The sequence below is a fragment of the Poecilia mexicana genome, unplaced genomic scaffold (assembly GCF_051168715.1).
Source record: "Poecilia mexicana isolate PSO_F unplaced genomic scaffold, ASM5116871v1 scaffold_12, whole genome shotgun sequence".
Taxonomy (NCBI): domain Eukaryota; kingdom Metazoa; phylum Chordata; class Actinopteri; order Cyprinodontiformes; family Poeciliidae; genus Poecilia; species Poecilia mexicana.
In genome coordinates, this window is record NW_028263381.1 from 25760563 (window position 1) to 25832651 (window position 72089).

The 72089-nt window shown below is 39.4% G+C and overlaps 2 protein-coding genes across 2 annotated transcripts; both read right to left on the reverse strand.

Moving 5' to 3' along the window:
• Positions 1 to 3908: 3908 nt before the first annotated feature.
• onecut2 (one cut homeobox 2) lies at positions 3909 to 41008 on the reverse strand. Its single transcript, XM_014970655.2, has 2 exons — positions 39740 to 41008; positions 3909 to 13384 (listed from the first exon to the last, which is right to left on the reverse strand). The coding sequence occupies exons 1-2, from the start codon at positions 40785 to 40787 to the stop codon at positions 13095 to 13097; spliced, it is 1338 nt and encodes a 445-aa protein (XP_014826141.2). The 5' UTR covers positions 40788 to 41008; the 3' UTR covers positions 3909 to 13094.
• A 7700-nt stretch (positions 41009 to 48708) lies between these two features.
• Positions 48709 to 57843, reverse strand: st8sia3 (ST8 alpha-N-acetyl-neuraminide alpha-2,8-sialyltransferase 3). Its single transcript, XM_014970660.2, has 4 exons — positions 57229 to 57843; positions 52829 to 52948; positions 51570 to 52127; positions 48709 to 49220 (listed from the first exon to the last, which is right to left on the reverse strand). The coding sequence occupies exons 1-4, from the start codon at positions 57483 to 57485 to the stop codon at positions 48938 to 48940; spliced, it is 1218 nt and encodes a 405-aa protein (XP_014826146.1). The 5' UTR covers positions 57486 to 57843; the 3' UTR covers positions 48709 to 48937.
• Positions 57844 to 72089: the final 14246 nt, after the last annotated feature.

A 72089-nucleotide genomic window follows, 5' to 3' on the forward strand; every position in this document is an offset into this window, starting at 1 on the left:
CTCCTCCTCCCCGCTGACGTACGCGTGATCTCGTCACCTTTTCTCCTCTTCAGACCCAAACATCAACATCCGGCTGGGATTCAATCACAGATTCATGATTGAATCCACGTTGAGGAAAAACACTAAATCCTTAAAAACTCTCGTGGCCTTATATAGGTTAACTACAGGTCTTAGGTTTTCTCAAAGGAGAGCTATTTAATCTCATATACGTAGTTTTTTTTCTTGAGGCTAATGCTAACTAGCTGCTAATCTACCCATGCTATCTGAAAACTACATATAAACGTGCATTTCATTTATGTACTTCCTCATATTTTCCCATATTTTGAGTCGCACCCAGAAATCTTCATTCTGACTCGAGGTGGTTCAGGCTTCCGCCTCATGTTTGCTAATATAGCGTAGCTAGCTAGCTAAAAGCCACATATCCGCGTGTATCTTATACATGTATTTTGTTTCTCGCTGTACTTTTCTATCAGGCAAAACTTTGAGTCAAACTCAGACAAAGTTGCTCCCAAAGCCACAAACAGACTCAGAAATTTCACCATTTTGCTTGATTGTAGTGCAGCAGGAGCCAAAACCACGTTTTTGGTCTTAAATGTCATTTATGGTTGCAAGAAAAGTCTTAAATTTTACCAAAGATATTTAGCTGCATGTTTTTATTTTGAAGAAAGGTTTACTGAAACACAAACAGCCTGGTAGTGGCTGACAGATGTACATCCCATAATAAGCTGCTCTGTGAAGGCGTGTAGAAACCTGCTGCTTCGGTTTGAACCGCTGAAGAACAGGAACCTGAACCAGTTAACACTGAAATGTAAATATTTTGAGCTCTACTGAGGAGACAGGAGACTTTGGGAATAATTTATCCACCGAAGCAGAAAAGTGGAGAAAATCTGACTTCATGGGCTGGACATCAGGAAGAGGACAACACACTGCAAAAACACAAAACCTACCAAGTTTATTTGTCTCGTTTCCAGAAATAAGGCAAAACTTAAAGTAACCTTTCAGCAAGATATGGGAGGATGTGGAGTGAATAATTTGTTTAAAATTGATGAAAAGTTTTTGTTGTATGTAAAATAATCTGCCTGTGGAAGAAGACATTTTAATTTATAAAATGGGAAAAATGTTTTATTATTTCACTCGTAAGACTTGAGGTGGTTCAGGCTACTGCTAACGAGCTGCTAATATAGCCTAGCTAGCTTTTAGCTAGCTGGCTAGCTAGCTAAAAGCTACGCATCTCTGTCTATCATATGTAGGGTTTTTGTTCTCGCTTGGCTTTTCTGTCAAACAAAAAACATTTTACTCTTAGCATTCTGTGAGTTCAGGTGGTTTAGCTACTGCTAACTAGCTGCTAATATAGCCCTGGTAGCTACCTAGCTGAAAATATACAAATACATTTTCATTAATATTAGGGACTTATTGACTTAAAACAAGCTCCTATTTGTTTTGTTCCCCACTCTCATCCAAACCTTGGATAAATCAAAGTAAAACTTAATAAGTTCTTGTTTGTTTCGGGTTTCAGAGCTTTCTGCCCTGTGAATTCAGCGCAGCGATGCGGCAGGTTGTGCAGCTTCTGAATGTCCCTTTAAGTGAACAACCATCCCTCTGGGTGTTTCGTCTGTCGCCAGTAAATTTTGTGGGGGTGACCTCTGTGACCTGGATGTATGCTAACGCAAACCGACGCCACATCTGTGCCTCAGTTCGGGCCGCGGCGCTGAAGCGTCTCACCTTTGTGTCCTGATGTCTCTGATCCAATCCGCCATCTTCTGCCGCGCCTCTTTTCTCTTCTCCCAACATCCAAACCTTTTATTTTGAAATCTTTAGTCTGAGGGAGTACAGGAGGGGGGTGGACAGTGTGTGTGTGTGTGTGTGTGTGTGTGTGTGTGTGTGTGTGTGTGTGTGTGTGTGTGTGTGTGTGTGTGTGTGTGTGTGTTTGGTAACTGCAGGCTGCTGGTAATTGAAAAGCCAGGATACCAGCACCTGCAACCCTCTGACCTCCTACAGAGAGAATAAGCATCGATTTCTCCAAAGGAAGGGACGGAGCGCCGGAGTCAGGTGAAAGAGAAACTGGAGGAAAACATTACAGAGGAGGAAAAGACAAAGTGTGGAGAAATTATGAAATAGGGAAAGCAATAAAAAAATCAAACTGGAAGGTTGAGAGAGGAAGGGTCATGAAGGGTTCATGTCCTCAACGTCTGAAGTTTGCAGGAACAATGTTTTCCACTTTCTAAGGAAACGAACCGATCAGAGCTGATCAGGTTCGATGCAGCAAACGCTGCAGCAGTGATCCGATCCGGCTTTTCATGGCAGTCCGACCGATCCGTTTCTCATCTTTTCACCCCAAATACCCGATGAGACAAAACTGTTCCTCTCTGGAAGGTGTTCAAAAAATCCTACCAGGAATTTTTAGTTTAGTTTCAAGAGCAAATATTTTACTACGCTTGAAATACGACAAAACTCGCCTCCCAGCCAGATGCAGTTTTAAATAAATACTTCCTTATAAGTGAAATAATCTGCCAGTTTTTAATGTTTTTATTTGACCTTTATCTGTACAGGTTGTTCCATTGAGGTCCAACATCTCATCTAAACAGACCTGTTAGATGAAGCAAAATTACAAATAAAACAAGTAAATAATCTGCCCAGAATTTGATCAGTTTTAAGGAATAACTGACTTAAAACAAGCTGAAAAGTTACTTGAAAGTAAGTTTGAGACTAAGATATATTTAATAGAAAGTAGATCAAAATACTTTGTGAGATTTTATGTTTTTGCAGAGTTGGTCTCGTTTTAACACAAGCCAAACATGGTGGTGGCAGAGTGATGCTGAGGGCTGTTTTTCTCCGCTGCTGTTAATGAGGACCAACGTTTTGCAGCGCTTTCCCACGCTTTACTCCACCTTATCAGGCATCTGAGCTGCAGGTAATAGAAAGACAATGTCACCAGATTAGCAGCCAGAGAACGGGCTGCTGTTTCCATGGTGACGGTCCGACGAAGAGGAGCACAAGGGAGGACAGGACGGAGTGATTAAAGGTGTGGAGGAGGGGGAGGAGTGGACTGGGAGGGTTAAAGGGGAGAAGTGACAGGATGGATTGATGGGAAGAGAGGGATGGTGGGATGATTAGAGGGAGGAAGACGGAGGCGATGGAGTCATTAGGGACACAAATAAAAACAGACGGATTTACGGAGCCGATGGAACCAGGAGAGGACAAACTGATTTCACTTAAAACAAACGGCGGATCAATGGAAACAATCAGTACGGAGAACCAACATGGCCGACATGCAGAGGAAACAATCAGTACGGAGAACCAACATGGCCGACATGCAGAGGAAACAATCAGTACGGAGAACCAACATGCAGAGGAAACAATTGGTACGGAGAACCAACATGCAGAGGAAACAATCAGTACGGAGAACCAACATGCAGAGGAAACAATTGGTACGGAGAACCAACATGGCCGACATGCAGAGAAAACAATCAGTACGGAGAACCAACATGGCCGACATGCAGAGGATCACCAGGCTGGGAGCAGTTATTATCCAACCACCCATCAACACATCCATCCATTAAAACATCCATCCATCCATCCATCCATCCATCCATCCATCCATCCATCCCTCCATCCATCCATCCATCCATCCATCCATCCATCCATCCATCCATCCATCCATCCATCCATCCATCCATCAGAACCATTAAATCCTCACAAATTAAACTTGAGCCTCTGATTTTCCCAAACCAGTTAAAACATTTTGATAAAACTAAAAACCTGTTCATAACTCAACTTGTACTGAATCTTTGACCATCACTGCAGCGCCCCCTTCAGGTTGCTTCTCTAAACCTCCAGCTATAAACCACCAGAAGGAATCGGCAGTAAAACATCGTTTGATCTTCACAGAGAATAAAGACAGGAATCAGTTTTACATGGATTAGACCATTGTGATTTCTTTATTGATTTTTTTCTTCTTTTATACATAGAGTGGAACATTAATTACCCAAATGTCTCCTTCTCGCTTGATCGCATCATTTTATTCCACACCACAAGTCTGCAGTCACTTCTCTTTTCTTATTTGAAACCAAATGACAAAACAAAACTTTTACGTTTGGTCGCTGTACAACGAATAGAAAATAAATCTGTTAAATGAGAAGAGGAAGAAATTTAAAAAACAAAAGAAACGGATGATGTTTCCTGCCACTTGGCCGACCTTTGACCCTCAGTGTTGATGCTGCTGATGTTGGAATCAAACTGAGAAATGCATTTTTATTAAAGTATTTTAATTAATTCATATTTTTCATTTTAATATGATTATTATGAGGTTTTTTTTTTGGCTTCTGGTCATTTCGCCCCTTTGTATCTGTTTTATTGCCGTTTTATTTTGTACCTGAAAGAAACCAAGTTTTACCCATTAGCCTAAATTATGATTTATGTTTTTTGTATTATTTTAACTACATTGTTTTCAATTGAAATGTGGTGAAAATTTATCATTAAGTAATTTAAGACAACAGGATATTTTTATTTTTTATCTGAAAATTTGGTACCAGATTCTTTTTCCAAATATTTTGGTTCCCATTTTGGTTTCTCAGATTATGTATGGAGTAAAAATGGGGCCAGAAGTTTAAAACTGAATAAAAAAGACTTGATTCTGAAACATACTTTTCAACTTTTTCATACTTTCAAATCTTTTTATTCAGTCTCACCATTGTTTTTCAGTTTTGAACATTTTTTGAGGCTTTAAACATTTTTTTGTTGAACAAACTTTATGGACTCAGTTTAGCTCCATAATTATGATTCCTGATCAAACCAACCTAAATCCTCCATTTTGATATAAATCTGTTTAGATCCTTGGATGTTAAATTGGAGCTGAACATTCCCTGTTTGAGCTTTGTGGTGGTTCAAATCGTCGATTATCGTCCATCATTTCATACACGCTGAAAACTACCGGACATGAAACGGTGACCAAAGTTAAATAAGCAATGATGTCCTACATCCAATAAAAATGATTGGTTTTACTGTAATCTGGTGAACTGTTCATCTTTCCACAGATTATTTCTGTGATGGAAAAAGAAAAACGTGTCATGAAGTTAATTAGGAAGTTGTTTTGTTCGTGTTTAAGGTCGATATGCGGATGTTGAATGGAAGACGTCTTTGACTGGAAGTGCTTTGGGTTTTTCAGTAGCATTAAATAAAAACACAAAATTCTCAAAACACTGAAGAAGCATCACACTTGTAAATATTTACGTTAAATATGAACAATTTCGACATTTTTAGAATTTGGTATAATTCAAATGGAGGATATTTAGTAAAAACATCATTTATCTCAGAAATATTCTCATTTTTGAGGTTATTTTCAGTTCTTTAGTTCTTCTCTGTTGGATCTGTTTAAATTTTTCCTCTTTGATTTTGGTCTCTGATTTTCCCTGATGGAAAAACGAATAACTTCACGTCACATTTCGGTGCTAATTCAGCCAATTTTTAAAGTTTTTACTGAAATCTGCCCCTGAAACTGCTTATTGAATTCATCTGAGCATAAATTAGACACATTTATTAAAAACTCCTGCATTTATTTAGTCATTCTTTTGAACATTTCAGTTTGATTGGTGGAAAATTTCCAGCTGTTACATCAGCAGGTCAGAGGTCATGTTGATCTAAAACACATTTTAGTGAATATTTAAAAAAGAAACTGGGAAGATGAAAGCTTCTTCACTCTGCATATGCAGGAAAACTTGGCTATTAGGCAAATATTATGGGATGCTGCCATTAAAACACAGGAAAATTATAAAAAATACTGGAATAAACTGATTCTGTCGGTTTATGGCGACATATAATCCATTCAGAAATAATCGGACACCAGAATAATTCAGGTTCAAACGATGTATTCCTGCCTCTGAGAAAAACATCAACACATCAACAAGAAAGAGCAGAGAGTCCGAGCGTTTCTCATTTTTGGTTTTAGCGCGTCATTTCAAACTGTCACAAAAAAATACAAATTAAAAATGTATAAAGCTTTTCACCCCACATTTCATTTTTTAGATTACAGTCATTAAAAAAGGAGGAAGAAGAAGTGAATAATTTATGACACAAGCTAATATAACATTGTTTCTAAACACTAGTGTCTATGAGGTATATCTGCAGTAGTTTGGTGAAGACGGGACGGTCTGCGCTCAGCGAGTCGGTTTAAAGCTTTCCAACCGAAAAACAGGAAATATTTGATTTCATACGGCGTTCACACTCAGACAGGAAGTAATGATGGGGATTAGTGAGGCAGTTAAAATGCTGAACGTTTTAAAATGTTTTTCAGACCAAGATTGTCACATTTCTATATTCACTTTGGAAAATCAATCACAGATGATATGAAACGTGTTCAATTATTGCAAAATACAGTTTTTTGCTTGAAAATTTTATACTAAACAGGAAAATGAGGTTCTGTAAAGAAAAACGTGAAATAAAAACTATAAAAGCAGTTAAGCAGGAACATAAAGGCTTATTTTACCTCAACATCTCAAGACAATTTGGAAACTTTGACATCTTTTAAAACTAACCAAACTAAACTCTGTAGTAACGTTTTTACAGGCCATAATGGCAGGTTTGAGAATGTGACCTTATTGGCTCATTAAGTCGGGCGACATTTTGAAAAGCCGGAGCGAAGTCATTAGTGCCGTAAAGGTTTTCTGTCTGCTGCACTTTACAGACTAACAGGTTCCTGAGCCGAATCGTTTCAACGGCCTGTTGCTGCGCAGCATGAAAACCGTTAGGAACATTAACACCTTCATAGGAACATTAACACCTTCATAGGAACATTAACACCTTCATAGGAACATTAACACCTTCATAGGAACATTAACACCTTCATAGGAACATTAACACCTTCATAGGAACATTAACACCTTCATGGGAACATTAACACCTTCATCACCTGCAGCATCTGGTTACAAACTGCTGCTGTTCTCATTTAACTACAATAAAACCAACCAGGTTTAATGAATCTGAAGCTTTTATCACTTTTACTTTTGAATCTCCATCTTTTCTTTGGTCGGTCATTTTGTGTATCAGCCATTTATTGAGTCGGCGTAAAAACTTTCAGCTCTGGGGCCAAAACTGGTCAATTCATTAAATTAACAAAGCAAAAATTAGTTTAATATGATTTTTTTCTTGCTTTTCATATCAATAAATTTTTATAAAATCTGTACATCATCAAAGATCCAAAACTTAAAAATGGTTTTGGATTGTTGCCTTATTAAAAGAAAATAAACAATTTCCACATTTTTGGGTTTATCAGTTGTTTTTACCATTATTGACTCGGATCCGGTGGCCAACAAAATTATTTCAGGGGCCACAAATGGCCCCCGGGCCACACTTTGAACAGCCTGGCAGCAGGAAAAGTAACCTGGAGCAAATGGGATCCAAAATACGTTTTCAGACAATAATATGCAACTTAATTAAATATTTGAGCATTTTTATAACCATCAATCCTCAAAATGAATTAAAAAATTAATACACCATAAAAACAAAATGGTTTGTTCGCTTGAACCAGAGTTGGAAATGAGAGTCCTGTTTACTCTACCAATTATATCTAAAATACCTTTTAATTTGCTGATTGATCACATTAAATTACACCTGAACGTCTGAATGTGAGGTAAAGAGAGAAAAGAGGAAGAAAAGCTGTCATTTTGTTATAATTCAGAGGAAGAGAGCGACGTGTCGCTGAGCGCAGACCAAACGAAACGAAGCTTCGCTTTCTTTGGTTTCATCAACAATTCAGAGTTCAGATGGGAAGTGAGTGAGGTAGCCTCTGGATCTCACTGTGGAAACTGTGAACGTCTTTTTACACGGACGGCTTCAGCCTCGGCCGCCGCTGGCTCCAAGGGACCGCGCCGTTTCCTTCCTGACGAGGAAACGACCGGCGTGTTTACGTCCACACGACAGACTCCTCTACCGAGGAAATATCTGGGATTTTATCAACAAAACCAATGTTAAAGACCCCAACTAATCATTTCCAAACTGTTTCCACCTTTAGCGTGATGTTTATCCAATTTAACCAAACGAAACTATTTGGAGATGAAACATTAAAAGGTGCAGCCAGTTTTCCTGAGTTCACACCTGATGTGAATCAAATAAAACAGAAATAAAATCCAGATCCGACCGTCGTCCAAAGAAAACCCAGAATGAGATCTGGAAAAATAAAAACCTGCTGAAGCTCGGCTGATCAAATGTAACGAAGTCCAGACAGGGAATCCTCATAGACAAATTCGTTAAAGAATAAAGGTCACTGGAAAGGCAGAAAGAGTTAGGAAATAATTTATCATGGTCACTTTTGCTAATTTCTGTCAGATTTTGTTCAAAATAGTTTTATTTGACTTAAATTTCCTGTTTGGCCTTTTAGAAGGAAAGTCATGGCTTCATACTGAGTTCAGCCGTCAGAGGGAAGAGGAGCAGATGTTGACGTGTGGAAGTAAAGACAGCTGATCCTGTTTGGTGGGTCCGTTTACACCAGCATGTGGCCCGATTTTCACCTGAACTCTGAAAAATCATTCCTGGTTCCACAGCAGGAATCAGAACGAAACAGGCTCATCATTCAGTAGCTATTACTTCTCATTTCGTTTTCATTCTGAAAAATACGAACAAAACAAACCAGAACAAGGAGAAATAAAGGCTAAACAGGCAGAGAGTGAGAGCAAGTGTTGACATTCAGCAGTATGCAGGTGAAGCTGGGATTCCTGCGTTCTGTCATCAGACCTAAACATTCGTAACTCCAGGCTTCACGGCTTCGGAAAGGAAACTAGCTAGGAATAAATTAACAGGCCTGGAATAAGCATCTTCGATGCAACTAACATTCTTAAATACCCATAAATATTCATCAGAAAAAAAGAATTACATCTAATTAAATAACATTAAATTATCAAATACAAAACTAGTGTGTTCTAAAACACGTCATAAATAAATATGGCATCAAACAGAAAGAAAAGGAACAAACAGTGTAAACTTTGGCAAAGCTAACCGTCACCCAGGAGATTTGGCAACAAAATTTGTTCGCTTAAATTACCTCACAATTAAAAACAAATTACATAAAAAATCACAGATTGCAAAAACTTAGGAAGTACAATAGTGGTCAGAAATGTAAATTGGCAAATAAAGGAGCAGTGAAAACCTCTGGGTCAGTTTCTGGTTTACCTTCCTGTTATCTCTTGCTCTCCTCCTCTTTTTTCCCTTTTTATTTTTTTACTCTTGGCAGATTTAGCCGTTATTGTTACATCTAGACAGAACTGCAAGTGGGAATGACATGAAAAATGGCCGCCGGCGCCTGACCCTGATCCGAGCCCCTCCGACGGGCAGCGGACAGCAACAGGTTGGGGTCGGGCAGCCGGAGGATTTCTTTGGACTAGAAGCTTCACATACAGAAAAACACAGACAGAAAACTAAGGATAAAGCTATTTGACCGAGATTTCAGCAGTTTCTCTCAGCAGTTGGAGATTTGGTGTTATTTTCGGTTTGTTTGTTGTTGTCGTAGAAACGGGTCGGCAGCGAGACTCCGCCCCTCTCACCAAGGTAACGCCAGTTTTCATGATTATGAACGAGTTTAATTATTTCTCCCTTGTCGTTATGTGCTAAAGACATTCATTAAAATACTCAGAGTTTTTATTTTTCTTAACTTTTCAACCAAACAAAGCAGCATCACCTTTATTTAGGACCATAAATGAAGGCGTTCCCATGTTTTCTGGATCAGGACTTTCCACTTCTAAATGAGGATGCAAAAAAAAGTCTGGAAAATATCTGTACTTCCAGACTATAACGCCTGTTCAGTTAAATAATTTTGTTACCAATTCATCCAATTAAGATATTATTGGATAGGTGGACAAAATGTCCATCTCTAGTCCAGCAGCCATTGGTTGGTTCAGCCGTCCAGCCAGTCCTGGTTGGACTTCAGGTCCTGATGCTCAATTCTGATTCTTTCTTTGCTGAAATCCAGTTTTTTATTTTGTGGATTTTTTTTGTGCGATTGTTCGCGGTAATTAAATCAGATTTTTGTGTGAACGGTTCATGACCCCAAGGTGAAACGTAATAATGGCCTCTGCCTACAGAAAACGTCACTGAGGGGAAACGACAGTTTAGTCTAAAGATCAAAACAAGATGAAGGAAGCTGAATCAGAAGCCATCGTTTGGATTTACCAGACGAACGACGTAAAGTGAGATAAGGGCGACATTTTGATCACGTTGAAGACTTTCAGAAGCGATCAGTGGACGTGGCATGAAGAGGTTTTGTTTGGGGGTGAAAAGTTCAGACAAAATTGTATATGGGTCACATTTGCTTTCCGTAGGAACGTAGCATTAATCAGTTAGAAAACCAAAATATATTGAATTTTGACCTGAAGAAATGCAAAAGAACCCAGGCTTTAGCAGTTTTAGCATATTATATATTCAATCTTAAGAATTCAAAAATTATTTTCTTGAAATCATTTCCAAGTTTTTGTTTTTTGGCTAACATGTTTTATTTATGGTTCTGATCAAAGTTTTTGAGTTTCAACCAAAGTTTGGTTGCTTTATTTTACGGTCTGAGGTGAAAAGTAAAACAAAAGCAGGAACAATAGAAACTAATCAGACTAATGAAAGAGGTCCAGCGTGCTTCTGATAGTGCAGCAAAAAATCTTTGGTACGCGCTGAACGTTTCAGAAAGCTTCCCGCTGTCGCTCCTCCGGATGATTAAAATGGTTCATCCTGATTTATCAAACACTAGTTAAAGTAGAATGTGGTGAAAAACTGAAGTTTTCCTTTTGATGCGATGCTCTTACAGAAACATTTGACATGTTTCAGCGTTAAAAGTGCTTTACAGAAAATTAAAATGTGAAATTTATGATTGGGTAGTTAGCTACAAACTACAAAAAGAAACGTGAAAAGGACTAAATGCCTCAGGTTTACCTTGTGCAGGGGAGGAGCGCTGCTGCCGGAGTCAACGGTGAATCTTTGGTTTGTTAGCTGATGAGGTTTCTGTTGTTCTTTAAACCGTTTTTTACTTTGAAAAACTGCATAGGCACACGTTAAAGACACTCTTCAACCGTGAGAGACACATTAATGTTCTGCCTTTTCGTTGGGCCGGAGAGAAGAACACCCGGTTCTGTTTCCTCCCTCCTTCCCGTGTGGTTTTACCCTTTCAGTCCCAAAGTCGCCTGATGCACCATCAGACACAACAAAAGCTACTTTGCTACTCCAGAGATGTCGTCCTTCTGTCGAACTTTCCTTCGTTTCCTCGTTCCTTGACATCGTCGCCACTCAGTTTTTTTTTTTCTCCTTTTGTTTTTTTGGTAATAATTCTCATCCAAGTTTTTTTTTTCCCATTTGTTGGAACAGTTAGGTGCAGAAAAAGGTTTTCTTTGGTTTCGATTTGTTAATAAATAGAAAAAGTCTCAAGTGTCCATTTTTTTTTATCTTAAAATGTTCTTAAAGCCTTTGGCTGCCTCTAACCAGGCCGAAATCTCCAGCCTGGATGTGGAAAGGAGCAGGGGCTGCTGACTGACGCCTTTGCTTTGGTTTGGTTTCATTTTTTGGTTTCATAGCTTGAGTGAAAGATGATTGATGAGGTGATGGATGGAAACGGGTTTTCTTCAGGTTGTTGGTATTTGGACCAATCTGCTGAATTCATGGCTGACGACCATTTAAATGAGTTAGTTGCAGCTTTGGGAGCCGTTTTCTGGTTTCCACTGACCCTCAGGAGGGACGGACTGGCCAGGCATCGTCTTTAGATTGTCCTCTTTAACTATTACAAAGGCCCTGATCTGCCTGGCCGGCCAGTCCTCCGTTGGGTCCAGGTGGTTTACCGTTCGTACTGGTTCTGTTTTATACTGGTTTTCTTTGTGATGGCAGTCAGAATCTTACAAAAATATCTCTAGTCTGCAGTTGGAAACCATTTCATAAGAGTCAGGTGTAAGTTAGATGACTCGGACAATCTTGTTTCACAAATTTCAGTTTTGCGTTAGCAAAATGGTTCCCCTTTAATATCACCAAGGACTGATCTACATTATGCAGTAAATTACAAGGGGAATGTTTAATTCTGCTGTGGTGGTTGGTGGAAGGAGCTGCCATCACTTCCCTGAACGATGCTGCGATCGGTGAAGCCGGGGTAAGCTAGCGTTAGCCTGTGGGTAACGGGGAACATTTAGGAAATGACTCTTTAAAGTTGTGTTTTACTTCAGAAACCATCTCTGGATGCGTTTGAGGACTTCACGCCGTGTTTGTGACGCGCACCGAATGGACTTCAGCCACTGTTTAGAAAAGAAATGGCATCCTGAGTTTTCTAAGATGCGAAGCCCACTCGGGTCGGCCGTCGGCTCCGGGTCTATTGCAAAGAAAATGTGCTTCAAGATTGTGCTCACTCACATGTAGTTTATACCACCTAACCTAACGCGAAGGGTTCTGATGAAGCTGAACGTTGTTGGGTCGTCCAATGAATGTTTGTGCTTGCATATTTCGGCACCACCTTCTTTAAAGAGTCAAATCTTTGAACGCTGATTCTGAGGTGAAGAATTGTCGTTTCGGTGAAAACTATCGTCTATCTTTGGTTTGGTGAAAGTAAAAGTCCCTCAGAGCCAAACTGTCTATTGCTTGAACTGCTGAACTGAAACCCAACTCCTGATTGGACCTTTGAGGAGAACAGAAGAGTATTTCCACAGAAGACGTCCCAGAGCATCTCTCACATTCTGCAGTCATAAAGCTTTCCTTGGTTTCGTGTTTGGTTGTTTCCTAGCTTATATTGCATAATAGAAAACACACATTGTCTTCTAGTCTTTGGTTTTTGGGCTAGTGTGTCAGCCTAAAGGAGACATCAGCAGTGGACAGTTGAAGATTTAGAAGGTTTTTCCCCTCCAAAGTGAGGTTTTGTATGTTTTTGATGAGTTTACCCTCCAGCTTCCTTTATGTTTACGATAAATTTGCAGAAGGCGATTTGGCTACAAGTCGTGGCAGTGAGCAGCCCCTCTCTCTGTTTTACCCTCAAGGAAAGGAAAAAAAGAAAATCGTGTAAAAAGTTTAAGTTTCGCTTCAACCGGACGAAACCTTGACCCCCCCTGACCCCGGTTTGTCCCCGTATCTCCGTTTTTCCGGCTCCCCGTCTTCTATCATGCTTTGGTACAAGTGCTGGACGCTGAGGACTGGGCGCCGGGGCTGGCGCCGTCGTCTGTCCATTTGTCCAGGCTGCGGCGGCGGGCGTTCATGAAGAAGTTGCTGACTGTGGTGAGTTCGAGGCCCAGCTGCTGCGAGATGGTGAGCTGCATCTCTTTGGACGGCCGCTTGTTCTCCTTGAAGATGGCCAGCAGGGTGCGCCGCTGCAGGTCGGTGAAGACCAGCCGCGACTTCTTTGGTGTGTTGTTGCGATCCTTCCCCGTGTCCTGCTCCTTCCGCTTGCATGCTGGGAAACAAAACACCAGGGAGGGTTTGGAGAAGAGGAAAATTAAAGTTACTGTTTGCTTTAAGAAATTAGGAATTTGATATTTTCTGGAATACATTTTTGATAATCACTTTTTACAATTCTGTGATCACGTAAAAACAGATTCCTGCATGTTTGAAGAATAAAAATGTTTGAGTTTATGTTGCAAAATTTGCAACTCAATTACAAAAATTACTGCAAAATTAACAAATTCTCACAATTTCTTCAGAATTCGCCATGGAGCTAATTGATTTCATTTAGTTGAAGAGCTGCAGGCTGTAGCTCCTGTTTTAAAATAACACTAACATGTAGAGTTTTGCAGTAAACAGCAGAAAAATCTCGTTTTGAGCAGAGAAGAGCTGATAAAAGTGGCATTAACGCCTCGTGGCGTCTGGGTGGGAGGAGACCAGGAGGTCTGGGTGCGTTTGATTTGATTACCTCACTGAATTAAGTATGCACGAGTCGGAGCCCGGCTGATCAATACGAATCCGGTTAAGGACTCGGTAACAGAACTGTTATGTAAGGGGAAGCTACCCTCGCTGTAAACACACACACACCCCGCTGCGCTGCTCTCTGTCAGTTCATCAAATCTGCATCACCTCTGTCGGTTTTGTTTGCCGTTTGGAAGAGGATCCTGTTTTTCTCAGCCGAGGTGAACGAAGGGCATTTAAAGCTGTCAGTTCCTGACAGAAGCAGACAGGTGGCGCTGTTGGTCTCTGGATATAAATTAATCTGTGTTTGGAAGACAATGTGAATTTAACTCTAAAAGCAGTTCTTGAACCATAATCCCCAGTAGGAATCTGTTAATGTTCACCAGCTTTCCCTCCTATGAATCTGTTTCCTTATAATGTGTAACGTTTTATTTGCCTCTTTACTCTCTGATCAATGTATTTGCTCTCCTATAAATATCCCAGGATTCCTTCCTCAGCCCGTTTCGTTTGATTCAGCTCGTTCGCCCTTCATTTCGCCGTTGAAATGAGCGTCAGGAACATCGTGTACTTCAGTCCAGAAAGCTGTTTGCTTGGTTTTTTTGATTCGGAGTTTAAACGCGACACAATCCTGGACTTTAAACGTAGCAGGACAGCTGGACGGATCCGAGGAAAACGACCCAGCAGTTTCCACCAGACAGAAACACAAACCAAAATTTAAACATCAGTCGCTGGACAAACATGGTTTAAACCCCCAAAACAGATTAAAAAACTGCAGTTTCAGCATCTTAATCTGTATTTAAAGTAATGAATTGTTCCTAAAATCCACTTCAGTTAACTGTAATAACCCGTAAACATCAATATTTTAAGGATTTCAAGGATGTTTTCACTGGTAGACGTGACCAAAATTGAAACATTTGTTACATTTTCAGTTTTCTGTCACTGTCAAACCAACCAAACCCTTTGAGCAGGCTGTTCCCCTCCTGGCCTGTGGGGGCGCTGCAGAAAGAACCACTGAAGGAAACGACACAAAAACCTCTGAAGAAGATGCTGAGCGCAACTTCCTTCTAAATGAAATGTAAAGAAAATGGAGCAGGGTCGGATTTTAGCAGCTGAAGGATTTTCCTTTTCTTTGGTAAAAAACCACAAAACGTTTTTTCTGCTAGTATTTCGCAAATTGGAATTATGAAAATAACGGAAACACGTCAAATTTGGGAAAAAGCAACAACACATTTTTCCCTAAAAATTAGGATAGGGTGATTCTTCAGCTGCAGTGAAATTTGTATATTTCACAAACATCATGAGTCATGATCAACAACTGAATGTTACTACTGGAGGAAATGACAAAGACAACGACAGGAAGTGGTAGGAGGATTTTGGCACGGCGTGTTTTCATAACGATGCATAGCAACAAATCTTGCTAGATGATAAATTGTCCCAGAAGTTGTAGTGATAAACAATAATATTGTTGTTTTGAGACCATTTTCAAGTAATATAATGCAAGAACACAATAATTCTAAGGAACATTTAACACTGGAACTGGAAGACATTTTAAATATACAAAATAAATAAACCAAATAACAACAAGGAAAATTAATTATGGTGTCTGTAAACAAAACTGTCCTAGTTGAGACAAAAGCTTCAGACTGAAAACGTTTTGGTAGAAAGAGAGAAAAGTAAAAAACAATAAATCCTGCAAATGGAAATTATGGAGCTTATTTTAATTTCACATGTGATAAATTGATCACTTGCAACAGGCCTACAGATTGCATTAAACTTATCTACATGCGGTTTTATTTCTTATTTAAGTGCAATTGTTAATTTCTTTTTCGTAATCAGGAGCGATGGAAATCTGACCAGAGGTGAAGCCAACGATCCGATCGGCTTTTCGCTCTCAGCCCGGGTCACAGTGAGGATCAAACACACAATTATATTATTCAGGAAGGTTTACCGCTCTGAGGTGGGGTGGTTATTCTTTAGAGGTAAGGGCCGGATCCATGGGATCGATACGCAGGTTCCTCTGCCTTTCATCAGCGAGCCGCTAACGGCGTCTCTGACTGCACAGCAGGAAACACCAACTCAACACTTTCTGCTGTTTCTCTGCGCTGCTTCGTCACATGGAGGTTTTCTGTCTCCTATTAGAGACAATAAACCTTAAAAAGGATGAAAAGATGAGAAATATGTCCTCAGATACGACGGGCGTCCAACAGAGTTTATTTACAGAAATCTGTCCTCTAATCGTGCTTATAAATGGCTAATTTAACAGATGAAGCACCAAATATACCTTTAGCATTAATAGCATTAGCACTGAAGCTAACGTTTTGTTTGCAAATCCCAGCCAACAGCTTTTCAAGTAGCATTGTGGCTGATGCTTCAGCTTCCCAAGATGCATTTCCTTTGAATATTTTAGATATCCTCTGTGGAAAAAATGTGCCAAAAATCTGGATTCACGTTCCACAGAAAAATCTCCAAGACGAATCCGAAGTTTCATCTTACAATGAGAAACTTTCTGAAACCCATCTCACTAAGTCAGGAAACTCTGGTTACGAGATACAAAACACGTTTTGTGAAAACATAAAATTTCTCGATTTCTACAAGAAACTTTATTGTTTTAACAAATAGCATCTTGTTGCAGCAGATATGAAACCGTTTCGTTTCTGTTTCATGAAACAAACGAGAAACTTTCTTCGTTTGAACCACATCAGCTGAACTGATTCCATTTCCCATCATCCATCCACTTCCTGCTTCACAAAACAAAACACGGTTTTAGAAATCAAAACATTATTTTATCGTTTTACTGCCAAAAACCACGAGGAGTGATGGAGGAATTCATCACACCGTTAGGGGTCGTCACATTAAAACTCACTGCATCATCATCACCATCACCATCATCATCACCATCATCATCACCATCATCACCATCATCATCATCATCATCACCATCATCATCACCATCATCATCATGATCACCACCATCACCATCATCATCACCATCATCACCATCATCATCATCATGATCACCACCATCACCATCATCATCATCATCATCACCATCATCATCATCATGATCACCATCACCATCATCACCATCACCATCGCCATCATCATCATCATCACCATCATCACCATCGCCATCATCATCACCATCGCCATCATCACCATCACCATCATCATCGTTGTCATCACCATCATCATCATCATCACCATCATCATCACCATCATCATCATCATCACCATCATCATCACCATCATCATCACCATCACCATCATCACCATCATCATCACCATCATCACCATCATCACCATCATCACCATCACCATCATCATCATCATCGTTGTCATCATCATCACCATCATCACCATCATCACCATCATCATCACCATCATCACCATCATCATCACCATCATCATCACCATCATCACCATCATCATCACCATCATCATCACCATCATCACCATCACCATCATCACCATCATCATCATCACCATCATCATCATCATCACCATCATCACCATCATCACCATCATCATCACCATCATCACCATCATCATCACCATCACCATCATCATCACCATCATCACCATCATCATCACCATCATCACCATCATCACCATCATCACCATCACCATCATCATCATCACCATCATCATCATCATCACCATCATCACCATCATCACCATCATCATCACCATCATCACCATCATCATCACCATCACCATCATCATCACCATCATCACCATCATCATCACCATCATCATCACCATCATCACCATCATCATCATCATCATCACCATCATCATCACCATCACCACCATCATCACCATCACCACCATCATCATCATCACTTTCCCGTTTCTGGCAGTAAAGCTGCTGAGTCTCAGTTAAATCATCAAAGTTTCCTTCATCAGTTCAGTTTCTCACGTCTCTGTGCTTCGATCACTGCGATCCAAAGGTCACCAAAGGTCAAGTCCTGCAATCTGCTCCTCTGTTCTACTTTAAAAGCCTTTTTGCTCTTCACATGAATGAAGCTGTTTGGTCTGAAGAGCCGCCGCTCTCAGCCGCTCTTCCCTGGATGAGCCAGACGATTGGACCGTCAACAGAAACACCAAGAACGACGTTTTATCGACGGAGAAATGGAAGAACGTGAGAAAACGGTTCAACACTTTTTATCTTCTCCTGATTGAACTTTAGGACTTTTGAACTGGAAATACTGATTTGGGCCATGACGGATAGAAGAAGGCCTAGTCCAAACATAGATATATGAAAACTAAAACATTTTAAGGTGCTTTGGCTTTTCATCCACACAAAAACTCAGCTTAATATAAAAACTGATTATTTATAAAAACTCAGAACAAAGTGGGGATTGGAGGAAACTTTGGAGATTGTGTGCCAATATTTCCACATAATTGATTTTACATGATTTCCAATCAACATCATCTTGTGTTTTAATAGTTTTATAATCTAATACGCTCTTTAAAAGTAGCTCAACATACAAATGGACATCCTGGTGCCGTGGTTCCTAACAGGAAGTGGTGATTGTTCTGAAGCACTCTGATTGGCTGACAGGTTTCAGCTTAGCCATGTTTCCATCTGCTGGTGTGGAACGAGTCAACCAGGCTCCACAGCGCCCCCTAGCATCATTACAACCACCTGTAGAATTTGGTAAAGGAAGTCACCATTCAAACCTGCTAAATTAATTTTTATCTAATTTTCTCAACAGTTCAGAATAAACGGTAAACTGTACGGTTAAACATGGCGTCCCTCAGGGTTGTCTGTTTGGCCCACTTCTTTTTCTTTCTTAAACTTTTTCTCTTTGATCAGTAAAAATAAGACAATCATTTCTAAATCTGCAACGTCATTGATAGTATATATAGTTAAACTTTTTAAAATTATTATAATTATACTGTTTCTGCTAAGTTCCAGTATTTTCCATTGAAAAATAACCAATCGCCAAAACAAAAACGATTTGATTTGTTTTGACATCTTCATGTTTGACAACATGCACAGATTCTGCATCAATCAGCCATTTTGGATGTCAGTATTAACATTAAGCCAAACTATAATCATGCCCTGTCCCTGTTCTCTCTGTAAAGCCCTGTATGCTACATTTCAGTGTTATAGGTCGTGTTACAGGAGTTAAGTTCATTATTAAAAGTTGAAACAGGAAGTGAGTGAGTCAGTGAGCCTTGGTTTCATCTTACAGCTGGAGGGAGAGGAACTCGGTGGAGTCATTACAGACTGTTTTTATCCTCACCACAAAGATGGATTACAGCTTCTACACGACAGCCTCCGTCTCCACCGACGGCTGCAGATGGACAACAACTCACAGCCGGAGATGCTCAGAAAACTAAAACTGAACCTGAAAAAAACTGATCGCTCTGTCCAACAACACTGCATCTAATGTGGTTTTTATTCCATTCATGTCAGTTTTTGTCAACAACTGTAAAACCAGACTGATGAAGAATCATAAAAATGATCCAGAGATGAAATCCAAACATTTAGTTTAAGTTGCGAGGAAAGAAATGAGATGAGAAAAAGAATAAAGTCGAATAAAACGAGAACAAAGTCCTAATATTATTGCTTTAATCTTGTACCACTTTATTTTTGGAATACATTTTTATTTTTTCTTTAGCTTTTCCCTAACACTCCATTGTAGGATTTTTCTTAAAGCTCATTCTAGTTGGCTCTCCAGTAGCAGTCAGTCTTGCACCGAATCTAAAGAAGCCTCTGACTGAAGACTATCATGACATGCTAGCAGCTCCACGTTCAGGCAGCAGAATAACATGTCCTGGACAACAACACCATCAGCTCTGCTAATCCACCTCCTTTGCTTTAGCCACTCCTCCTTAAATCTCACCCAGCTTTTGTCGGCCATCTTGTTACGCCTGGCATAAAGCTAACCACCTGTTATCATTAGAAATAAGGGGAGAAATACTTTTTCCTGGACTTCCAGTCTGCCTTGTTAGTTTTTCCTTTTGATTTAAATCTGTCTCCATTTTCCCAGCATCTCTCCTTCCTCCTCCATCATCTTCATCATCGTCTCCTCCTACCTTCAACGTTCCCAGCGTCTCTCCTCTTCTTCCCTCTGTGTCTTTATTGCACCATTACCACTTAAGCCCTGGTATCCATTACACAGAGGGCACATAAGTGCAGGGTAAGTAATAAAGTCGCCCTTCAAACGTACACTCCACTGCTTGGCGCCGCCGCTTTGGACGCCGCGGCTCTCCGTTTGGGTCCGGTCGTTAATCAGCTCGTTAATGCCGGCGACTTTTTCACGACCGCTGGCCGTCGCTTCATTCCGACGTCTGCCCTCTCTGCAATTTACCCGAAAGACCAAGATTTAATGCACAAGTCTGAGTTTGATTGGAGATTTTCTCCCAGGCGTATCAGGGTCGAAAATATTCATACACCCCAACTGAAACGTTGCCCACAGCATGACACTGCCACCACCGCGGTCTGTGGGAGCCATTTACAAGCAACTGGAGACTGAGAGGATATCGCTTCGGGGTGGGGATGCACCGTTGGACATTTGGGCCAATATCAATATCCAAATGGTTTATTTTGTTGGTGGAATACCGAAAACATTTTACTGAAGTCAGAGTAAAAAAGTATCTGGTAAAAAGTCGACTCGAGTACTGAGTAACTGATCAGATTATCAATCATTCAATATTTAAAAATTACATCATCATTATAAAGTTTTAAGGATGAAAATGACAATAATTCATACAAGTAACAAAAGAAAAAATGTCCAAATCAGAATCTGCAGGTTTGTGTCTGAGTTTGGTGACATGTTGGTTTTTCACTCAGTGGGAAAAAATCCAGACATTTTACTCAAGTATGAGAAGAAATACTTTATAATAAAAGTACTCAAAGTACAGCGTAGTAAAAATACTTAAAAACAAAGTTACTCAAGTAAATGTAACTGGTTACGACCCAGTTCTGCCAATAATCAATATTTACTAGAGACGAACCGATCCGATATCGATGTCTGGGAATCTGTAGCATCAAACGATTGATGGAGAAACGGGACAAACATGAAGTCGTCTGACCAAAACGACCAGAACGTTTGGAGTCCAGAAACACGGGGTCCAACAGAACACTGATCAGAAACACACATCAGAACCGGTTCTGGATCGGAGGAAGCAGGATTTCAGGTTCTGGAAGAACCATCCAACAGATCTAACTTTCAGGAGCATTGAGAGATAATTTTCTAAATCCTGATGATCAATCAAGGCTGCGTTCATCATGTCTGGATGATCAAGTCTCTTTTTTCTTTTTGCTATGACGTACGGAGGAACCGACTGGACAACTTCCTTAATTTTGGCCCATATTTGCGTATGAAACCGAACATATGTTCCTCCACAAAGTTAGACTTTTAGGACTAAAATCAGCTTTGGGTCGGCTCAAACTGCAGGTCTTCATGCTGAATTACAATTTTTTTTTTTTTGCTAAAATCCTGAAATCCTTAACTTTGGTAAATCAGCGAACGGCTGATTTTTACATGTGAAGCTGATTTTTTGGCACCAAAGAATCAGATTTTAGATAAACGTAAACAACGTCAACCTGTCACTTGATTTTTGTTTGAAGGCATTTGAATTGATAAAGTCTTTATAAATATGGTTTTAGATTAAATGAATTGACAGCTTTCCCTAAATGAGCATTAAACGTCTCTTTCTGGCCCAAAGCTTTGAGTCGTGACTGAAACCCTCCATCCTGACAGACGCAGCGAAGGGCAGCAGCGCGTCGGCCTGGCGAACACATGGATGCTCATATCTCTGCACTCAGACACACACCAATATTAGCACTTAGCAATCAGCAGCGTATTACCCCGTGTGTGTGTGTGTGTGTGTGTGTGTGTGTGTGTGTGTGTGTGCGTGTGTGTGTGTGTGTGTGTGTGTGTGTGTGTGTGTGGTCGTACTTAATGCACCACCATGCTTTCCTCCTCCTGATTTGAGAAGATAACCGGAAATGGAGCAACAAACTGAAGCCACTTTGTTTCTGGTTCTCTCTGGTCCAGCGTCCGGTTGATTCTCCTTCAGCTAACAGGAGTCGTGTTTGAGAATCAGCAGAATCAGAGTCCAATAAAAACAATAATTAGGTTTAAATGTTCCAAATTTGCCAGTTCTTCCTCATGTCACTGCAGAAACGCGTCCTGCTGCTTCATGAATACGAAACTTTAATTCTGTTTCCTCCTGATTTTAGAATGCTAATCCGCTAACAGGGAAGACCTTTTGTTTTATTAGCGCTTTTGCTAACATTGTGAATATTTTGTGCACTCAGAAATTTATATTTCTGGATGTAAATTGTAATGTCAAAATTAAATTGTTGTTCAAGGGTTGTAGTCTTTCAATGCAGATATAATTTGAATTGCATTTGGCGTTTTAACATAAGTTTCTGCTAAAATAACATGTTGGTATAGCACATTAGCATTAGCCTCCACTAAATACCATGTTGGTATAGGACATTAGCATTAGCCTCCACTAAATACCATGTTGGTATAGGACATTAGCATTAGCCTCCACTAAATACTATGTTGGTATAGGACATTAGCATTAGCCTCCACTAAATAACATGTTGGTATAGCACATTAGCATTAGCCTCCACTAAATACCATGTTGGTATAGGACATTAGCATTAGCCTCCACTAAATACCATGTTGGTATAGGACATTAGCATTAGCCTCCACTAAATAACATGTTGGTATAGCACATTAGCATTAGCAACAATGTGACTGGCAACTCAGCGGTTCCACAGCATGATGCTTCCCCTACCATGCTTAAATGCATTCTTAGCTTAGAAAGTTTAATTTTGACTCCTTCAAACTTCTTGTCACTGTAGCAAAGTCAAACTCAATATTTCAGGTTTTATGATCTGTTTCTGAGACTTTTTGGACACAAAATACTGAGATCATTTAGGAAAGCCTCAAATAAAATGAATGAATTCATATATTTCCAGCTGATGTTACAGAGGAACAAAGAGTGTGTGTAATCTCTGAATGCATGTGTGTGTGTGTGTGTGTGTGTGTGTGTGTGTGTGTGTGTGTGTGTGTGTTGGGGACCTTTGTCCGGTGATGTCACTACAGACTGTGTGGACATAAAGATCATACACTGATAAACCATCTCTGCCCACACACACACACACACACACACACACACACACACACACACACACACATATGCACACACACACATATGCACACACACACGCTCAGTAATGTATCTCAGCTTGTTTACCAGGACAAACGCGTTGACCAATCACAGCCACTCGAGGCTCAGTGATGTCATCGAGCCGATGAGGAAATGGCCTCAGAGGAGGTTTGATGTCATCCGCCTCCCTCGTTTCTGTCCTCCATGTTTTTCTGTTTTCTCTCCTCAGCTCAGTTCCTCGGCTTAGCAAACATTTAGACTGGAATAAAAACCTGATTATTGTTTTATTACTAAAATGTAACTAAATTTGAGTTTAAAAACAACTAATAAATTCAGTTAATGGAGACGTTCTATTTAGATCTCAATAATTTTTGTTTTGTTCAATTTTTATTGTGATTTAATTTAATAATAACAGCAAAAGTTACAATTATTGCGTGTTTTATTTGGGTAATTATGGCAAACCACCAGAGCGGCATCCCAAAAAAGGGGCGGCATTGTTCCTTTTTTAAAAAATAAACAAGTTATCCACAAGATGCGCTACAAACAAGGTTTCTGTTGCTATTTTGTGAGCTGACTACATAAGGAGTGTGTGAACAGCTGAAGCGTTTTAGAATAAACAGATTTGCTTTTTGATGATGTCAGAATAAACACCTTCTTCTTCCAGTCTGGAGCCAAACTACATTCAAAATTTAAAAAATATTCAGTTTGCAACATTTTAAACTCAGATTGTTGTTACAATTTTATGTGAAAGTGATGATTTTCTGTTTATAGATAATGAAAACATAACATTAAAAATTTTAATATTACGTCAGACTAAATGAAAAAAATATTTTATTGGTTGGAGAAGAAGAAAATTATAATTTTTTGCTAATGAAAATATACAATTCAAAATTAGAAAACTGCATGAAAAATCTCTTTTTTTTCTCCCAACAGAAATATGGGCTTAATGAAAAGTAGGTTTAATCCCTGGGTAAAAGGTATTTTTAAAATTAACTGTTTTAATGTTTTCCTTCATCTGAAAAAGGAAGATGGCCGCCGAGGGAAAATCCTGCAGAAACGTTCATCTGGGCTGGAAAAGCAAACATCTGTGTGGAGGTTCAGGGAAAACATTCAGTAACTTTTAACCTGCTGACTGTTGACAGTGAGGATAACGCTCTGTTTGGACACGCCACACACACACACACACACACACACGAAGCCTGACTAATAGCTGATGAGTTAACGGGTTTGTTTCTTTTCAGCGGCGGTTTTTGGAAACCAGAAGCCGTCGACTCTCTGGGCGTTCTGCTCCGTCAGAAAACACGGTCCTGGATCAATAAGTCGTATCGTAACGTGATTGATCCGAAGGAGCTCGTTGGGCTATAAACGGACATCCTGGCAAACCGCTCACCGCCGTGTTTGTCTCCCAACGATCCGTGGAAGCTGATCCGAGTCGATCGGGTTTCCTGCTTCCCCCGCGACACGAAGCCGGGCAGAAAACACAAAATAAAGGATCATACTGGTCATATTTTCTGTTTCCTACACTCTGAATTTAATTAACACAGATTTAGGGCTGAAAGGACTCATTGAATTAATTGTGATTAATCAAATTAATCGGGATTAATCGGTTATTTAAATAATCGTCAGCTAATTCAGTCATCAATTAATCATGAACCGTTGTAAATGGACCCAAAAAAAAGTAAAACAACACATTCGGAGAAGTAATTAAGCCTAAAACTGCACAAAATATACATCAATTTTGCATTTAAGATGAAAATAAACGTTTTTGTCTGTAATATTGCAGTAATCATCATCTAATATAGTAATCAATTAATCGTTAAGTGTCTGCACAGACCCAAACAAACACATTTTCTGAAAATAAAACAACACATTCAGAGCAGTAATTAAGCCAAAACTGCACTAAAAACATACAGATTTAACATTTAAGATGAAAAACTTTCTCCCAAACCAGATGAATTCTGACTAAAAACCAAATTCTCTGTATTTATTAGCATCTGTGCCGTTTTTTCCTCCAACTCGATCCCTCTAAACCTGTCTCCATTAAAGGCTGTAATATCTACAATTGGATCTCATCCATCCAATATGAAACGTAACCCAATAACAGACAGATTCGGCCTAATGAATCCGGTTATGTGGAGCAATCAAATCGAGGAGGATTCCCTTCAAACCCATCCGCCTGATACGCATCAAAATGGCTGCTTTTTAATGCTTTTACTGACAAATCTGGAGGAGGTGAGCAACAGAGGAGCCACCATCTGACCTCTGGAAACTGATTTTCTGTCTCTGGATATTTGGGTTTTACTTTTCCAGATAAAATCTGGTAGAACCTCTGATATTATTGTTTAATATCGCTGCCGATTTATTCGCATTCTGGCATGAGCTCCAGAATCGAGGACAATAAGAGGTGCAGGTGAATCCTGGAGGAGTTTGATTCCAGTTATTTATATGTCCGAGCATGCTCAGTAGCACAGACGCCTGCTAAACGAAACCATGAAGGAGAAATCCCTCATATCAGCTACAAAGCACGGTGGTAGAGGAGTGATTCCTGAAGAAATCTAAAGGTACGGCAGGCCATTTTATCATAAAATCTGCTTCGTTTAACTGTAATTATATTCCAGATATCTAAAAATGAGCTAGCCTGAATGATAATTTAAAGGTGACCTCTTACTCTTCCTTGATCAGGTCTAATATCTATAAAATAAAATAATAAAACATGTATACAATTATATAATTGTACATCTTTGAAAAGCAAAAGTGGAGCCTTCTACACAACCAACAAGAAAGCAGCAAATGATTTCTGGATTGTAGTCAACAGCAAAACACTCATCTTTCCCAGCAGCCATTGTACAGTGCATACACTGTAAAACCCAAATATGCTGGAGCTCAGGTTAGGTTGCTAGGTAACGGGCGGAACTCTGCTGGGGTTGCTAGGTAACAGGTTGAGGGGCAGTGCCTGCTGATCTGTGACGTTACATTTGGGAGGTTTTTAAAACGGCTCATTTTCCAGACACCAATTTTAGTTTTATTTTTGTGTTTTTTTTTGAAGCAGTAGAAACCCGAATGAAAGAACTAAAACATGCAAAGTGTTAAATTTGCATAGCAGCTTATTTTATACATGATTAAAAATACATTAAAATGCAAACAAAAGGATGAAATGTGTTAACATTTTCTTGCCTAAAATGTAAAAACAGCAAACATTTAGTGATTTGTAGCAAAGCATTTCATCAGGAGCTGAAAATCACACCACACTGATCTGCTGGGTTCTTGTATTAACCAGTTATTAATTAAATAGCTAAAGGTGACTGGAGATTTATTTACAGATTTTGAACCAGTTGAAGCTAAAACTGCCACTTGAGTTCTGGATAAAACAGACAAAAGTTTTTTATGTCTTAAATGTAAAATGTATATATTTTTTGTACAGTTTTATATTAATTATTCTCTGAATATGTTGTTCTTCTGGTAAATTGTCTTTTTAAGTCAACTTACTCCAGTTTAATTCTTTAATCAGTTACAAAATTAGTTGATGATTATTTCAATAATAGATTATTCACAATTAATCGTTTCAGCCCTAATTTACCTGCGTTAATATTTGATGTTTCAAGGTGAAGTTTGACCTTTGACCCTTTAAAACTCTGTTTGTTGTTCTTGAATCATTTTATTAGTAAAAAAGCAGATAGAAGATTAAAAGCATTTTATAATTTAAGACGAGTCAATGTCAGCTATAAATGCATATGAGGATAAATTATGTATATTTTATGAACTTAACCAGATGAATGTGTGCTGCAGGAAACATTGGAACAATAAAGTTGCATTAATTTATGAGAGAAAGAACTTTAAGATGCAATAAAAGCTGCAGAGTGGATCCTTCCTTCCATGATGCGTTCAAGTGCAGCTCGTCTCTCTGTTTTTTTACTTTTGTTGTCGTCCATCACACCCCCCCCCCCCCCGCTCTTCCAGGAACCGGTCTGGATCAGGTTCCTGCAGATCAATGGAGATCTGGGTCCGCACCGTTTACGTTATCGTTGCCAGTATTAATGCTCTTTTAATCTGCTCGGGATTACAGCCATCGATCCACGTCATCTATCTGCCCCGACTGCTGCCTCACACACACAAACACACACACACACACACGCACACACACACACACACGCACACACACACACACACACACACTTCAGGGAAAGCGCCGTGTGAACGGAGAGCAAGAAGGACGACAAACACGTACGTTTCTGTTCGATATCGAAATCTGACCGTAAACGACTTCATCGATTCCAGAGATGAATCAGAACATTTACATGAAACATGAAACACTCAGGAACATAAACACACCGAGACCAGAGAAAATAAAATCACTCATATCTGTAGGTTTACTCCAGTACGCTCTAATTAAATGATTAAATTAAATAACAATACAAATATGCAATATGTAAAAAAAGACATTTAAAAACTAACTCTAAAGTCAAATATTTTAAATAAAATATCATAAATAAATAAAAAATAAGAAGATAAAATAAGTAATTTAAAATTATTAAATCAAATCGACTTAAAAGAATAATTTAAAAAAATAGTAAAAAATTAAAAAATATAGTTTTAAAATTAAAAAATATGAAGTTTAGGACGAATAAAAATCTAAATGCTTCAACATTTCATCCTTGGGGAGAAACTTGTGCTGCCAGCTGTCAAACAGGATGAAAATATATTTATATATACTTTATATATTAAAGTATAGGCTCTTTAAGTATTTAAACATTAAATATTAAATACATAAAAACAAAGGAAAAAATATCCTTGTGTATTTAAAATATTAACAGGATGAAATTAGTAAAAAAATAATTATAAACAAGGAGTTTCTTGCTTTATTTCTGTCAAAATGTGATAAAATAATCTCATTAGTGTTTTATCAAACTTGATGTCGTAAACGGTGGAAACATTTGAAGTGTTTTGTGTTGGACTGTGATCTGCTGCTGCCTCAACCTTCATCACTTCATCATTTCAGCTGAACTGTGACGGAGGAAACAAAACGGAGACGGACGGCCAGATAGATGAAGGTCAGGAGGAAAAACACTATAAATTAATAAATAAAAGTCATTTTTCTAACAGGATGAGTCTGTGGTAGAAACCTGGGTTTGCATTAAAGGCTCACCTGAAACAAAGCTGGGAATATCTGGGAGGTTTAATCAAAGTAAAATCACTAATTAAAATTAACACAGATCATTAAATCACATCCAAACAGAAATATTTTATGTTAAACATATTTTATCTTTTACCTAAAACATTCTAAGAATAATACTATAATAATCCTATATTTTTATGTCTTTTTTGCCTTAATATTTATTTTTTCTATCAACACACCATGTATTTAATAGTTTGTGTTATTGTTCCACATCTGTCACTATTTTAGGTCTTTGTCTACAAAATGGTTGGAGAAAACTGAAAAAATACATCAAACATGAGGAATGTCGCCTCACTTTTAGTTGTAACGTAATCTACAATGTTAATGAAATCAGCCAAAAACAAACAAACAAAAAAACAATCTTTAGAGATTATATCGGGATTTTGCTGACAGGAGAGAAAACTCCGTCATGTTTGGAGCTCCGTAGCTCAGTCGTACTGTTCAGTTCAAAGTTTAAACTTCTGTCAGAAAGTTGGACTTTACTCAGCTGAACTGGTTCTTTGATCACTTTAACAGTTTTCACTCAATCTCAGTTTAAATTTGATGGTTTTAAAACGGATCATTTAATCTGAACCTGATGATGTCACTGAAGTCTGTGAAAATATTCTGAAATGTTTGATGTTTGAAATGCCTTCATGGCTGCAGCTTTACCTCCACATGGATGTGTTACACATCGAACTGAAGGTATTTCTGTCTACTTTCAGCCGGTGCGTCTCTCACTGCTGTAGGACCAAACCAAACCCTCCCAGAAAGCAAACGAGGCTCTAATTCAGTCTCATTAAAGATCAACTCACATTTTTCTTCTAAAACTAAAACTTGAGCCTGTTTGTGCTGTTAGATCTCACAAACAAAACATTACAGACATAAAATGAACCAGGATCTTCTGAAACTCACAGTTTAAGAACATTTATGATACATTAGCATTTGTATAAAACTATAAACTGTGTTAATTTGTGTTTCTGTTTCTGATGTTTCCAGAAAATTCTTAAATCGCCATAGCAACCAGCGGCTTGTCATAGTTAACCCTTTAACTGCATTTAGTGTCAAATATGGCCCGCTGACACTGAAACTATTTATTTCAGCTTCCAAATATACTTTTATTTTCTTAATCTCTTAGATAAAAAAATTCAGGAATAATTTAAGGTTATGTGCAAACAGAAAATCAGCGACTCTGAATTAAACAACGTTTAATTTCCTTTGGGATCATTACAGTACTTTTCAATTGACTCAAACAGAAAACTGTGAATAGGCCACTTTGAATGAAACGTTTACGTACAAAGGATTTTTTTTTTATCTTAAATGGAAAATACAAACATTTTGGCTTAATTTCTACACTGTGTTTTTCTTTCAGCAATTGGCTTTTTTCTTGCGTCTGTATACTCAAGCTAGCGATAAATTTATTAGCTGACAGTTATTTCAGTAATCAATTAATCACGATTAATCGGATTAATCGTTTCAGCCCAAATACGAATGTTTGTCTGATTATCTGAATATTTAACAGAAGAAACCTGATCAGCAGCCGACAGAAACAATGCAGAGGGAAATATCTGAGCAACATGAAAACAGATGCAGCAGATTCAGATTTTATCTGGAAAACATTTTACATCTTTCCAACACAAAGCCGTGTGTCTCCTCTCCCCTCCGTGACTTTAGAGTCCGGGTGTCACGTTTGATTTGACCGGTCTAATAAAGCTGCGACAGAACCATTTTCTCATCTGAGCCCGGCCGCTCTCGGCTCGCCAACAGCTCCGCCGCTGCGCCCTAATTGATGTGGACAGTCAGAAAGGAAAATCACTGCAGCGCTGCTCTCTCTGGCCGTGTGGAGCGACAAAACATTTTAAACTGTTTATCATGAAATGTAAACACAATATGAGCCTGAAACTGAGGACTATCCACATCTGTACCCGATAACAACATGACGTTCACCTGACTCTTTGCTGCTTTCAGTGCATTTTTCAGATGCATTTAAATGAAATAATTTGCATTTGTAACACCAGATGACTCTTCAAGATACGTGAATCAAGCTAAAATGCTAAATAATCGTTCTACAGTCAATCTCAGCGAATTAGAGACGCTCCAGAGGCAGACATGCCAAAAAAGAAACATTGCAGAACTGATACCAAAACATTAGCAGGTTATTTCAGTAGTTTAGTTTCAGTCGTTATGGTTTTGATCCTGAGGTGTAAAAATGAAATGTTTTCCCTCTGAGCAGTGAGAGACCAAACCATAAACCAGTCACTGCCCAGCAGAAACACCGTTCAGTTCAAACAGCAGGAAGTTGGACTTTACCCGATGAACCGCCATTTTCATCCATCACAGTTTACAATTTTTCATTTTTGATTTCAGTTTTATCTTGTTCTGCTTAATGAGTGATGATGTCACAGTCTAGATTCATTCAGAAACTTTCTGAACTTTCACACCCAGCAGGTTCATCTCCACATGTACAGTTCATAGATAAAAACGCAGATATTTCTGTCTACTGTCACCCAGTGCGTCTCCCACTGGGATTTACCGTTTCCTGTCAGATTCCAGAGAAAACACGTCCAGGCTCCTAATTATTCCTGTTGTATTTTCTTCCTATCAGGAAGTAGAGGGTTTCTTTAACCCTCTACTTCCTGAGTAGAGGGTTAAAGAAACCCTCTACATCAGACACATCAACATGTGTCTCACGGTTCCAGGTTTTCTTCAGTTTCTCCTGTTTGATTGAAAACTTTTAAATTCTTGTTTTTCTGCCTGGCAGAAGAAGGGGTCAGAAAAGGCGGGAATCGCCATGGCAACTAGCAACACAGCGCAGCAGTTTATGCTTTCTCACGCTGATCTACTGTCCTAGCAAAGCTAGCAAGAGGAAAAAGATGTTTGATTGAATGAATATTTAAAATAATAACAGTGAAAACGTAAAATTTTGGCTTACTATCAGAATTTCGTGCAACGTTACAATAAATGTTTAAAATTTAACTACAGTGAAGAGCTGCACCTCGAGATCTTTCCCCAAATGCTAAATCAAGCGAGGCGCTGACTTCAGCAGCGCGGTTCTGACTGGGCTGGCGTCACTTCAGGATGTTTGTCCCAAAGTTGGACCCAAACTTGGTCACGTCTCTCGGTCAGCCTCCAGCGCTGCTATCGACAGGCTGAGGCGGAGATAACTGAATCTGTCAAATCTTCTCACTCGGACACAAACAAACATCACGAGTCTCCTGAAACCCACTATCTGGGATCGATGGCGGCCGGCGCATATGCAGGAGGTCAGGAGAGAAACCCTGAAGATGGACGCAGCCTCTCCTGGTACCTGCTGGTAATCGGTTTCATAAAGCCGGGTCCGGCTCATTAATAATGCACCGGCTCTGCAGCTACAGGATGCATAAAATGGAAAAGATCTCGGTTCCGTCTTTCAGATTTGCTGCACAATTTCACCCTAAGTGGATTTTAAATCTCCTTCTGGTCTGCATTAGAAAGGTCATGTTTACGTCTGCAGCCATCCGTCCTGCAGGATGTTCCATGAAAACATGAACACTGATGAGCGAACCGACACGAGACGCTCAGTAGCTTCCATTTGCACCAAAACTGGACGATAAAAACCTTCAGGCTCAATAAACCTTTTCTGAAGGACAGTTTGTTCAGAGTCGTCATAATTCAGTTTATCTGTTTTTTCACTTTTTTATTTTGGATATTTAAAAGGTTTCAATGTTTCTTAGAATTTAAGGTTTATTCATCTTTCAGAAAATGTTTTTCCATATTAGCTGAAAACAACGATATTATCATTTGTCACAATAATTACTGGAACAATTTATCATTCAGAAAAAGTTTCTGTGACCAGGATCTTTATTTATTGGATGCAAATCTTTCCAAATCTGGCAATTTGGTTCCGATTTTTAGTATCACGATTCGATTTAATTCTGCCTGTTTTTTCCTTAAATAAAGAAAAAATCAGTTATTAAAAATGTAATGAAGCCGACTGAAATCAATTTTTGAGCATTTTGAATCGATTCAAAATGACCAGGACTCGGATTTTAATTCTTTATAGACTCGATATTTTTCTGCACCTCTAATCAGAAACATAAGGAGATTTTTGTCTCCAAGTTTGTGTGCAAAAAATAAGGAATGTGACTTTGGTTTCAGGTTCTCACAGCATTAAGACATAAATATAAATATAAATTAGTAGTGGGACTTAATAAAAATTTTTAGTATTTTAATTGCAGAGTCTGTAATTAATTGCCAAAATAAGCACCATTTTAATTTTAAAAACCCCAAATAAATAGACATAAAAGTTCAACAATCATTCTTGGAGATTCTTTAGAAATGTAGACTGTGGACGATAGCATTAGCATTAGCATTAGCATCTGTGCTGCTACTTCACTGAGATGCTGTTTTAGGCTTGAATAGCTTTACTTATAGGCTAACTCACATTTATGAGCCGATTTTCTGCAATCTGTGCCTCTTTCTGACACCTTATGAGGTTTATTAAAATTCACAGCTTTTTCTGGGACATTAATATTTTAATATTATAAGTGAAATAATTTGCCAGTGGATCTGACACCTTTCCATCAATATTAAGGAACTGCCTTAAAACAAGCTTCCATATCTTGCTGAATAGTTACTTGTAAGTTAGTTTTGTGTTATTTAAAGTGAACTAAGATGGTTACACAATGAGATAAACCAAAAATATTTGGAAAAATTTGGTATTTTTGCAGTGAATTTACTTTTGTAAGTCCAAGTTATGATCAATGGAAATGCAGCTAATAATGAGATGAAATATGTCTGGAAGAGTCAAAGTTACAAAACTGTACTGTCAAACATGGAGGCGGCAGCATCATGCTTTGGGACGGTTTGGTTCTGGAGCAGAAAAGGAGAAACATTTCTAAATCTTTCAATATCACCTCAGATAACAACAAACTCATCCAGGATTTATGGATCATCGTTAAAGTTGGATCAGAACCAAAAACTCAGAGCTTCACATCCAGTCCAGATTTCAGCAGAGAAACAAGTTTTATCTTCATGATGATTAAATTCAGGTTTTCTGTCATTTTTCGCTCATCTTCAAAGGCAAACCGTCCAAACAATGGACTCCTCCTCTCCTCTTCCTCTTCCACCTCTCCTCCTCCCCTCCTCCTCTTCCTCTCCTCCTCTTGCTCTCCTCCTCCTCCTCTCCTCCTCTCTCCTTCCTCCTCTCCTCCTCCCTCCATCTTGCCTGGTTAACCCGGCTGCGAGGTGAAGAAGAAGTGAAGTGAGCAGACCGAGGCGGGTCACGCTGAGATTCCCATCAATAATTCATCGGGCCGCTGCTGCCTCTGCTCTTGTGTTCAATTCCCCTGACGACCACATAATACCTCCTCCCCCCGCGCCAGAGGAGAGCGGAGGGGAGACAGGTCCGAGAAAATGGAGAAAGAATCGGCTTGGAAATGAGATGGAAGCAGGAGGAGAAGCTAAATCCGTTGTTTTTACCTGCTAGCCACATGCTAAGCTAAATGAGAGGAAATTAGCTTTGAAATCCACAAATACTGAAACATGTTGACGCCTTTTAGGACTAAAATCACCAAAACATCCAGGATTTACGGTTCTGTTAGAAGTAACGTCTAATTTACAGTTTTGTTTGTCTTCAAACATTACGCTAACATTAAGCTAACATTAAGCTAACATTAAGCTAACATTAAGCTAACAGCACCAACTGCATCTGATGCAACTCAGATAAAGAATCGGTTTGAAACAAATAAATTCTGCAGTTTTTTAATGATTTTTATAGCAGTTTGACTCATTTAGCTGAAAACAACGAGGTAAAGAACTAATAAATACTTATATTTATATCTAATATGTTGTTTCGTGCAGATAGTATTTTTAAACTCATATCCTGGGTTGTAAATTAAGTTAGCATCACGATAAAAAACATCAAGACAACATAAAACGACTGATTTTCTGTCACTGACACAAACATTAATTTATATTAATGTAACTTTAAGGAGGTTAAATGATCCTGACCTGTCTGCAGCTCTGCTGCTGTTAAACTTTCAACCTGATCACTTTTCTTCTCTTATTCTCCAATTTGTATTATTTCAACTGTTAATTTTATTTTTCTCTGTTTTTTCTCTCCATAGAAGCTGCACCTGCTCTGTCCTTCAGTTTTAATGAAATAATGCCAACAACTGAACTTTCTTCATCGTCTCCTGTTATCATATCATTATTATCATTATTGTTTTTGCTTTGCAGCTGGAAATGGATCAAATATTTGATCATATTTTTATTTTTCTGAGTTCAGCTTTTCTAGAAACTGAAAATATTAAGATATAATCAGCAAAAATGAAGACAAAATGTTTATTTTTTCATGGTTTTGTGGCAGTAAATGTCCTGGGATCAACGACCTCTGTGACGTGTTGCACCAATTAAAGTTTTAGGTAAATTAGGACATTTATGAATAAAGAGAAAGAAGGAAATCCTCTTAAAAACCTCATATTAGCAAATAATCTGTTAATGTGCTGCATGATTTGTTTTACTGTGAATAAATAGAATATTAATGAAGTTGGATTTTAAAAAATAACGAATTACAGAGAAAATCAAATCGAATCAGTTTTCCAGATCCCTGCCAGGCTGGAATCCTCGGTTTGTTTCCTGGTCTGGGGAAAATCTGCTTCATCTGTTCCCTCAGATCCACTGCCCTGACCTTTGACCTCAGCTCTATTGGCTGCTTGTAGCTTTGCTGAGCTAAGAATTGCTCCCTTTGTTCTTACAGTCTCTGTAAAAATACCTAAGAGAGAGTTTGAAGGAGCTTAATTTTATATTTTTACAGGAATGAAAGAAGAAAACTCATTTTTAAAATGATGCACTGCTTAAACATTTTAAATTAAAGTTACATTATTTTAACAACTGATTACAAAACAACTGGAGGCCGTCATAAATACCCGACTTATTACCAGAATAAATTCATTTCTGATCATAAATATCACTGAGATGTTAAACCTTAACCGTTGGTGTTAGCATAGCATTTCAGTGTTCAGTTGTTGACGGCTGCTGTTCATCATCAGATTAAGGCTTTCAGGTTGTTTATTTAGCAGTTTTTAATGTTTTACGTCTCGTTTTATTTCAGTGTTTGGAGCGTGAAGCTGTTTTATATGTTCAGTAATTATCAACTATAGTTTTCTGTCACCTAAAAGGTTAAAATTAGCTGAATAGTTGATTATCAGTGTTAGCAGCCACTAGCTACAAGCCTTTATGTGTCAGTTCATGTTAGCAGAAGGAGGTTCGAATGTTTCTTTGTGATAAAGAGTTTTTCAGCTGGTTATTATAGAAAAACTGTTCTGATGTTCCATATTTTGTGCTATCTACTGGATGCTATCAGAAAAAGACTTTCAGTTATTAATTTAACAGGTTTAGATATTTAGCTCTGTGGCAGCTAAAGGTGCTTCATCTTGTTAGCTCTGGAGCTTTAGATGTTCTGTTTGTATTGTTATCAAAATAAATTAGATTTTAGAGGTTTTACATACCTGACAAGTTTCAGGAATTTGATTGTTCAGTATTAACTAAAGAAAACTGTGGATGTCAACTCTTTGCGCTAGCTAAACATGCTCAGTTCTTCACATTAGCTAAAGAGGTTTGGACGTTCAGCTGTTAGCATCTCTTTACGTTGTTGGAGGTTTAAATGTTGAAGTTAGTTAATAAGTAGCAGGTTATTGAGTTAGTTTTAGCTAAATAGTTTTGAATCTGTTCGTAGCTTTTGACGTTTAGCTGTTTATGCTAGCTAATGTTTGCTAATAGCTAAAGAAGTTTGAAACTTCAACTATTCAAGGTACCAAAAATAAATTATTTTATTTAACTAAAGCGTTTGGGATGTTTCTGTTAGCTAATGCATGTTAGCTAAACGGTTTGTATTTGTAATTGAAATGATCAAAACAGAAAATCATCTTTCAGTCATATGTTGTGTTACAAAGGCGTCTTGGCTTTAGCTTAGCAAGAATCTCCATAATTTATACTTAGTTTTTCCTGTTTTTAGGTATAATTGTTTTTAGATTTTGTTTCCTGTTTTGGGCTAACATCGGCCACATTCAGGCACAGTTTCTGTTCTTTCTGGGTTTAAACAAGATTAGCTTGGAGGCTAAAGAGCATTTCAGCTTGTAAAATGCTGGAAAAGATGATTTGTTAGTTAAAACACCAACAGATGTTTTATCTCTAGATTTAGCTTGTAAAGACAATCGGTTCTCAGTGTTTAGTGGAGGAGAAGAGCACCAGCCATGAAGTGAGCAAATCGTTCAGATCGGTTCATTTTACACGCGGGACGGGAGCCGCAGCCTCCCGTTCGCTCGTGTCATTTCCTGTGAACCTGCCTGACGAAGCAGCTGTCTGGAAAATCAGAGAACCGCCTTAATGAAATCACAGTCAGATTCTGCAGAGATAATCGGATCCGGGTCATCGGGCCACTTATCAGACCAGAGAAACTTCAGCACTAATTTCTGATGCATTCTTAAAGAGGAGCAGCAGCTGCTGCAGTTACTGTTTCATTTCCTATAACTAAACTCAGCAGACATTTTAAATTTCACATTATCAGATGATTCCAACAAACTGAGGGCAGTAATCTAACTAATTAGGTCTCATTACATTGGGAACACATTGACTTTACTCCTATTTTAGGAATGATTTAAACAGAAATATTTCTATTTCTGCAGAGTAAATGTAGCAAAGATGCAGGTGAACAGATGAAAATATTTCAAATTAAAAGAGAAAAATTTAATTTCTCCAACAATCAAGAGCTTTAATTTACAAATCATAAAATCTTAATGGAAATGTTTATGCAGATTCGCTGTAATTTACAACTATTAGGCTTTTTTGGACATTCTGTTACAAAATCAAAGAATTATTAGGCTAATTTTACCGATTTAATTCATGACATATATATTATACATACCTGATATTTATTTAAGCTTTTTTGTTTTTTACTTTAAAGAGGAATTTCTAAAGGAAATGTTTTAAATCTGATTTATTTGTATTCTAAATATAATGTTTGTTAAAACCACTTGTTTTGTAATTTCGGCTTATTTTTATCTCTTCGTTGGGATCTAAAAATCACATTTTCAGATTCTTTCCTCCTCAGAACCGGTTTGTTTGTCAGATGAGGAAAATAAAGTTTTGAGCTCAACAGTCTGAGGAAATATTTGCCTGAACTGAGCAGATAAAATGCTGCTGAGGCCAACAGAGATAAAGAGGAACGGCTGTGATTCGCTGCAAACGTTGCCAAACATCCCAAAGTTCACGCTGTGATTGTGAAACAAAAAAACAGGTTGCAACACCAAAATATTAAAATTAAACACTGAAAATGTGAAAGAAATGAAAACAGAGCAGAATGTATTTTATTTAAAGTTTTTATACTAATCAACTGAAATTACTGCAGTGTGTGTTTAAAGACGTTTCTTTTCATTTTATTCAAATTTAACTAAATACTCTGCAGGGATATAAACAGTTTGTTTTTGATGAAAAGTAACGAATTTAAACTGATTCTTCAGAATACAGAAACTTAAAATGTTAGAAAATTAAATGCTGATTTTTTAAATTAAGTTCATTTTTAGATGCATTTATTGCAGAATAAACTGACAAAATGTATTTATTTTTTGACATATAATGTTGAAATAATTTGACCCCTGAAGAAAGATGCTAAAACAGTTTGTAAGACGGATTTGTAAATTAATTGATTTAGCTCCAGAGTTAAATAAAAATTACTGAAAAATAAGCAAATAATATTCAGTTATTTTTTAAACAATATGGGACATTTTAGGCATAAAATAAAATGTTAAAATATGATAAACGAGAAGCTACCTGAGCGTTTTTACATGAATAATAATAATAATGAGGTCAGATCCACCAGGATGAGACAAAACGAACAGAAATCCCTCCAGTTTGATCCAATCTGCCCACAAACCAACAGCCATCGGCAGCGAAGCAGCCGGAGAGGCTGCAGACAATAGAGGCTCCCTGACGGGACACCAGCCGGGTTTTCCTCACTAGAGGGGGCAGCAGACCCACCAACGCTCCTCAGACAAACACAGAAATATTCCTCTACCACATCAAACAGGATCCATTTTATTTACCACAAATTAAACACGTCCAACATTCCTCCTCATTTTATTTCTTCTTTTTGTTTTAATTTAATTCATTTAACTGAAGACTGGAGGCGAATTTTAGGTGTTTTCTGTTTTCGGCTCACAGGGAGAGAAGAACGAAAACCTGGAGCGTCAGAGCGGGAAGCGAGGGGCTGATGGAGGGGAATCCCACGACCTTGTCATTTCCTATCGATCCGGGTTTGTTATTGATCAATAATGGTAATCAAAACACCAGCGATTCCGAATAATCATCCGTTCAGACGAGGAGCGCAGAGGAAACCAAAACAAAGCCGCTTAGTGTGGGAATTTTTTAACATTTCCTCCCATTTCTCCTGAAACAACCAGGAAAAATAATAATAATAATAATAATAATAATAATAATAATAATAATAATAATAATAATAATCCTTTGTTTATTTTTTTAACTGGACCTGATTCCAAATACTTTTGAAGCCCAAGGAAAACTTTTAATTAAGTAATTAATTTTATTCTAAAGCAGGGTGTACAAACTTTTTGTTAGATGGGCCAAAATTGTCGAGTCAATAAAAAAATAAAACACAACAAATAAAGTTTTTTTTTTGTTTTTTTTTAGAAAAGGGATGTTATTGATTGTAGAAACAAAATTTACATTTGACGTATTAAATATAATACATTTAATCTCAGGGTTTAGGTCGTTTTCTTTCAAAATGTTCTTTACTTTTAGCCAAGCATTTACTTAAAATATTAAGAAAAAATTTATTTGGATGCAGCAAATTTAGCTTTTCAGCTCAAGGGTCTGGATCGACATGATTCTTTGTTATAAAAGATGAATGTTTGTTTTGTATTTAACAGATCATCACCTTCCTAAAATACTGGGAAAAGTAATTATTTGCTAAAACATGATTTACACAAATAAAAAAACTTTTTTTTTTGCCAAATAAGCAATTTTTTTAGTGGCAACCAAAAGATGTTTCAAGCAACAAAAAGAAAAAAAACACTTTTTGGCAAAAAACAAAGTTTGTTTGTTTGATTGGTTGGTAGCCAGAAGTAATTTTGGCAAAACAAAAGGAAAGAAAGAAATAATAATCTCTTTTTTTTGCCAGAAGATGAGTTAGGCAATAAATAAATACATAAATTAACATTTTTGTCAAAAAAGGTTTTTTTTGTTTTGTTTTTTTTGCAGCCAAAAGTGATTTTGGCAAAATTAGATAAATTAAATAATTAATTAACACCTCTTTTTTGTCAAATGATGGCAAAAAAAATTCACTTCTGACAAAAAATAACTTAGGCCATTACTTCAGGAAGTTGACGATTCGTCAATAATAATTTTCATTTTGATTAAAATTGGAAAAAAGTTAATTGAAAAAGTGAATTAACAAATGTATATTTTCCTTTAACTGAAGTCAGGGGGGCACAATAACAAAATCAATCCTGGGGCCACCAATTCGCTTTGGACGCCCCTGTTCAAAGATCCAGAACTCCCCAGAAACTCCAGCTTTTTCCTCCAGGTTTCTCCGGGTTGCTCCGGGGTTCCTACCTGCCAGTCTGAGCGCCGACATCCGCTGGAACTCGGGCTCCTGCAGCCACTTCCACATCCTCCGGAAGGTCTCCCGGCCGGACTTTAGTTTACTCCAGGGCTTGGGGTTCCGCAGCAGGTCGGACAGCGTCCCCTGGGAGCGGCACAGCACCCGCTGGGCGAAGATGGCCTGCGGGATGCTGTACCTCTTCAGCTCCGCGGTGATCCTCTGCGCCACCTCCTTGGTGTTGATCTCCTCCAGCTGCCCCGACCCGCCGCCCCCCTGCGTCCCCGAGGAGGAGGGCGGTCGCTCCCGCGTGGACGCCAACACCGGCCCGTGCGACGGCGACTGGAGGTGCGGGTGGGGGTGGTGGCCCGGGTGGTGCATCCCGTTCAGGTGCGGCATCATCCCGGCCGGCGGGCCACCCAGGCCTCGGTGCTGGTGGTCGAAGTTCAGCATCTTGTCGTGGGTTGCGTGCGAGCTGGAGCCGTAGTTGTGGAGCCCCTGCTGGGTGTTGTGGATGGAGCCCAGGCCGTTACCCAGCACCGGGGACAGGCTCTGACCCATCCCGGACATGTGGTCCTTATACGGGGTGTAGATGTTGTTCATCCCCGGCAGCCCGCGCTCGTCCCGCATCAGGGTGAAGCTCCCGCTGACGTTCCCGGGCAGCCGCTGGTGGTGGTGGTGGTGGTGGTGGTGGTGGTGGAACTTGTCGGACACGGTGGAGATGGGCGGCAGCGGCTGGAGCGGGGTCAGCGTGGTGTAGGTGCCGCTCATCCCGGGGGACGTCGCGTCGCACGGGACGCTCATGGCGTGGTGCAGCGGCAGCGACAGCTCCGGACGGTACTCCCCGCTGCCCTCCAGGATCATCCCGGACACCATGGCCGGCCGCGGCGCCAGGTCCTGGTGGATCCGGAGGCCCGAAGAGCCGCCGCTCATCAGCTCCGCGTCAGGGGCCACCCCGCCGTGGAGGCTGCCGAGGCCGTCCATTGTCATGTCCGGGTTCATGGCGTACGCGTCCAGGTCCTTGGCCAGGCATCGATAGGCGTTAGTGTAGGCAGTCTTCATTCATCTGTCCTCTCAGTCCATTGGGTCGAGCGGAATTATGTCTCCTGCTGCTCCTCCGGGATGGGTCAGAACCGGTACTCTCCCCGTCCTCCTCCTCCGCCGGCTCCAGCTCTTTGTGTGTTTCTCTGGATCAGACGGGCCTGTGCGGCGGCTCCCCCATATCCAGCCCTCTCCTCCTCCGGTGCTGCTCTGCTCCTCGGAGCGGAGCTGTCCACGGTCCCTACCCGGCCGCTCAACCCACCCTGCTGCGGGAGGAGGCGGGGGACGAACCGGGCTGCCGCTCCGAGGAGGCGCGAACTGGAATGGCGGCTCTGCGGACCAATCAGAGCCCAGGAGGGAGATGTGGAGGGCGTGGCTAAATGCGGATCCGACCAATCAGCGAATTGAAGAGAAGCAGCATTTACAGCGTGACTTTTCAGTGTGGGGTGAATTTACACACAATTTCTGTTCATTTTCAGAGTGGGGTAGTTACGACGGGGTATTTGGGCCGCGATAAGAAAGTAAAATAAATCAAATTACGAAAAGAAATTCAAAATTTTACAACAATAAACTCGTTCGAGAATAAAGTAGTTCAGTTTTATGAATCTGTTCAGTTCGGGTTATCTGTTCAGTTTGGGGAAGTAGTTCACCTTTGCGAATCAATTATTCATTTTTTGGAATTGTTCAAAGTTGGGAATCTCTTGAGAGTTAGGAATCTGTTCAGTTTTAGGAATCTGTTCAGTTTTAGGAATCTGTTCAGTTTTAAAGTGTTTCAGGAGTTTAAATCTTTTTGTCCTCCTGCAGATCTTCTCCTCTTTTTTCTTTTCCTCAGATAAATATTTATATCAAAAGATGCACAAATATCAACTCACTTATAAAATACATAACTGAAGAATTTCAGATAAAGTTAAAAATGCCTCCATTTCTGTGGATATTTATTTTCTGCACATTATAGTCTAATAAATACAATAAAGAATAAATGGAGATCAAATTCCAGGTTTAGCATTTAATTTACTGTCTTAATTAAAACAGAAAAAGAAAATGGAGTGCTGATGTAAAATCAAAATTATTGCAGAAAAAACTAGATTTGGATGAACAAAATATGAAATGTAATAAATAGGAATATTGTCCTTATTTTTTAGTATATTTCAGTTATTATATCTGTGAATATTTCAAATAAGAGATAATCTGGTCATTTTTCCCTCAACTGACTGAAAGTTTCTCTTTACAAATATAAATGCACAGCTTGCAAAATTAGAGCTAAAAATTGTCATTCTTTACATTTAAAGTGAAATATGTGAACTTTATGAAAATATATAAAGATACTTTAAAGTCTGTAAATAAATTTAGTTTTAAAAGCAGTTCTGTATATTTTTAAAGGGTTTAAAATCAAATAAATTAAATTTGTTATGTAGAAAAAATGAATAATCCTCCTCCTGCCTTTAATTATTATAATTCAATAAAAATAAATTTTTTTTACTAATATAAAAAGTTATATTTGTAAATTTTTACATATTTTTTTTTAATTGCAGCTTGCAACACATTTAGTAAATATTATTGTTATTATTTACTGGAATATGTGAATTTTATCAATATATTAGTTTAAAAATCATATTTGTTACAAATATAAATGCACAACTTCCAAAATTAGCGATAAACTTTATTGTTGTTATATTTACTGGAATATGTCAAATTTAGGAGAAGTTAAAGTTTTTAGATAAATGCTTTTAAAAAGTTGTTAAAATTCATTTCTGTTTGACTTTAATTGGTTTAAAATCAGATTAATTCAGTTTAAAATGATGAAGAAAAATAAATAATCCAGCTTCTTTCTTGATTTCAGTCATAATACCAGAATCTGCAAATTAACACAAATTAATCTAAATAACTGCATTAGAGGAAGTTTGCTGCTTTTTCCACTAGAAAACCTTCATAAAAACAACTTTTAGAGGATAATAATAATAATAATAATAATAATAATAATAATAATAATAATAATAATAATAATAATAATAATAATAATAATAATAATAATAATAAAGTTCCTCCTCTGCCTCCATTGTTGTCGCCCGTTGGCCATGAAATCGTCTTTTATTGGCGACACAAAGGCGTCGACCCGACCCGCTGAGTTCAGATGCTGAGCGCATCCAGAACCAGCAGAACCAGCAGAACCAGCAGGACCAGCAGGACCAGCAGAACCAGCAGAACCAGTCAGGACCAGCAGAACCAGCAGAACCAGCAGGACCAGTCTGGACCAGCAGAACCAGCAGAACTAGCAGAACCAGTCTGGACCAGCAGAACCAGCAGAACCAGCAGGACCAGCAGGACCAGTCTGGACCAGCAGAACCAGCAGAACTAGCAGAACCAGCAGGACCAGCAGAACCAGCAGGACCAGCAGAACCAGCAGAACCAGCAGGACCAGCAGGACCAGTCTGGACCAGCAGAACCAGCAGAACTAGCAGAACCAGCAGGACCAGCAGAACCAGCAGGACCAGCAGAACCAGCAGGACCAGCAGAACCATCAGAACCATCAGAACCAGTCAGGACCAGCAGGACCAGCAGAACCAGCAGAACCAGCAGGACCAGTCTGGACCAGCAGAACCAGCAGAACCAGCAGGACCAGCAGAACCGGTCCAGACCTCAGCTCTGGCTGGATCACAGAGTTTCAGGACGTCAACATGGAAACATGAAGAAAAACCTCCAGACTCAACAAACCATCATTTAAAACCCAAAATATTAAAACAGATTTATGAGCTTCATCTATTTAGTGGATTTTTAGTGTATTTGTGCCGAGTTGCACTGCAAAAACACAAAATCTTACCAAGTTCTTCAGTTTCTAGTGAAAATATCTTAGTTCACTTTAAATAAGACAAAATGAAGTTATAATAATTATCATTATAATAACTGGTCAGATGTGACAGGAGCTTCAATAATTCCTTAAAATTGATGAAAATGTCTCGTTACAAGTAAGATCATCAATATTAGGAAACTTAAACTCCTGTGTCTTGAACAGCTTTTAGTTTTTTATTTAAGATATTTTCAAACTAAACCAAAATATTGTAAGATTTTGTGTTTTGCAGAGAACTTTTTGCAAATTGCTCCACTTTGTGTTTATTCAGATCAATAATTTGAGATTAATTATATATATATTTAATTTAGACATTTTTTTCATCTGGAATATTTTAAAATACTGAGACTTAATCTGCATATTAATTAGTTTAATTCTTTATTTATATCTCTTTATGTACCAAAATGAAAATCTAAATGAATTAAATGGAATATAAAACATATGTAACAATAAAAATACACTTTTCAACTTATTTAAAGGGTTAGTTTATATTTGTAATTTTTTTGTTTTGTTTTTTAAACATTTCTTCAGTTTTGATTCTTTTTTCCATCTGGATCTTTTCTGATCCTGAATTCTGGTTTTGAATCCAGACGTTTCTCCTGCATGTTGTTCTGCAAGAGCAGAGCTGAGAGGGTCAGAGGTCAGAGGTCAGGGGGCCCAGCATGTGACCTCAGTCCAATCTGACCCAGATTCTACAGGAAGCTGAAACGACCATTTTATTGAACTGAACAGTTGAGATTTTAAAAAGCAGCTGATCAGGTGATGAAGACGAGCTGGTGATGAAGACGAGCTGGTGTTGAAGACGAGCTGGTGATGAAGACGAGCTGGTGATGAAGACGAGTGGATGATGAAGACGAGCTGGTGATGAAGACAAGCTGGTGATGAAGACGAGCTGGTGATGAAGACGAGTGGATGATGAAGACGAGCTGGTGATGAAGACGAGCTGGTGATGAAGACGAGTGGATGATGAACTGAACTGGTGTGGTCCAAGCTGCGGTTCGCGGCCCCTGAACGGACCTCAGACTCAGGAATGTCCTGACTCGGCGCCACATGGACGCCGTCCATCAGGACGTCTAAAGGTTGGGAGACGTGGACAAATCGTTGCTGCGGCTGATAAAGAGACAAACGTCCAGGATGACGTCCTCCGTCCTCTGATAGGACAGACGCAGGATGCCGAGTCCAACCAGGCTGGAGGAAGAAAAAAATCATCCGTCTTTCTTTCTGTCTCTTTATTTTCTTTCTCTCTTTCATTCATTGTTTCTGTCCGTATTTCTGTTTTTCTTTTTCTTCCTTTCTATCTTTGTTTCTGTTTTTTTCTGTCTCTCTTTCTATCTTTACTTCCTTCTGCCTGTTTTTATTTCTCTCTCCATTTCTGGTCCACTTTGTGTTTATTCTGATTTTTCTTTCTCAGGATGTAAAACTCCTTCCAGTTTCTCCTGTAGTCAGTTTTCCTTTCGGCCACCAGACTCTCTTTTCTCTGAATCTCTTCTTCTACATTTCTCCATTTTAACCTTCGCCAACTTTTAAAACGTCGCTTTAAAGAGAAATGATAAAAACACAGAGAAGCTGAATAAACTTGTGGTTGAGTTTATTTGGTGATTAAATGATTAATACAGAGCAGATATAGTTTATTTCAAGTATTTGATTAATTGAAACATTTTAAACTGCAGTATGTTTGTGACGTCTAAATGTGTCTCTGTTGTAGTTAATCTGAATGATTTGATGCAGCTGCTGTTTCACCCAAAATGTTAAATAATACTTTCCACTGAAACACAAATATGTTAGAAAAATAACCACATCACCCACTTTAACTGACTTTATGAATAATTAATCATATTGCAAAATAATATTTCCCTTTTTCAGCAAGATTAAAACAATCTTTTTCGTCAAAGACACATTTCTAGTCATGTTTGTATTTTTGTTTACAAACAAAAGCAGAAAAATAAATGAAGGCAAAAAGCAGAAGCTTACAAAAATAGACCCAGTTTGGGTAAATTCACTCAAACATGGCAGCACATATAAAAACATGGCATCCTCACCTGCAAGGAAGAAAATTAGCATGATGCAGACAATCATTCACATTTACTGAGCCTAAGGTTCAACCAGCGGTTTTAAAGGGCTGATAAAAATTAAATCAATAACAAGAAAGAAGGTTTTAAATCAGAATCACTTTCTGACAATAATAAATTATTTAAAATGTTAATAAAAGAAGCAGTGGCTTAACACAGGTGGCCAAATATATAAAATGAATTTCTTTTAATATATTTTTTATTTAATTTAAAATTTGATACATTTATTTATTGGGTTTTGCTTTATGGAGATGAATTTTTATTGATTTTTTTAGGAGGGGGCCATGGTCCCCCCTTGCCCCCCCTAAGGGTCGCCACTGCTGAGAAGCAACAAAACAAACATAAAGTCAGAAAAACCTGAGAATGCACATCCACAACATTTCCACCAACTTTCCAATTTATCCCATAAATAAATGGATCAAAAATGATCCAAACCATTTTTAATTAGCCCAATTTAGCTCATAGATGAAAACATGACAAAATGTAAGGAGAATTATGTGTTTTCCATCACTGAGTCATCGACAGTGACAAATTGTGGCTTTAATTCTCTAAGTGCTTTCATTTTATACCGACTCCCCTTGTAAAACCAAGCAAAGCAGGAATTAATGCTTGGCATAAAGTTATTTCTCCATCATTCTGTTGCGGTTTGCGTCTGTATTGGTAGATTCCTGCTTCACTGTAGAGTTTTAAACGAGATCCGGCCCGTCCAGCGTGAACGTCCAGCACCAGCGCAGGAGGTAGAGCGTTCTGTATGCAACGGAGCGGAAAGCAGGGTGTGGAGGTCAGGCTGATGGATGGAGGCGCAGCACATTCAACATTTGTGCAGTCGCTCGCCCGTTGTTGCCGTCTCCTCGTAGATTTATAATCTAACAGCAACACTTGTTAGCCTTGGTTTTAGCAGATTTACAGGTACACAATATAACAGCAGCCAATTTAGATTTAAGTCACGTAAGATTAAACAAAAAAGAATTACTCCAAAGTTTTAAACATGCGACAAAACAATTCTGTCAATTTGTCAAGGAGTTTGACTAAATGAAGATTAAAATGACGTAAAAACAATCTGTTTCTGACCGCTAACGGTTTGCAGCTATCAGCTAATTTAACTATCAACGAATTTAAAAATATAAATGTTTGTTTAATGTAATCACTAGATCAAAGCAACAGTTTTTCAAGCAAAAAAACTGATTTAGTGAGCAGAATACTGCAACAGAAGCAGCTATGCATACAGCTAGCAACGGCACCAGCTAACAAACATTAGCATTTGTCTCGGCGCTCAGAGAAACCATAACAAATATGTTTTATATTATTATTTATTGGGATTTAATAGTCGTTGTAAAACTGTGTAATAACCGTGGAAAACTCATTGTTAGCAAGTAGGTGGCTTGTTAGCTTTTATTCTAGCCAACCAACATTAGCTTTCTAAGACTGCTAGCTAACCAGGAGAAATGATTAAATATAATCTTAATTTAATTAGTTTTTCAGAAAACTGACAACGAAATGACCATCTAACAGCATAAACCTGGATACATGACAGGAAAACAGATGACTGTCTCCCTAACAAGCAGAATGGCAGAAGAAACAAAATGGCTACTTAGCATAGCTAGCATAAATTAGCAGCTATCAGACTTTTACCAATCTAAAGCTACTAACAAACCATCAGAAAATGGTTTTTATGGAACAAATTGGTCTGAGTAAAAGTTTTTACAGGACTGGAAAACAGATTATTGTCACGCTAAGTTATTAGCTAGCATTTTGTTGAGTTTTGTTTTAAATTTTATCTTTGCAGTAACACTATTGGGTTTAAGTTGCTTTGTTTCCCGTTTTAACTCCACGCCTGGTTCAAGTTTATGAATGATGACACTCGTTTTGCATTTTGTTGTTCTACCGTCTGTATTTTATCTCATAGTTAAAACCCTGACTTGGTCCGCTCCAGTCCAGTCTTGATTTTTTTTCCAAAGTTCTCAGTCTGGACGCTAACTCCACAAATGATTTCTGCCCACCTAAAAATAATATTGAGATGGTCAAAAGTTGGAAATGTACTTTCAGATTTTATATATAGACAGAAATGCAGAAACAGAAAACAGTTTGATCAATCGTTCATTTTAAACGTTAGAAAACAAAAGCTTCAGCGTTTTGGATTGTTGCTGTTTGCAGAGCTGCAGCCATTTGAAGTGAAGTCGGCAGCCCACCTTCTTCAAATCCAACAAAATCTGTCAATTTGTGCAGCAAAAATGTGCTTTTGTGCCGCTAGCATGTCAAAGATATTCATAAATGCATCCAGAGGTCATCAGAGGTCAACCAGTTCCAAAACGAAATTAAACACAATTGGTGTCAATTAACTCTGCTGCGTTTGTGCTGCAGCTAATTTAATGTGTGTTGCTATGGCTTTGAAGATATTAAAGGAAGTTTAAAGGTCAGCAGGTCAACCAGCCCAGCCACATTACCCAAATAAAACAAAATTGGTGTTAAACGTTTGTGCAGCAAAGATTTTCATTTGTGCTGCTATCATTTTAAAAATATTAATAAGAAAGTTTCCAGAGTTCAAACATCCTTTAGTCCCATTTACAGTCAAGGTCAAAGGTTGACCTTTTGACCTATAAACTGTCATTAAGGTTTTCTAAGCAAAAGCAGCACAAATAAACATTTCTGCAGCACAAACGCAGCACAAAGGTTTGATGCTAATTATGTTAGCTTTGAAGCAGGTTTGGGGGCCGAATTCACTCAAGTCCTTTTGCCTCCCTCCTGAATAACTCCAGGTCCGGTCCTGGCCGTAGTTTGGGCCGTATTTGGCTGTAGTTTGGGCCGTAGTTTGGGCCGTAGTTTGGGTGTAGTTTGGGCCGTAGTTTGGGCGTAGTTTGGGCGTAGTTTGGGCGTAGTTTGGGCCGTAGTTTGGGTGTAGTTTGGGCCGTAGTTTGGGCGTAGTTTGGGCGTAGTTTGGGCCATAGTTTGGGCCGTATTTGGGCGTAGTTTGGGCCGTAGTTTGGGCCGTATTTGGGCCGTAGTTTGGGCGTAGTTTGGGCCGTAGTTTGGGCCGTATTTGGCTGTAGTTTGGGCCGTAGTTTGGGCGTAGTTTGGGCCGTATTTGGCCATAGTTTGGGCGTAGTTTGGGCCGTAGTTTGGGCCGTAGTTTGGGCGTAGTTTGGGCGTAGTTTGGGCCGTAGTTTGGGCGTAGTTTGGGCCGTATTTGGGCATAGTTTGGGGCGTAGTTTGGGCGTAGTTTGGGCGTTAGCTGTGCTGGTTAGCCCTGAATCCAGGCGTTAGGCGCAGTGCGACAGGCTGAGCTTCAGCAGGCCTTCGGTGTGCATCTTGTAGAGCAGCTTGAACTCGGCCGGCAGCTGGTGGGACTCCTGCCACTTGGTGGTGAACTTGGTGCCCTTCTTGTCGTAGTAATGGTACGGCAGCTCCTTCCCGGTGTTGGGGTCCCAGCCGAAGGGCCAGAACCCGTACAGGTGGATCTGGTCGCACATGGAGGACGCCAGCGTGTACATCAGGATCCCCGTGCTCAGGCGCTTCGGAGACAACTGCTTGGTTTTCCAGTAGCTGCAGAGAAAAGAGCAGCAAACATTTCTATTGGGAAATTATGTTCTAATAAACAAACTTAAAAAAAGAAAAGAAAACTTATGTTGTTCATGTTAATAAGCCAAAAATGATTTTCTTTCAACCAATATGTTTTTTAATCCATCAATCAAGTTGATTTTTAGAGCATTTCAGCAACAAAGAGGTTCAAAGAGATTTATGTCATAAAAACAGTCATAGAAAACTGTCAACAAGAAATAGGAGCCTGATTTAAATCAATAATTCCTTAATATTGATGAAAATGTTCTAGTTCCACTGCCAGATTATTTCACTTATAACAAGACATTTTCCCATGTTGTCTATATTTAAACATTGTTATCAATATATTCTGGTGCAACCGGCCCTTTAAGGACATTCATGAATTATTTAGATGAACTAAACGAGGCTGGTGTGAATTCATCATTTATCTCATCTATGTTATTGGAGTTTAATTTATGGATTTCCTTCATTGTGATTGGTTGGTGGCCGGCAGAAGGCGGGGCTTTCAGGCCCTTCCACTGATTCACAAAGTGAGGAAGAGTAAAAAAATCTCCTCTTTTCCTGATGTTTCCATCATTCTGCCTCTCAGAGGGGAGACTCTCCACACCGACCCGGACAAAAGCGTCCAGGAGTCCTGGAGCTGCTGGACGTGCTAATTCTCCCTCTGCAGGTAGATTTAATGGGATTGCTAAAGATTAAGTTACCGTTACAAGCAGCCTGCTTATCTGAGACACCATTAAGCGCCGGACCTAAATCCCCTCCACGGATTCAGCCGCCTTTCATTCCCTTCGTTAAATAGCCGCTTCCTCATAATCCGGCTTTGAGGCTAAAGCTCCTCTGTGCTGTAAACAGAAAGCGAAGCTACGACATGTTAGCTTCTGGAAACGACTAAAAACAGGATCTGGACACCGTAGGGAGACAAAACGGAGGCTTTATTTCACAATCTGAAGGCTTCATGCACCTGGTAAAAGTATTTACACCCCTAAACTGCTCAATGCATCATCTGAATATCAATGACATGCAGCTATAGTGAAACGGCCTAGACAAAGTCCAGACCTAAAACTAAGTGAGAATCTGTTCAAACCTCATGTTCTCAGATTCATCCAGGCAAACTGAGCTTGACGTGTTTTGGAAAGAGAAACTAGTCAAAATGTCTGCAAAGTGTTTACACAGGGGGGTGAAAACTTTATATGTTTCAGATTTTTATTTATTTTTATTTTTCTTCAACGTCACACTTCACTGCTTTGTGTTGGTTTGTCACATAAAATCCCAATAAAATCAGCTGAAGTTTATGATTGGAACGTCACAAACGTGGAAAAGTAGAAGCAGCATTAAAACTTTTGGAAGTGACGGTACACAAAAAAAAAGAACATTAATAAATATTTCTGCTGTTGGCAGCTTCTCCAGTAGTGGGCACCGCTAACTAGAAAGTTAGTTTCATCAACACTAAACCGCAAATCGTAAAAATTTGCTCAGCTAATGCTAAGGCGCTATACCAACATGGTGTTTAGAAGACGCTAATGCTAAGGGGCTATACCAACATGGTGTTTAGAAGACGCTAATGCTAAGGGGCTATACCAACATGGTGTTTAGAAGACGCTAATGCTAAGGCGCTATACCAACATGGTGTTTAGAAGACGCTAATGCTAAGGCGCTATACCAACATGGTGTTTAGAAGACGCTAATGCTAAGGCGCTATACCAACATGGTGTTTAGAAGACGCTAATGCTAAGGCGCTATACCAACATGGTGTTTAGAAGACGCTAATGCTAAGGCGCTATACCAACATGGTGTTTAGAAGATGCTAATGCTAAGGTGCTATACCAACATGGTGTTCAAATAGTTGAATATTTATCAACAGCCAATAAACTTCAACACAGACGTCAAACTTTAATCACCTGAAACTTTACAAAACAGCCATGTAAATTCCAGCTTTAGAGTTTATTCGTAAAAATTAATTTAGTGAAAGCTAAGTGTGCTAAATGTTTTCACAGTTAGCTAAAGCCCTGAATAAAATTTAGCTCCACTACTAGCGCATTAGCGGATTAGCAGAAATGTGCCCACTGCTCTAAAGCATCAGAACAGGACATGTGAGAAAAACATCAGTATTTAGTTGTTTTTGTTTATCAGTGTACTTGTAATTTTTGTCTGAATATTAAAGTTTGTTAAACATCTACATCTTAGACAGTAGATCAGAATTTATCCGTAAAGACTAATAAAGGTAGATGCTAAGTGCGCTAAGCGTTTTCAAAGTTAGCTAAAATGAGCTCAGATTAATGAATTGTGCTCACCACTGCATTTAAAGCCGAGTTGCTCTGACAAAGTGTTGCTTACTTGTTGACGTACTGCATGATGTTTCCGGGCCAGGCCAACTGGACCTTCAGCTGGCCTCGATGTTCCACAAAGAAGTCCACCAGCGTCCTGGTCACCGTGGCTGACGTGTGGAAGAAAAACGCCGGGATCCACAGGATGGCTCTGTCCAGCTTCTTCAGGCTCAGGAAGAAGTTGTTCCTGTCCTGCACAGTCAGCAGGTTATTGTAGTATTTCTCCAGGATGCTGGGGTTAAAGGTCGTCATGTTGGTCCGACGCCCAACGTCCTTCTTAAAAATCTCCGTTGGCGCGAAGTTGCATCGGAGGACAAAGTCGTATTTTTCTATCTGGGCCCCGCAGCGCGACCCGGTGAGGATGCCGCTGTTCCCGATGACGGCGCAGACGTTGTAGCGCTTGTTGAGGACGGGCGACACTTCCGGCAGGAGCGACCGGAAGTTCTCGCCGATGGAGTAGACGTACTTGTGGCTGGAATAGTCAAAGTGCATCAGCTGGCCGACTTTGACGGAGTCCCGGGTCAACGTGAAGTTACGGGGGATGTCGATGTGCTGAGAAATCTCCGTCCTGCAAAACGGTGCAGAGACTTTAATGGAAACTGTTGGAAAAGCCAAATTATTTTATATAAAGCAAATCACAATAAAAAGATAGTTTTTATATATATTTGTTACAATTTTTATATAAACGGTCGCTATGTTGTGACACTACAATATGAGTTAAATAATCTGTGAAAAGATGAATCTTCTCCATCTCCTCCCTGAGCTGCTATTGCCATGACCAAAAACAACCAATCAGAGACAGGAGGCGGGTCTTAGCGCTGTCAATCATCCTCATAAATGTGCTGTTAAATGTGCTAACAACTGAACGTTACAGAAGAACTGTTTATCTGCCGTCATCAGTGGCCACGCTAACTAGCTTTAGCATTCACAACATGCTATGCTGATGAAGCCTGATTGACAGCACTAAGACCCGCCTCCTGTCTCTGATTGGTTGTTTTTAGTTAGCACTGGGAAAAGGCAGTGAAGTCACACTTTTTCAGATTATCCGTCTCAACAAATTATGTTTAAAACAATAAAAATTGTATCAAATTTACACATTGCAGCTTTAAATAAACATGTTTCATAAAACACTTCCACATCTTTTTCTAAAACTTCCCAGTTTTCTGTAACTTTGGGTTTTTTCTGCCGCTGTGAACTTCAGCGGCTGTCCACATGCTGAGGCCGTTTCCTGATGCGCCTCAGAGCTAAAAGCCTGTCGGGCTGTCGTACCTCAGCTGAGTGAAAGCTGTGCTGTTGTGCCTCCATTTAGAGGCGTTCTGCAGATCCTCGGTCAGCGCGCTGGACAGAGGAATGAAGTCTGGGTCCAGGTACTTCATGGCCAGCTGGGAGCTGCGCAGAGCAAACCAGTTGGGTTTAAACTGGGTTTTCCTCAGCTGGTTCATTTCAACACGTTTTCAGAAGCAGCTTAGCTCGTCTGCATGCAGACGCAGTGGAAACACTCAACACTTTTAAATGTTTTATAAAGAGCAATAAGCAATAATCAGACAGGTTGATAATTTAAAGCAATCATGAATTCTTAATTTAAAGAAAAAAATGGTAAAAACAATTTTTTTTTATGTTTTTTTTAACAAAGCCATCAAAGACAACAAGCAACAACTGTTTGATTTAATAAACAGTCAAATGCAGGAAGATTAATTTCAAACATGGATAATAAAATATTTCTCCTGTTCCAGTTAACCTTTACACTGTAAAAACACAAAATCGTACAAAGTATTAGTGTCTAGTTTTTAAGCAAATATCTTAGCAGACTTGAAATAACACAAAACCAACTGAAGAGTAACTTTTTACTCGGCTAAAAAGTTACTTTTAATTTAGTTTTTGTCTTATTTGCACTAGAAACTAGACAGAAATACTTGGTAAGATTTTGTGTTTTTGCAGTGTAACTCAGTAAAACCTGTCTGATTACCTGCTTATATCTCTTAAAGGGCCAGAAGCACATTCTGCATTAAAATGTTATAATAAGATGAATTATGACAGAATTAGACATAAAAATGTTATTAATTTGTTGGTTATCAGAATATTGGAGCTAAATTGCTTCTAAAGACGCAGCAACAAACTCGTCGTGTTCCTTCAGAAAACCAGATGCATTACATCATTTACGCTGTGGGCTCAGTGTAAATGCAGACTCTCAGTCTCTTCTCTGAAATATTCTTATTTATTCAAAGCACAAATAACTTCAAAGTTTTGCTTAGAAGTTAGTAAGAAAGCCAAAAAGTTGCAGCAACGTTGCCCATCTTAACAAGTTAACAGAGAATCTAAATGTTGAATAAATATTATGTTTTTCAGCTTTTATTTAATTTGATCATTTTTTAAAGCTTTAAATGTTTTTCCAACATCTTGAAATATTTTAAATTCACTTGTTAAGATGAACAGTTTTTGTAGTGAAAGAAGGTAAACTTAAATTCTCCTTCAGTCAAATCCCTACATGAGTAAATATGCTGAATTAGCAACTGGTTTAATATTTATTTTTATAGATTTCTAATGAAGCTGATTTTTCATCAGTAAAACTATTTGCTTAAAATGCAAAATGTTTAAAATATAAGAAAATAGTCTTCATATTATGCTAAGATTTGATACATTTAACTGATTATAAACAAAATAAACAGCTTAAAACAGCTACGCTAGCTAGCTTTGCCGTTTTCCTGCATTTTTCACCAACATTTTTCACCTGAATATGTTTCTTTGAAAAATTAAGTTTTTTAAAAATATTTTTATGGTAAATAGAAAATTTAACTACAAACTATAATGCTAACATGTAGAAACTACATGTTTTCCCTTTTTCTTAAGCGCAGTCAGTTAGCATAAGCATGTTAGCATCCACATCTGCACTGGAAAAAGGGATAAAACTGATGCCTAAAAATAGTTCAAAGCTGCTATAATAGCTATGCTAACGCAGCTTTAAGAATGTAAAACTCTGTTTAATAACTCCAAAAAACAAATCTGGATCCTTTAATACAATATGAAAAATAATCACATGTCAAATTAGAGAAACAGGAAGTTAAAAGTGTCTTCAGTAACAGGGTCATTCATATTGGCAAACAGATTATTTCAGGCAGAAAGAGGCAGTGCTGAATCAGAAACAGCATGAGATGCTAAAAATGACCAAATTATAGCTCAAAATCAAGAAAATTGTTTTTGTATTTAATGTTAAAGGTTTATAAAAGTGTATTTATTGCATTTTCTTTTACCTACCAACTTTTTTTCATTAATAAGTACATTTTTCATATCTTTCCATTGATGCTGTTCCAAAATCAACACCACATGATTAAAAGTTGCCAAGGCAAAGTCAGCGTCTTTGGCTCAACTTTGCTTTGTCTCATCTGTGAAACAAAGTTGTTGCAGTCGGCTGCAGATTTATTTATTTTGTTTTGTTTTTCAGCCAGACGGCCAAACAGAGCTGAAGCAAAAGCTGCTGGTTGTAGGAGGAAGCTAGAGGTAGAAAACATCGCTCTGTATTCACCTCAGGTCAGGTTTACGAGGTGGCCTCTCGCTGCAGCAGAGATGTGAAAAAACAACAACAATACAAAAACATCTGACTTCTCAGCTTCAAACTGACACCAGAGGCTCTAAAATCACATTAGACTGCAGGAGCTGATGTAAATATAACATAAAAAAACTGTTTGATTTAACCAGACTGGTTCTTTATAAAGCCTGGAGAGCTGCTGGTAAAAATAATAATTATAATAATACATCTGAAGAAATTAAGATGTTTGCACAGTGCTGCAATTTAAATATAGAGCTGCTAATCTGAGTGACAGAAAAGAGATTTCAAACTAGCAAAAAAGGTCAAAGGTCAAAAACAACTGGTGATGAGAAAATTCATTAGATACGAACATAAACTGCATAATAGAGTATTTAATCCTAAAATGTTTTACCTCATTACTGATTTTATAAATCTATCAACAAAAAGTGCATTGCTAAAGCACAATGCAAACATATTTAGCATAAGCTAATGCTAAAGCACAATGCAAACATATTTAGCATAAGCTAATGCTAAAGCACAATGCAAACATATTTAGCATAAGCTAATGCTAAAGCACAATGCAAACATATTTAGCATAAGCTAATGCTAAAGCACAATGCAAACATATTTAGCATAAGCTAATGCTAAAGCACAATGCCAACATATTTAGCATAAGCTAATGCTAAAGCACAATTCCAACATATTTAGCATAAGCTAATGCTAAAGCACAATTCCAACATATTTAAGGAAAGTGAATGCTAACTCGCTATACCAAAGTGATATTTAGTGGAAGTTAATGCTAAACATGAAACTAATGCTGAGGATAAATTAGTTAACATGTTTTCAAAGTTAGCAGAAATGTCAAAGTGCTAATCAAAAAATTAGCTCTGTTAGCATATTAGCGGACGTTGTGCTATGTCTCATTCTAATAATATAAACATAAAGTTCCTCAGTAGCAACATTTGCCTCTTGACATGCTAACTCTAGCATGTAGTAGTGCATCCAAACAGAACCTCTGCTATGCTAAAGATCCACCTGTCTTGCCATGACCCTAGGATAGTCGGTTTCAGGCGAACCGACTCTGACTGTTAGCTTGGTTGGATGAGTTAACATTGTGAAATACAGCACTGTGCAAACGTTCATATTCTCCCCAGAGGTATCAGTAAAAGCTGTTTGGAGCTGCAGAGGAAAGTCAATAACACCAAAACACTGATGCACAGTTCTGAGCAGAAGTTTTAAAGCATCCCTCACTTCTTTCTGTTTTCTTTGAATTTTCTTTTCAATATTTTAGATATGCTCTATGAAAAATAGGCGAGGTTCCACTGCACTGCTGGCATATCTCAGTGCCAGGCCCATGAAACTGTCACTAACAGATAAACATCTAAAAAACATAACATGGTATGCAGCAGCAGAAGTGAAAGCGCTATACCAATGCGATATGTAGCAGAAGCTAATGCTAACGCCCTGTACCAACATGGTATGTAGTTCTGACACACTAACGCTGTCGGCTCCCTTTGTTCAACAACTTTAAATTTGGTAGTGTTCATTATTACTGTAAAGAAGGATTATTAGCTTTAAACAGGATACTTTGTTTGCTAACTAAACATTTAGCTAGCAAGTTCAGTAGAGAGCAACATACTTAGCTTAAAACAAAACTATTCAGGTTACATCTACATATTTAGTTGGTAAGCTAATATTTAGCTCCAACTATTTGTTTGAAGCTAATTATTAAACTTGCTAACTAAATATCGTATTTAAAGCTTATTTAACTTGCTAAATGTTTAGCTAACTAGCTAACTGTTTTGTTTTAAGTTAGCTTTCCCACTAACTACTGAACTTGTTAGCTAAATATTTAGATTGAAGCTACATATTTAGCTTGTAAATAGTTAGCTAACTTACTGCTTTTGTTTTTAACTAAATGTTTTTTAAAGCTAAATATTTAGCTTTCTCAGTAAATATTACACTTGTGCAAATCAGTTGGGGAAATATCTTTATTTGAGCTTTGGAAGGTAAACTAGCAGGAAGTGAGGGATGATTTAAGACTTCTGCACAGACTGAGGGTCTGTGAAATGATGAGTCAGGTTTGGTTTTTCAGAGCAGCCAATGGAAACAGAGCAGGCCTGATCAGAACCTCCTCTGGACTCACCGGAACCCCGTGTGGAACATGTACATCCTGGGGCCTCCGTTGGGTCCGTACCGCGGGGGTCCGGGCAGGAAGTCCTTCTTGATGGACACGTAGCTGATGAGCGACAGGATGAGCAGCGCCACGCTGAAGATGATGAGCCCCAGCGCGCTGGCGATGCGCACCATCCTGCCGCGCCGCGGGCAGCCGCCGTCCCGGACCAGAGCCTCAGCGAGCGGCCGGAGCGCGGCGCGCAGCGCGGACAACCAGGCGCGTCGCATCGGCGCGCCGCATCTGCGCACCGCGTCTGCGGCGGAGCTAAAGGCGTTTGTCAGGGGTCCATGTGGGGGTGGAGGGAGGAAGGCTCGGGGTGCGGTGTTACCTCACGGAGGCCGCGCTGGAGACTCCGCAGCCTCACCGACTAGCTGAATGCGTGACGCGTTCACGGCCCGCTCATCCCGCAGGGTGGAAATCCGAGGAGAAGCCGGAGGGTTTCCCCGCATCCATGGCGGCTCAGATCGGGTTCATAATCCTCCTCCAAGGCGCTGAGATCCGGGAGGCAGCGAGAAGATGGATGCTGCTCTTCATCTGCATCCTCCGCGTCGGGCTCCTTCCTCCTCCTCCTCTTCCTCTTCCTCCTCCTGCTGCTGCTGCTACTGGTTCAGGCTGATTAATTAAACTGGTGTCGCTTTAAGGAGAAAGCAGCTCCTGTAAGGCTGTAATCAGATAAACAAGCAGCAGCAACATCCGAGGCGGAGCTCCGGGAGAGAGAGGACAGCATCCCACCGAGCAGAGTCAGCCGAATGTCTCCAGAGACCGAAAATAACTCGGATCCACCTGAACGCAGCTCCAATTACCGCAAAACAGGCAGCAGCGCCAAAATACCGCAAAACAGGCAGCAGCGCCAAAATACCGCAAAACAGGCAGCAGCGCCAAAAATGCCGCAAAACAGGCAGCAGCGCCAAAAATGCCGCAAAACAGGCAGCAGCGCCACAAAACACCGCAAAACACCGCAAAACAGGCAGCAGCGCCAAAATACCGCAAAACAGGCAGCAGCGCCAAAAATGCCGCAAAACAGGCAGCAGCGCCACAAAACACCGCAAAACACCGCAAAACAGGCAGCAGCGCCACAAAACACCGCAAAACAGGCAGCAGCGCCACAAAATACCGCAAAACAGGCAGCAGCGCCAAAAATGCCGCAAAACAGGCAGCAGCGCCAAAAATGCCGCAAAACAGGCAGCAGCGCCAAAAATACCGCAAAACAGGCAGCAGCGCCACAAAACGCCACAAAACACCGCAAAACAGGCAGCAGCGCCAAAAATACCGCAAAACAGGCAGCAGCGCCACAAAACACCGCAAAACAGGCAGCAGCGCCACAAAACACCCCAAAACAGGCAGCAGCGCCAAAAAATGTATTTATTTATATACGGGTATTTTCCACAGTTTTTCACCTGCTTGTGATGAGTTTAGCATTTTTAGAGCAGTTGGACCTGGAGGGACATTGAGAAGTAAATGAAACTGGTGACCTCATTTGACCCCAGAATGTTTCCCCACATCATCACCTCTCCACCACCGTGCTCTGCAGCTTTTATCAGGGGTTTGTGCTGATCTGCTGCATCAGCTCCCAAGATCTCTATGCTGCCTAATATTTAGCTAGCAAGATTAATATTTAGCTTGCTAACTAAATATTTAGTCAGCAGACAAATTATTTAGCATCAATCTAAACATTTATCTAGTATTGTAAATTTCTAGTTTGCTGACCAAATTCTTAGTTAGCAGGCTGATGTGCTAGCTAGCTAATTATTTATCTTGCTAGCTAATTATTTATCTTGCAAGCTAAATATTTAGCTTTGGGCAAATATTTAGTTATTAAATATTTATCTTATTTATCTTGCTAGCTAAATATTTTGCTAGTAAGCTAAATATTTACATTCAAACTAAATATTTATCTCAACACTAAATAGTCTGAATCAAATTTTAAGCTCATTACTGAATATTATGTTTGTAAAATAAATATTTAACTTGGAAGCTAAATGTTTATCTAACTAAACGAGTTTCATACTCGCTACAAACTAAATAAATATTTGGATAGAAACTTAAACATGTAGCTTCAAGCAGAATATTCAGTTTGGTAAACTAAATACATAGTTTTCTAATTAAATATTTGGTGTTATGCAGGTTAAATGAACCAAGTTATTGCTGTTGTTTTTGCCGTTACAGCTGAGTCGGGCGCTGACCGGTCAACCTGTGAATTTGATCGCCTGGTGGATATTTTCCCATGATTCCCTGGGAAGTGAGAATCGTGTCGTTAAATTTTCACTCAGTTTTTCCTCTTCGTTTGATGAATAATAAAAGTTGAGAACAAACAGAGCAGACGCATCATTTCCCTTCACGCCGGCGCCTGGAGATGAAACTCAGGAAATAACTGTTGCCTTTGGCCTGGGAGCCAAACTGGGATAAAAAGAATAAATGAGACAGGCTGATGGAAAACACACACACACACACACACACACACACACACACACACTCGGCTGTCTGCAGGTGAGTGATGTACGGCAGCGCTCCGTCCTCCATCACTACAGTGGACATAACAAAGCACCACATCCGGCCGTTTCCACTCAGCTCATCTCCAGCCTCAGTGATGAGGCGGCCATGATGAATCACGAGACGCGGACGCCGGATTCGTCAGCCTGACCTTGAACATTTGGCCGCAGCTTCGTTAAAACCAGATAATAAATACCTGCTGGACCCAGACGGAGTTATTTTTAGCAGCTTTCTGTCCGTCTGCAGCTTCAAAAGCTAAATTAAAACTAAAACTAACTGGTGGAGGAAATGTTTACATTCAGGTCATTTCTGTGAAGCACAAACACATTTTCACTCAATTAAATTAAAATTTATCTGTCCGAACTGCAAAAACACAAAATGTCACAGAGTATTTTATAATGCAAATATCTTAGTACGCTTAAAATAAGACAAAATAACTTTCAACAAAATATAGGAGATTATTTCTAATCAATAATCACACTGATAAAAACACTGATTGTAAAAACTACTAGTTAAGTGACAACCTGCTATGTAACTAGTCCTTTTGAGTATTGTCTCCACGGTAACTAAAGGTTTAGTTAGATGTGAAATAGATGAATATTTATTCGGTCTCAGCTCAGATTTAAATATTTACTTTGGAGATAAATACTTAGATACTGAGCTGGTAAATGTTTAGCCTGCTAACTACAAATTTAGTTTATAAATTAATATTTAGCTACTAAATGTTTAACTTGCTAATTAAATACTTAATTTGAAGCCGGATATGTTTTCTTACGGCAGCCTAAACCTAAATTATGACCTTTTGCCTCTAAAAGCAGCTCCTTCTGCAGATCCTCGGTTCATTTGATGTAATATTTACTTTTTGGAGTTTGATTGTTGGTTTATTATTTTGCTCACATCCTGTTTTTATCTGTCTGTTCTTCATTAACTCCAGGCTCAGGAATCAGAACCTGCTGCTGGTTTCACTCGTGAGTCCGACTGTAAACAGCATCGATCGGTTCTGACACGAAGCGCCATCGATCGGATCCGTGACGACAGACTGAAGTGGGTCGAGCTCAGACCTCCTGCAGGATCTGATGCATTTCTGCACCAGGAAAGATGCTGAATGTTAATTATAAAATAAAAAGTTAAAGTTTTATTTACCTTAAAGGTGCAGTTAGAAGTAGATCATATTTTCTTAAACTCAAATGAACATTTTGTACGATTTAAAAAAAGACAAATATCGTCCAATACTGATATTTATACCGATGTATCGTGGATCATTAGTAAATATTTCCAGATATTTTAGTCTGTTTTTTTTACTTGTCGTCTTAAAGCCGTTCTGAAGTTATTTGCCTTTTTTTCCTCCCTCATAGAGAAAAAACACTTTAAATATGTTAAACAGGATTTAGTGATTATTTTATTTAAAGTGATGAGAGGAATAAAAACTTTAAGACATTGTGGTGGATGCTCCCACCACCACATCGTGTCAGTGTTTATTTCTTTATTAGTATAGTTTATAGTGTGTTATTTCATTCAGACATATATTTTCTAATGGTGCACAGTTTAGTTAAAGTCTGTCTGAATGGTTCATTTATATTTGTGTTTTGTTTGAGGTTCTGCTGACAGGAACCGGATCAAACCAACTACTGAAAGACTGAAGGGGGAAACTTCAAGTTGATTTTTATTTAATTTTGTCACTTAAATATTCACTTATTGTTTGTGTTGAGTTAAAGTTGGTTTGCTTTATTTGTTTATAAATGCTTTAGTTAATTTTGTATTTATTTGTTCTTTTGTTAGGTCAGGTCTCCCTCAGGTGGCAGATTTAGGAACTACACCCTGTTTAAACGCTTTGTGTTCAGTTATGTTTGTTCAGGCAGAGTTCGGTTAATTTGGATCCAAATTTATTTATCCTTTGATTTAAATCTTTATGCTTTGTTAATGATTTTATTTGAAGAATTAAATTGAAACCTTTTTCTGCTTTGAACATTTTTTGTCTTCGTTTGAGTTTTGGAGAGAAACGAGGAAACGATTTCTGCAACATTCGTCTCCTGATCAAAGCTTCATGTTTGGTCTCATCAACCAAATCCTCCTGGAAACCATCGGGTTAGAGTCCAGAACCTCCAGAACCTCTAGAACCTCCAGAACCTCCAGAACCTCCCAGAACCTCTAGAACCTCCCAGAACCTCCAGAACCTCCCAGAACCTCCCAGAACCTCCAGAACCTCCCAGAACCTCTAGAACCTTCCAGAACCTCCAGAACCTCCCAGAACCTCCAGAACCTCCCAGAACCTCCCAGAACCTCCCAGAACCTTCCAGAACCTCCCAGAACCTCCAGAACCTCCCAGAACCTCCAGAACCTTCCAGAACCTCCCAGAACCTCCAGAACCTCCCAGAACCTCCAGAACCTCCAGCTGGTCCGTCTGAAGCCTGCAGGTTTAATCCGAGGCCTTCGGACCGAACCAACCGACTTATTAACCATCTTCAGAGGAAATGATCTGTAACGTGACGATCGATCTCCATCGCTCGCTGACTGGGCTGGTTGATCATTGACTCTGGTTGGAAGTGGATCCCAGTTTGGACTGGATCCACACTGACACTCCCAGTTTGGACTGGATCCACACTGACACTCCCAGTTTGGACTGGATCCACACTGACACTCCCAGTTTGGACTGGATCCACACTGACACTCCCAGTTTGGACTGGATCCACACTGACACTCCCAGTTTGGACTGGATCCACACTGACACTCCCAGTTTGGGCCTCTGATGGTTCATCCATTTAACGCCACTGAATGATGAAACAGCAACAGCAGGAAACCTTCGGTTCCATGTTGGAACATTAACCACCAAACCTTCACGATGCAAAATTACATTTCTGGGAATTTAGTTTGTGAATTTTGAGCTCTGGAGCTTTAATATGAAATGGGATTTATGTGTTTGACTTTAGTGAGACACAAACAGGTGGAGTGAAAATAATGTTATTCTGATTCATGTTCATGGCCACAAACTGATCAACTTCAGGGTAAAAATGCAGATTTTCTGTTTATTTAACGAAAAGCTAATTGCTGCTTGCTAACGTCAGCTAGCTAAACAGCTACATGAGGCAAAGAAAATCTTCCTAAATATGAGGGGAAACAGTGAAGCATGACAGTGTGTAGAAAGACAATGCTAGCTGCTACATGCTAACGGATGGATGGATGGATGGATGGATGGATGGATGGATGGATGGATGGATGGATGGATGGATGGATGGATGGATGGATGGATGGAATAACTTGTATATCAGACTAACCCTCTCCTCTTCCTGGCTGTGGTTTCTTACCCAGACTCCTCCTCCTCTTCCTCGCGGCCCCCTGCTGGTGGGCAGTAACATGTAGAGATGATGACCTATTGATTTCAGGGATGTTTGCCCAGCAGGCGGGGCAGAAACACAGGCAGGTTGTAACCTCACTTGTTCAGGAATTAGCAGAAATCAGACGGAGCAGATGGAGGTCACTTCCTGCTCACCGCCGTCCCGCTCCGCACTCCGGACCGACGTTCCAGTTTGGTCCTGTCTGCACCAGACGGAGGAAAACTGCTGATCAATATCAATAACTGCTGATCGATGTCAATAAAACGTTTGATTCATGTGGACAGGGACCAACTGTGTGTGAAAAATCCTCACACTGATCTGCAGACGTAGCAATGTCCTGCTTCAGTTCAACTGTTTTATTAATCAGTGCTGAAAATGATCAGATCTTAAGGTTTGGACTTTGACTAGGCCAGGGGTGTCCAAAGTGGGTCCCTGAGGGCCGGCATCCTGCATGAATTAGTTCTCTTCTGGTTTAACACACCTGCATCAAATGATGGCTCATTAGAGACCTGCTGAGCAGGTTGTTAGGACCACCAGGGAGAGAATAAAACATGGCGGATGCCTCAGGGACCCACTTTGGGCCTCAGGGACCCACTTTGGGCCCCCCTGGATTAGGCCATTACAACTCCTTAAAGGAACAGTATTATGTAAAATTAAAATAACATTATTCCCCCATTACAAACATAAATGAGGTGCTGCCTTGATTTTTTTCATGCATGTTTGGAGAGTCCTTTAATCTCCATGGCAACCAGCCAGCTGTACAAAACGCCTGGGTGGACTTAGCCCCGCCTTCAGGGTGCAGCTCCTCCCCATTCAGCTCCTTCAGACTAGCCAGCAGCAATTAGCAAACACCTGAGCTCATCTCAGAGCAACGCTGGTAAAAACGTAGTTAAAGGGTTAATAGAGCAGCCATGTTGGACGACTTCCAGGAGGCGGAGCTTCAGAAAGAGCAGGAGCTTCTTAAAGAGACAGAGGCCCAATTTCAAGATGTTAAATCAGGTCATATTTGATACATGTAGCGTTTTTATAACAACTAAATGAACATAGTTATTTAATTGTGTTATAAAATATATGATACTGCCCCTTTAATTCTTCTTTTCAATGAGTTTCCTAAAGCAAACTTCAGAAAACTCATTTAGATTTCAGTAAAACGTAAATATTTTCACTAAATATTCCAATAATAACATTGATTAGTATTATTCTTGAGCAGCAGGGGCCGTGGAAAATCAGCGGGGGGCCGAATTGGCCCTCTGTCCACCTGTTGGGCCCCCTGTTCTAAACTTTTCAGGAGGTAAAAATCGTCTCATCAGCCATTTTAAAGGCGTCTTTAAGGCCTGAGTGCTTACGGCTGCATGTTTTCACCATGTCAGCCTGTAAATCAGCGCAGCGGGCCGGACATGTTGGGTCTGTGGACATGTGTCTGCGAACGCACCCTCTAACTAAATGGACGGGTCTAATCACCTCAGAGGGAAGAACCCGCCTCTTAACGGCCCCCAGCGCGCGCCGTTTCCTACTGAGAAATGAAATACACCACTAATGGTTTATCACAAACACGGCTAATGCTTTACGCAGACCTCTTACCATTAATAAATGATGACTTGTAAAAGGGGAAGGGGAGCTGTGAAAGTTGGCGGACCCTGAGAGGCTCCACGTTGGATCGGTGTCAGAAATTAAACAGAAACAGGAACTTTGGGTTTGTCTCATTTTGTAACAACCAGGCGGTTAAAAGCTGCTGCTTTTCCTCAGCGGTTGGTTAAAACGGCTAACAGAGGATTAACCAGAGAAACTGAACGATTAGCTTCTGATTTTATTTAACTAAACAAACTGAGTGGAAAAGATGCTGAGGAGAAAAAATCCTGTTTTCTGTCAACTGAGTGAAGTTTGGTTTGGATTCCAGCTGCAGGAAGAAACTGGAAAAATTTAAGTTTTCACATTTTATCCAGCAAGAAAGTGGATTTAAAATGAAAACATTCATCCTGTCACTCATCCTGTCATTCATCCTGTCATTCATCCTCTCGTTCATCCTGTCATTCATCCTCTCATTCATCCTCCCATTCATCCTCTCATTCATCCTGTCACTCATCCTGTCATTCATCCTGTCATTCATCCTGTCATTCATCCTCTCGTTCATCCTGTCATTCATCCTCTCATTCATCCTCCCATTCATCCTCTCATTCATCCTGTCACTCATCCTGTCATTCATCCTGTCATTCATCCTCTCATTCATCCTCTCATTCATCCTGTCATTCATCCTGTCATTCATCCTGTCATTCATCCCACTGATTCTGGTCATTTCCTCTTTGTTTTCCTTCCTTTTCCTCCATATTTATTTTTATGTCTGTTTTTTTATCCTCCTTTTCTCTTTTTGCTGCTGGTTTTTATTCCACTTTTCTTCCCTTTTCTCTCATTATTTCTGTCCTCCATCCTCCTTTTCTTTCTTCTCTTTCACCGGTTTTCATCCTCCTTTTCTTTCTTCTCTCTCTTTCACCAGTTTTCATCCTCCTTTTCTCCTTCTTTCCACTGATTCTTTTATTTTTGCTTCATTTCTCTCCTCGGCTGTTTGTTCAGTAAAATCTTCTGGTTTTCTGTCGTTTCTTCAGCAGGAACCTGGTTGAGCTCCGGCCATCCACCTGATCCGGCCGTAAACCTAAAACTGAGCCGTGTGTTTTTGGTTCTGTCCCGGTACCAGCCGTGTCCTCATTAACCCAACCTCGCAGGCCGCCGTTCATCTCTCCTCTCCTGTAATAACATCCTCGCCCCGTCGCATCGTTTAACTTTTCCAATTAAAAGACGACGGCCGCTCTATTAACCCGAGTCGCCCTGGTGTCATTTTTCCCGCTCTGCGGCGGGCCTCGGGGACCGGACCCGCGCCGAGGCCCCGTTGCCGCGGCAGCAGGCGTGAGGCGTCGGGGTGAGTTATGGCGTCGGTGTGGAGAGGGCAAATCATAAGTTTCTGCCTCGTCTGCCGCTGATCTGTGAGCTGAGAGATAAAGGGAGACAGCTGCTGAGGAAAGGCTGCAGGGTCGCGACCTCTACCTGTCCTGCCTCTCCTTGTCTCTGTGCAGCTCCAACTGGAGTCTGCTCCGGTTTTACCCTTATTTACAAACTATTCTGAGGGAATTTATTAGAAATTACACTGTAGAAATGTTAAAAATTGGTGAAATTCCTCATTTTGAAACGTCAGCGTGCTAATATTGGTTTGTCAGTTTCATTTCTGGCATCATTGAAGCTGCTTTTGGATCCGTTTAGATTTAAACTGGCACAGAACCGAGCCTTAGTTTTAATCCATAATCGGATTAATTGATTCATTAGTAATCGATTAATCACTAACTGACCTATACAGACCATTTACTGAGTGAACAACACAATCAGAGCAGAAATTAAGCAAAAACTGTAAAAAGTTAAATAAATTAAGCATTTAAGATAAAAACAACTTTAGTTTGTAAATATTTCCTTGGATTTTCGGTTGTTTTCCCTCCTGATGGTCCGGTCGACCCGGTTCTACTGGAACCAGAACATCTGCTCCTCCTCCAGCTGCTGTGGCTCTGAGTCAAACCAGCCTGTTCCCCTCCTGGCCTGTGGGGGCGCTGCACCAAGAACCACTGAAGGAAACGACACAAAAACCTCTGAAGACACTGAGAGCAACTTCCTTCTTCACCAGATGGAAACAAAATTTCAGCGGTTGGAGGATTTCTGCTGCTAGCGCAAGGCTAACACGTTAGCTTTGGTTGTATTTACCCAGAATGCCCTGCACTGTAGCCCGCTTCCTGCTTTTGGAGCGGTTTCTGGTCCGCTTGGTGTTCACATACACATTCAAACAGAACCAGAGTTCACTTCAACCGAACAGAAACTTGTTTGTAGACGGAGTTTGATTTTTCGTTCGATTAGCTTTCAGACGAACCAAACTTTCTGAACCGATAGACTTATTTTCTTATTCAGGAAAATGTCCCAGCTGTTTTATTCTCCAGACATTCAGCTGTTCATCCTGTGAATTATTTCTATTTTTCCTGCTAGTCCCCCAGATAACAAGCAGGAAGCAGCTGTCATCATTTTAACGACCTTTAAATAAATCCATGTCTCCTTTGCATTTATTATAAATGTTCTTCTTGTCAGATTGGGATGAGTTGAATGAATCCTGGATGATCTGCAGGTTTTAAACACGTCACCTCTCTGCTCCCTGCAGACGTGATGCATCGCCATGACTTCACCATCCTGTGCTTTAATGAAGGTCACCTTGCTTTGGACAAACCACCTTTCCTGCAGACAAGCAGCTCATTCCTGATGATTACCCAGTAGATCCATCTCTAAAGCTTTAAGGGTCAAACTGGGAACAAAATCCAGTCCAGGACAAAAAATGTAACAAAACACACACAGAAAACCAGCTGGAGGTCAGAACGACTGAAGATAAGAAAGAGACTGGAGAGCATCGGGAAACATGACCAGAGCTAAACTGTTAATGGTCAAAATGAACACAAACAGGGGGATTAATATAGTTCCCAGAAAATAACATACGACTAAATTAGACCTGAGGAAATGAATCCAACTGCATCATCTATCTATCTATCTATCTATCTATCTATCTATCTATCTATCTATCTATCTATCTATCTATCTATCTATCTATCTATCTATCTATCTATCTATCTATCTATCTATCTATCTATCTATCTATCTATCTATCTATCTATCTATCTATCTATCTATCTATCTATCAGTAACAGCTCTTCCATCCCAACCAGCCGAATTGAAGGTTTCCTGTTTGTTGTGTGGCCTCCAGGCCAGCAGGGGGCCCTGAAGATTCTACAAAATCTGCTAAACAGACAGATGACATTTTGCTTTCAAATCCAGTTGGAATCAAAGTAAAATGTAAAGAAAGTTTGGACATTTTACTGCGATGTTTTCCTTTCCCACAGTGAGAAGAAGCTGTCCATTAGGTTTGCACCGGGTTGCGTGTGTGTGTGTGTGTGTGTGTGTGTGTGTGTGTGTGTGTGTGTGCGTGTGTGTGTGTGTGTGTGTGTGTGTGAGATCCCATCGACGTGCTGAAAACATCGATCAGTAGGTTTGCTGTGGCCTCTCGCCAGCGGCTCCAACACTCTGCTCTGTTCTCATCAATACTTCCATCCAGCGGCCTCGGGGCCCCGGGCCCCACCAGCCCCCCACCGTTAGCACGTTTATTTTTAGAGCGCCAAGCCGCCTCTCCACCCCGATTGGACAGCTCAGAGAGCAGCTCAGGGGTCTGTGCTTTGTTTATACACGACAGGAAGTCCAGGAAGGAGATCCACTAACTGCATTAGGGCCACCAAAAAATAATGAATAAATTCTAAATTTGATCTCAGAATTTGGATTTTTGGTCAAAATCCAATTATATATCCAAACATTCTTAGATCAATGTCAATTACGACAGCAAATTAAGACAATTGTAGACAGAAAAAAATTAGTTATTTCCATTTAAAAAACCAGAAATGTTTAATTTAAAAAATATTCTAGAAAAAATAAGAAAATTGTCACAGCTCAAATGTTGTAAATTTGTGAAGAAAAAATACTGAAATTTTGAGATTAATCTCAGAAATTTTCAAGAAAAAAATAAGAGGATTTCTGAGCTCCAAGTGTTGAAAATTTGAGAGGAAAAAAAAAACTCCAAAATTTTTAATCACAGAAATTATTTTGAAAAACAACGAAATTAAGCTCAAAAAGTTTTACATTTATGAGGGAAAAAATCTGAAGTTTAGTACAAAAAACATGAATATTTCTGAGCTGCATAAGTAAAAATTTACAAGAAAAATAACAGCTAAAAAATTGTGAGATTAATCTCAGAAATTTTGTAGAATTTTGTAGAAAGAAAACTTGGGAATTTCTGAGCTTGAAAAGTAGAACAGGTTTGACTTGAAACGTTTTTTTATAGGAAATATGTAAAATTTCTGAAATTTATTTTTAAAATGTATTTTTTAATGGCCCTAAATCTCCATCAGAGTCAGTGAAATTGTTAGTTTATGAAAACAATCATAACTATTTAGTTTTTGCTGTAGGATTTGTAAATCTGCACTTTTCCACACTGAAAGTCTGTCAGAAATTTATTCGGTAGATTTGAGTCTTTAGACTAAGAGAAGTTTGAGGTGTTGCCTTTAACATTTAACTCCTGCATCTTTCAGAGACTCAACATTTCTGTCAGTTTTCTCATATAACCGACTGATTTACACGTCAGTCGGTTCTGCTCGTCTTTTTCTGCTCCTAAACTTTCCAGCTCCTAATTCCTGTCACACACGGCTGGTTCAGGACATTAGCCGTCAACTGGAGCTTGATTAATTAGTGCTTAATTGGTTGTCATGTCACCGACCAATGGCGCGACGGCACCCTGGGGGCCGGTGAGACAGGGGTCAGCAGGAGGAGAAAAGACAGAGAGGAAATATGTCCTGCTGTCCAAGCAGGCAGGTTTCAGCTTTAATGTTAACATTTTCACTCATTTAGCCAAAACTACAGAATGTCCTCATTGATTTATGTTCCTGGATTGGACGACACGTCTCTGTCTGGAAAACATTTAAATGTTTCTTTAAAAGAAGGAATTTTATGAGTTTGAAAAGTAGAGATTTTGTGAGAAAAAACTCTGAAATTTGGAGATTAATCTCAGAAAATTTCTAGAACAAGGAAATTTCTGAATTTGAAAAGACTCAGAAATTTTGAGATTCAACTCAAAAAAAATTTCCAGAAAAAGAAAGAAACTTTCTGAGTTTCAAAGTAAAAAATGTTCCATGTTTTGAAAGTGACTCCATCAGGTAAAGATGTGACTCAATGGCGTCTGCAGGAGCGCTATGCTAGCTTTAGCGGCTAATTGCTGCGAGTTAGTTAACCGGCTTGGGTTAAGTTCAGTCTAAACTCAGATGGAGACGTTCAGGACTGTAAAATCAGACATCAGGTGTTTCCAGTGTTTCTGATTAATCACCATAAACTCCATGAAGCTGATTAAACAAAGTTAAGCAGCACAAAGAGCTTCAGCACACGGTTTGGGTTCAGTTTCTAAAGTCGTGTCAATGTTTCGGTCTGTAATCAGGGTTTTTATGCCCCTAATGAAAGCTCCCCTGCAGGAGGCATAAAGTCTGTTGGACTGAATTGAATTGTTCTTCTCTCAGATCTCTGGCTACCAGGCACAGACAGGCCCTTAATAAAAAGGCTATTTGTCAGTCTGTCAGCGCTCAATCCTGCAATCAATGAGGGCCGAGAGCGGAGCAGAGAGCAGAGAGGAGAAACGGTCCAAGATGGGAATCTGAGGCATCCGCCTGGTCCAGTTCATGTAAGTCCAGACCTTAAAGGATCCATGACCAGTTCAACATGTTGCCTTAAGTTATTTTCTGATTAGCCTAAAATGTGTTGTTTGTGTTTTGATTGAGAAAAACTGCCTCAAAGCTTTAATGCTCTGTAAAACACGAGAGATCTGCTAAAACAAGCAAACAAGATCAGCTTGTGAGCAACTGCTTACTATATTAGCTAGAGCTAACGCCATCAGCAAGCGCTAACACAGTTAGTGGAAGCTAACTCCACTAGCTAGACCAAGCTCCATTTTCTAAAGCTAACACCATTAGCAAGAGCTAACACAGTTAACTAGAGCTAATGCTATTAGCTTGTGTTAACACCATCAGCTAGAGATAAAAGGAAATCAAAACAAATGGGAAGATAATTGATGTATGTTTAAAGTGACATTGTTTATCTTCAATGTTTGCTGCACAGAGCTAGCCATGTAGCATCTAGCATGCATCATCTACCCATAATGCATTGCAGCGTAATTTTTTTTTAAACATTTATAAAAACTTAACCTGTCTTCTATTACATCTAAAAAAATAACTATTTCTCAAATAAAGTCTGTTGTTCTAAACACTCGTGGCTCCGTGAGGGAAACATGCAGATCTGTTCTGACTTCCTCTGATGCTCTTTCTATCTTTCTAACTGACAGAAAACAGATTTAATCTCCAACTCGGTGCATTTTGCAGAACCTGTAGTTCTGCAACATGCATGTTATAAATACCCATAAAACTCCATAACACTCTTTTGCGAAAAATAAAAATAAAACCCTGCAAGAAATTCCAGACGTCTGCCAGCAGCAACTGGTCAGAGGAGAAGCAGGATTTCCAGAAAACACAAAAACACCTCGGGGTAAAAATCCTGCCTGCTTGACGCAACAATGTTTTCTATTGCTTCATTCAACAGGAGATTAAGACGTGTATTTTTGTAAACTTCTGTCTGGTTGGTCAATGCGGTGAAGTTACATCACTGACCTCTGAGGAAGCAATGAATTCATTTATGTGAGTCTGACAGAAAGATTACTAAACAACCCGATGTTTCAGCGAAACATTTTCAAAATTAAGCCACCGGCTCATAATTAAAATAATTTCTCAGCCTTTGTTGTTAACAGATATGAGAAACAGCAACAACGGAAAGAAAAGTGAGAACAAGCAGAAAAGTAAAGATCGTTCTTGTCTTTCAGGCGATAGAAGACTGACTTTGTAACTGTCTTTATATGTTTCTGAAAGTTCAGGTCAGAGTTCATCACTACAGGATTTCTGACTCTTGATTTTCCTCTTCAGGTCCAAAGATAATAAATTTAGTTCAGCTCAAAGACAAAAGAAGAATTTTAAGATTTTTTCCAAACTTTTTTTGTTAACACGTGAAAAATAACAACAAAATAACAGAAAAACCAGAGAAAAGTAAAGATTTTGCTGTGTATTCCAACACTTTTCCTATCGATTGAGCAGCGCTGTGGGTATTTGGAGTGAAACTGGGAGAACTGGGCGGTTTAAGATGAGATGTGGGATCAGGAACATTAGGGGAGGGGGCCTGGAAGCCAAATCCCTGGAAGACTTTCTCTCATAATTAATAAATGAAAGATGTTGTTAGTGCATCTGATCAATAGAGTTGTTAGGCAGAGGGAGCGATTGATTGGGATGAAGGATGGAGGGAATCTGCTGTTCGCTCTGTGGCTCTTTCAGATTTTCACCCTCAGTGAGGACAAAGGAGCCTCCT

What these genes read in the sequence shown, in the direction of transcription:
- onecut2 (XM_014970655.2), bottom strand. Translation starts at nt 40,787, where the DNA reads ATGAAGACTGCCTACACTAACGCCTATCGATGCCTGGCCAAGGACCTG. An exon ending in GTCGGCGCTCAGACTGGCAG is followed by an intron (nt 13,385 to 39,739) that starts GTAGGAACCCCG and finishes TTTGTTTCCCAG; the next exon opens with CATGCAAGCGGAAGGAGCAG.
- st8sia3 (XM_014970660.2), bottom strand. Translation starts at nt 57,485, where the DNA reads ATGCGACGCGCCTGGTTGTCCGCGCTGCGCGCCGCGCTCCGGCCGCTC. An exon ending in ACAGCTTTCACTCAGCTGAG is followed by an intron (nt 52,128 to 52,828) that starts GTACGACAGCCC and finishes ACCGTTTTGCAG; the next exon opens with GACGGAGATTTCTCAGCACA. An exon ending in ATCATGCAGTACGTCAACAA is followed by an intron (nt 49,221 to 51,569) that starts GTAAGCAACACT and finishes TTTTCTCTGCAG; the next exon opens with CTACTGGAAAACCAAGCAGT.